Raw genomic sequence first — 60,818 nt, forward strand, 5'->3', positions numbered from 1 at the left:
TTCCTCCTTATGAGGATTGATGACGAATTGGGTGATGGCAAATTTTGGATAGAGGGATTGTGGAGACGAATTTGGTTTTGGGGAAATATGGGGAAGACGTGACAGTAGTGACGAATTTGTAAAGGTGTAGATTTTGTACATATGGGGTAAGGGCAAGGGTAGTGTAGGTGACAGTGGGGGTGTCGTACGGTAGGGACGAGCTTTCTCATTTCGCTCTCCGTACGCATTTCACCTTGCATTGCCTTATTGATGTGTACCCTTGTGACCTTACCCCTCGCTCATCTGTCTTCCCGCTTTTGTCTCCCACATGACCTGTGCGCCTTTGGGCGCCGAGGGGAGCGTGCGTGAGTCCACCATTGTGCGCCCGGAACTCCCAGAACCAGCTGTCTGCATCGATGCACCACATTATGGACCACATGTCAGTGGCGGAGCACCACTTATGGACCCCATGGGTTGGGGCATGGCCCCTCTGCTGGAACCGGCCATGAGGGCCCGAAATCTTGCTGGCGGACCTTGGCCACAGGGCACCGATGCCCCACAGGTGAACCACACGAGTCGGCCCTGTGGGCCATAAATAAAGAAAATAAAAACAGACACGTTAGGTGCATTTTATTGCAAATAGGCCGCCAGCAAAGGAAAAAAAGACAACAACTGGAAGAAATAATAATAGCCAGCAGAGGGAGCCGAAGAGCAAGAGATCACCTGCAGGGTTAGGGGTTGTTGGTTTATTTTGATTATTCATGAACACTGATGAACTGTGGTGACTGCACCGATTGGTGCTTGAGGGTGTTTTGGTGCGTTTTTGGGTGCTTTCATGGTGCATTGATGCAGAGCAGACTGTCTCCCCCCCAGAAAGAACAATCACAGGTCCTGGGTTGCGTTTTGTAAATAAAGTAGCGTCAATTGTAAATAATGCTCCCCACCGTCAGTGTGTAGTTTGAAGACCATTCCGCAATTCGGTTAACTGTGGGCGTGAGTCTGTTAGGCAGGGTGCAATGGAGCAGCGGGACACATTTATTTATGTTTTAAAACTGTCGCACTCAGGGTCAGGTTAAAAGTAGAGGGAACTACACCTACGTGTCACATTAAATTAAAGTTATAGGCCCGGGTCGTACCTAAGAGGAGGAGGGTGCAGTGTTGCGGATATGAGGATTGCATTTTTTTTGATTGTGTGTATTGTAGTGGTAAATTGTTGTGTAACATTGGTTGGATATGGCCCCTCCTGCCTCCAGAGTTGTGTAAAGGTAAAAAGGGCGTCCCGGTAGTTATTCCATGAAACACCACATTGCAGGACCCGATAAAACCCTTGTTCAGTAGCTTATATCTTATTATGTGTTTTAGAGTAAGGCCTTGTCTTCCATTAAAATAATACTCCATTGCACCGAATCAATTAAGAATAGCTCCCCTTCAATCATTCCATTTCCCAGCCAAACTCTCCATCTGTGGGTAAAGCAGTTCACATGCGTGGGATGCACGCCCTCTCATTTCGCTGCGATAGTGAATATGTGCTCCGTGCTCTGTTTGAACAGGAGGGGCGGGGTCGCCAGGGAGAGGCAAGCCCAGGGCGCGCCACGAAGGGCGGGGCTGTTCAGCCCGATGCTCAAATAAGGAAACAAGCCCGTGGCTCGCCACGAGGGGCGTGCCGTCGGCGCCATGCCCAAATAAGGAGACAAGCCCGTGGGATTACCATACAAGGTCACGAAACAGAGCACGGGGGGGAGGGCGGTACCAAAACCGAGGGGGGCGTGTCAGACCCGCGCTGAAGGTTTGGACAGAAGGGTGCGACGATCGCTGGGACAAGCGACACCAGAGATACGGCAGATGAGTCCAGGTGCGTAGGAGGGCGTGTCAGTCCCGCGCTGGAGAGAAGTGAGAGGAAGGGAATACGAGCTGAGCTGCGTGGAGAGGTACACGACAAAGAAAGGGTCCAAGAGAAAGCAGAGGAACTTTTACGAACGAGTTGCAAAGAGATACGGCAGATGAGTCCAGCCCCGTTTCAACCAGCCGCGTGAAGCCCTGACGGGGCAGCGAGTGACCCTGCCGGCGTGCGCTGTAAAGCCGAATACCAGGAGCTGCCGGCATGCGCTGTAAAGCGGATTACAAGGAGCTGCCGGCTCCCCGCTTCCCGCCCGGAGTGGACCTGCTCGCTGTGCCCTGTGATCCCACCTGCTCATCCTTTCCAGCCATTCCTGCCTGCAAGTTCCCCATTTGCGTACGTGAGTTTGTTTTGTTCGTGCTGTCCTGGGTAGTAACAAAGTCTGTATAAGCTAGTAATTTTCACTGTGTCACCTGCGTTTTCATGTCCGCTGTAAATACCCGTGACTGCTCTTTTTGCTTGTGTGAGTAAATAATAATAAACCCCGTTACTCTTCTGTACGTCTTCTTCGTCTTCCTCTTTGCATTCGTCGTCTTAGTCTTTTCCCCATTGAATATCTGTGGCGCGATACGGCCAACGTTTGGGTGAATCGGGTTTAGTCGGGGAACAACTGTTCGGTCGCGGAGCCTCCGCTCGGCAAACATACCATCCTTAACCGCGTACCGTAACAATATATATATATATATATCTATATATATATATATATCTATACAGTAGTGACCCCTAATTCCGAACGCCCCTCATCTCGAACTACTCTAATTCCGAACCGTAAATTCGAGAAAATTTTGTCCCTAATTCCGAATGTATTTCTATAACCGAACCGCCAACATAGCGTTAGCGTCGTTCATATTTCCCGCCGCGAGTGTCGAGATTTTGAAGGCTTTGAAGAACCTATTGTGCCTGCTATTGTAGCATTGGGTCAGTCCATGGGCTTGGAGGTGAGTGAAGCGGATGTGGAGGAGTTAGTGGAGGATCACAACAAGGAACTCACCACAGAAGAACTTCAGCACCTCCACAAGATGCAGCAAGAAGAAGTGGCAGTGGAAATTTATTCAGAGGAGGAAGAGGGAGCTAGTGGTAACATTTCCAGTGCTGAAATTAAAGAACTGTGCTTCCATTGGTCTAAAACACAGGCCATTGTTGAAAGGTGGCACCCTAATAAAGCAGTGGTTAACAGGAGCATTAACTTGTTCGGTGACAATGTGATTGACCACTTCAGAAAAATTAAGAAAAGTCGCCAACACCAGGCAACTTTGGAGAGGTGGTTCTCTAAAGAAAGCAAGCCTAGTGAGCCCCAACCCTTTTACAAGACAAAGAGATGTGCCACAAGGAGTTAACAAACACCAGAAGCACAGTCATCTGATGTTAGCTTGGAAGGTGCCTCACCTTCCAAGCAATAAAACCCTCTCCCTCCTTCCTCCTCTCCAGCTTCCACATGCACCATCAGAACTCTCCACTAAGGTAAATGCAGTTATTTTCATGTTAGTACATTTATTTCTTGTTATTATTATTATTATTATTTGATATTTAGGGCATTTACTCATCTTATTTTACCTTGAATCATGTGTATTTGCAGTTAACAGTGTCTTGATAATGGATTTTTGGGGTCCAGGAACGGATTAATTCACTTTCCATTATTTCTAATGAGGAAAATAGTTTCTAATTCCGAACTTTTCCCAATCCGAACTTCCGCTGGAACGAATTAAATTCGGATTTAGAGGTCCCACTGTATATATATATATATATATATATATATATATATATATATATATATATATATATATATATATATATATATATATATAATTATATATATATATATACATATATATATACATATATGTATATATATATATATATATTGTTGTGGATATGAGAATGTTTTTTTTGTTGTTGTTGTAGTGTAAATTGTTGTAAAATATCGCCCTCCTTACTCCAGTGTTGTATAAAGGTCAAAGGGCGTTCCCGTAGTTAGTTCCATAAAGCATACATGAAGGACACCATAATATCCCTGTTCAGTAGTTTATTTCCTTATTATGTGTATTAGGGTAAGGCCTTGTCTTCCATTAAGATGACACTCCATTGCACCAGGTGAAATAAGAGTAGATTCCGTTCACATTCCCTTATAGTCAATTGCCAACTTCATCCCCTCCAAGCCTCAATTGCCAACTGCACAGGGCAGTTTGTCAGGTTTGCTACAGCTGTGGGTTGTTGATTTCACCCCAAGACTCCATTAGCCACGAGGTGATCTCGGAGCCGAAGGTGGGAGGAGTCGGCCCAGCGCCAGGAACAAGGCGTGGCCTTGCCAACGCCTCCTCTAAGGGCGGGGTCGGGAGGTCGCGCGACCAACCAGGGCCGAGGTGAGCTCACCGATGGGCGTGTCCTGGACACCAGCGGCTTGATCGCCTGAGGTGCTATAAAGCGCGAGCGCGGAAGCCTTTGAAGGGAGACGTGCAAAGAGAGGTGCGTCAGTGAGTTGGCAGTACACAAGCAGCGCAGAGCAGAGAGGAGGGAGAAGGAGTTCTGAGAGCAAGCATTGAGAGAAGGAGTTCTGAGACCAAGCATTGAGAGAGAGTCCTGAGAGCAAGCAAGAGGAGTACCACGAGCAGTACCAGCAGCTTTAAACTCCACCAAGCAGCGTTGGCTCTACCAGGCAGCTTTAACTCGACCGGGGAGCTCGTCCCGCGGCAGCTCGCACGACCGCAGCTTGGGCGTTGACGGCGGTGCCGACCGTGGCCGCGGAGGAACGGAGCTGCCGCTCCTGGCCCGACCGTGACCCAGTTCCAGTGGACCTTCCTCTCCCTCCAGCCATCCACCTCCTGCCATTCCTATCATCATTCCCCGCGTGAGTCTGTCTTTGTTTGTTCTGTCCCTGGGTATTAATTAAGCCTGTATAGTTAAGCTAAGTTTCGCTGTGTCGCCTTGCATCTTCTGTATATTATTTTATTATCTTTCCTTCTCCTTGGTTATTTTGGTCTTGTAAATAGTAAATAAATTATATTTGTATTCCTTACCCGTTGTCTTTCTTCTTCTTCACATCCTTCGCTTTAGTCTTTTCCCCATTGAATATCTGTGGCGCGATTCGGCCAACGTTCAGGAATCGGGTTAGTCGGGGTAACTGTTAGGGCCGCGGTGCCATCCGCTCGGCAAACCAACATCTTATCCGCGGTCCGTAACAATATATATATATATATATATATATATATATATATATATATATATATATATATATATATATATATATATATATATATATATATATACGTATATATATATATATATACGTATATATATATATATATATACGTATATATATATACGTATATATATATATACATATATATATATATTATATATATATACGTATATATATATATATATACGTATATATATATACGTATATATATATATACATATATATATATATTATATATACTAGGACGTACCCGTACGTGGGTGCCCGTTCCTTGCCAAAAAAAAAAAAAAAAATGTCTGGGCGTGCCCATGGGCCCATGGGCGTGCCCGTAAGTGCGTGATGTGACCGTACAATGAATGTATCGTCCCGACGCCGCAGCTCGGATGGCGCTGCAGTTAATCGGGCCTGTATCGGCAGAGTTATTATAAACGTGTACTACAATCGATCGTACCTTACAACAATCGACACAGATTGCAACGTCAAATAAATGAATACGCTCTCAAATGTGCCGTCCGAGGCAGCGTCTGCTCGCCACGTTCAGCATCAGTACGTCGTCACTATGACTATCCGTAAGTCCGGAAGTGACGTCCTCATTTGACTGTCCGGAAGGTCGCATATCGCAGTTACGATGAATCGCAAATTAGTTTTAATTAGTTTTAAAACATAGTTTAACGCCAACATAGTTTGCCAACGTGAAATCAATGAATACGCTCTCAAATGTGCCGTCCGAGGCAGAGTCTGTTCGCCACGTTCGGCACACGTGATAGCTCGCTGCTCTCTGATTGGTTGAATCGTTTTTTGGACATAGCTCGGTAACTACTTCTCCGATTAATATGAAACCTTGAAAAGGCACATCCTCAGGTCCCCAGCAATATATCTGGCAAGTTTCAATTAGATCGGACCCGTGGTTGTCGAGAAACAGCGGTCACAGACACACAGACACACAGAGATTACTGGAATTATAGATAGATGTATGTATGTATGTGTATATATATATATATATATATATATATATATATATATATATATATATATATATATATATATATGTATATATATATATATATATATATGTATATATATACGTATATGTATATATATATGTATATATATATATATATATGTATATATATATGTATTTATATATATATGTATATATATATATATAAAACACAGTTTGTGTGTGTGTGTAATGTTACCGATAGACTCCTAAACGGAGAGACTTACGTGCTTGATATTTGACATAGACATGGCCATTGAGCCTGGGACGAACATGGCTGAACTCAAAATATTTGACGATCCATATTTTTTATTCATATTTACCTCAGCGCATTTCAGCGAAGTACCCGCTAATCTCAGCCGGTTCCAGAGCAGCTCGCTGATTCGCTCAGAGCGATCACGTGATGTTCCATTCCCGCCGCCAGACTGATTCGCTCAGAGTGATCACGTGATGTTCCATCCCGTCACACGTCACACGTTTTTTCACCTTTTATGCGATCGTGTTTTGTATTGATTTTGTGCGATATGAATTAAATGTCTTTGAAACAGCTGTGAAACGTCTTTCCACAACCCTTCCGTAACCGATTGGAGCAGTTTATTGCCGCACAAAACGAGATCCGCGAAGCGAGTTGGTCGAGTCGTGCTGACCAAGATGGCGACACGGCGGCTTCACTTTTCACGGAGTATGAGCGTTCTATATATTTTCAATTCAGTGCGCCCGTTATTTGTGGCATAGACATGACCATTGGGCCTTCACGGTGTAATTTGTGCGAGGCTTTTGTCCGAGTGAGCTTGAGTCGAGAGGGCGAATGTACGGGTTGGGAATGTACGGGTCTCCCTTCCCCCGCCTGGCAACGCTGGTACTGGAGGACGTCACAGGATCGGTGAGTCTCCAAAATCCGCTTCGTGCTGTTGTGAATATGCAGGACTATGTCCGATTGTTGTGCTGCTCTCCGACCATGAGAACTGCAACGTCATTGTTGACTGGCCATCCCCCTCCGTCCCCCCTTCCCTTCCCCCTCCACCCTACCCCTCCCCCTCCATTTTCCCCCTCCCCCTCCCTTTTCCCCCTCCCCCTCCCTTTTCCCCCTCCCTTTTCCCCCTCCCTTTCCCCCCTCCCCCTCCCTTTCCCCCTCCCCCTTACCCACCCTTCTCCCCTCCCCCCCTCTTCTCCCCTCCCCCCCCGTTCCCCCTCCACCCTACCCCCTCCCCTTCCTTTCCCCCACCCTTCTCCCCTCCCCCTCCCCCCACCCCCTTCCACTCCCCCTCCCCCCTCCCACCCCTCACCCTCCCCCCTCTTCCCTCCCCCCTCCCTCCCATCCCTCTTCCCTTCCCCTCCCCCCTCCCATCCCTCCCCCCTCCCCCCCTTCCCCCCTCCCCGCCCCTCCCCCCTTCCCCTCCCCTCCCCCCCATTCCCCTCCCCTCCCCTCGAGTGTGTGTGTGTGTGTGTATTTTTTTTTTAACAAAACAGGATGCAATTCCAACTATAAAGTAAAACTATATGTACTCTATAAATTTAAGCAAATAAACAACAACAGACCCGATTCACAACAGAATTTCTCAGGCCAATAGACCACAAGTTTCCAGATTAATTTATCACAATTCAAAAAAACGAAAAAAAAAGAATCTTATATCAATCATATAGCAATATATCCCAGAAAAAGGAAACAAATGACAAGAAAAGTACACTGCGAAAACTCCCACAATCAACATTGGCAGAAATAAAACTACAACAAACAGAAATTAAACCATCATTTACATCAAGTAAAGCACAAAAAAATGAGTATTCGCTTGTCTCCACAACCTGAATTTATACCGGCACTCAGTTCGGAAACAATGCCCTCCACAAGGCCTTCTCCTTGGATGAAGTTCTTGCCAGAAGTTTGAAGCACATGGCAATTTCACTCCGGAAAATAGCAATGAAGAGAGCGGGTTCCCACTTGTCCTTTCCAAAAACCACCAGACATCTGCACTTCCACAGGGCCATTTTGTCACATTCAGGAACGTTGAAAAAACCACCTTCTGGGAAAAAGGAACTGACCCACACATCCCAAATGTGACAATATCACATGTCAGGGGAATACTCAATTTCATGAGAACAAGCCACCTTGCGTGTATAATACCCCATGCCCCCTGAGCAAACATGCACGACCACATGTAGTGAGTAACAGATTCTGGAACCTTACATCCCATATATGGACAAAGTCGGTTCGCATAACGAGGAGCTTCAACAGGCCATAAGGGTAATGAGGAAATCAATTATAGGGCCATGTCTGCCTAAACTCAAACAAGTCTCAACCACGCAAAGTGGGCCTATGTTAAACTGAACCAACAAACCCAACTCCTGTGACCCATCCCCCATCAGCTTCAGATGATGTGCGAGCAAGGCTACATGAAGCAACAAGGGAAGATCAGGACAATCCTTGGCTCCCATCACTTCACATTTACACAGCTGTTACCATTTGAGTTTTAAAAAATCCACTTTGCACAAAATAATCTACAAATCAAGCCCTTCAATCTGCAAACGGCCAAAGGTGGAGGAGGTAACACCTCCGCTAGAGTCCTCAATAAAAGAAAAATCTGCCCGTTCACAATATGGGATTTCTCTCAACATGAAAGCTTCCGCTACTTCCATTCACCCAAACAACTTTTAACATGAGACAACTTTTTACGCCAATTATTTACAGTACTCGTGGCTTCACTTAAGAATACTCCTAAAACCATCACCTGGTTATCACAACCCTCAAATGTCAGATGTACCCTTGGCACATTAAAGCCCTTTCCCAAAAGCAAAATACTACTTTTGTCATAATTAATGTGAAGGCCTGACACTTTGGAGAACACCTTGCAGTACTGAACTGCACCCCACAACGATTTAGCAAAAATAGCCAGATCATCCATGTATGCCTAGGACGACATACTATGACCCACCAGTCCCGGGATCCTAAAACCTGCCACTCTATCTTCGAGTGCGTAGATCAGAGGAGTCGTTGTCCCTTGTCCCCCTTGCCCTTCTGACAACCTTGTCTCACCAATCTTTCGATGTTAACCCGAGCCCGCAACCTATTATTCAATACAACCCTGGACACAGCATTTTCGTAAAGCTTCACAAGAGCTCCAATTAAAGCCGGAACAAATGACAGTGCCCGCAACACCTCCCATAAATACTCCTGTGAAATGCTTTCAAAAGCCTTCTCCAAATCCAAACTCAGGAGTGCTAGATCTGCTTTTCTGCTTTTTGCCAAAGACAGGACATCTCCAACGCAAATCAAGCTCCCCTGCCCTTGATACTCATGCAAAACACCGTTAGCTTCCTCCTGCACAAGATTTAATAACAGTCGCCACGATCTTGTAATCCCAATTCAAAAGATATATCGGTCTCCAATTTTTTATATCCTTTAATTCCGCCTCCTTTGGAAGCATCACCAACAACGACTCAGACACGACGGTGGAACCCTGCCAGAGCTCCAAATAGCATTACAAACTTTCAAAAGGGGGCCCTTGATTTCTGGAAGAAACACCTGATCTAATTAGTTTGGAATGCCATCTTTCCCTGGTGCTTTGCCTTTTCTTAAGGCCTTAACAACCCGTTCTAACTCCTCAGGTGTAAATATACAGGTTTCCTTCCCTCCATTCACATGAGCAGTACAATGTGACAGTAGATATTCCCCTGTCCACTACAGATGTCGTCGGTTTAATAAGCACCTGTTAAACTCGGACAGTGTACAAGAGGTTTATTATCGATAATAATACATGCATGGAAGACGCTGGCGTGACATGTAGGCTAGTAACACCACATCACAGAGACATCATGTTTCTCACACAGCCGGCCCCAACATCTCAGCGAGCCACAACCCGTGTCGGCTTGATATACTTCCCTCAAAGCTCAAATAACTCAAAACAAAATCCTGTGATCAAATCCCTTCCCAAGGACACCGACTGCCGCCTCAAAGAGAAATTGTGCAAAGTTGACAGGGCAGGACAAGTCTCATTCGGCAAGAATGTCTCGCCAAGGCCAATCATGGGATATTTGTGTCAAAAGTTTTTCAAAGTCTGCCAACCAGCCACCAGGAAATGGGTCACAGTGTCTTCAGCCTGGAACATTACTGCCCCTGTCAGGATGGGGATTGAATGAAATCCCCTTCACAGACACATGCTGCTTCCTATACAAGGATGAGAAAAAACCCCAAATTATCCCATCAACCACCAAAGGGTTAGTCTGAAAGCAGCCCGGGTTGTCACGCATGCATGATGGCTGCACACGGCGTTTTATCAACTTATGGTAAAAGTGAGTGGAACACTGTTCATGGTTTCCTGCCGGAGCTAAAGGGCTTCTAAAAACAATGCGGTCCTCCTGTTTCCGAAAATAGGCGGCAATACTACTCACCTAATAAAATGTCCTGCCACACGTCAAATCCATCCAACTGGAGGGCATACAATCGTTGAAGCCTCTGGGACATTCGGACAAACCGCTCTTTCCCTTCCCATTTTGGTCCTCCCCAAGCCAAACAACAAACTTTTCAGCCTGCTCTTAAAGTCCTGCCAACAATCGGAAATGTCGTCAAATTCGAGAATTATTGAAGTCCATAAACAGTAACACTGACAGGTAACGAGAGTTCCACTATAATATTACAACGGTCAGAAAATTAATTCCAAACCCGAAGAAAAACCACTTCAAATTGTTTAGAAATGAAAAGATAGTCCAGTCGTGACCGCACAGAATTCCCATGACCTATCCATGTATGGCCATAGCTAATCAGATGCAATATGCGAAAAGTCCCTTAGTTAAAAAGAGCTCAACATCTCCACCACAAAGGAATCAGAAGGACCCCTCTCCGGAACCTCCAATGACAGATTAAAATCACCACCCAGGATGAGAGAACATACAGTACATTGCCATGGTCGAATTGTTTTTAAACATTCCACCCGCTCCCTCAACTTCTCAGGAAGAGAGACTTATAAGACGAAGCTTTAGAGCAAACAGGTCAACATTGACCCACACATGTTCTACCTGGTAACAGGTCCAGGGTTTGTTTAATAATCCATGGCAGCTTATTAGAAAAAAGAATACCAACACCGACATTCCTATTTTCATTACTCCTGGAAGAATGGGAAAGTCTCAACCATGCTTTAGTTAGAGATAGATAACTCATCCGAGCAGGTAAAAAGCACTCCTGCAGAAAGGCTACATCGAAACCAGATGCGTTGATTTCCTTGAAAATCGTATCCCTCCTGTCCAGACTAAGAATGCTCCGGACATTAACTGACAACACCTTAGTGTGCATCATCCGAAGCACCACTCAAGGGTGAGCGTCCCATGTCTCTCAACTTCTTCTTTGTCCATTGTTTTTCCCATCCCTTCCCCCGCCTCTTTATCCTCTGCTTTGCCTTTTGAATGACAACACCCTCTTTGGACCTTCTGTCCAACTCAAAGTCTGCCTCCATATTCCCCTCGCATAGAGCACCCATGTCCTCTGTACTACCCCAATCCACACTCCCCTCAACATCCTTTGAGATTACACTCTCTTTCATAAATCTATGACACTTACCACCGGCCCAAAAGCACCATCTTTACCACCTCCCTCTCTGACAGCATCACTCTTAGTAATGGACCCCCGTGCCTGACTTCACTTCTCTCCATATTGTCCTTATCACCTTTCTATCCCTCCTCTCCATCACCCTCAATCGAAACACCAGAGCCCACAGGACTTGAAACCCTTAAGAGCACCATAGACGCTGGTTGTGGTCCAGCCATGGCTGGAGTAGCATGCAAGACCTTCGGTAAAACAGGTACAGCAGCACCTGAAGTTGTAGCTTCACCAGCGCTAAGTGACCACAACCCTCCCACCACTCCCCCCCCCCCCCCCCCGCCTCCACTAGTGAGCCCTTGGTAATAGGGAAGTCTCCTCCACATGCAGAATTGGGAAAATTTCCCAGACCGTAGGAGCGTCCATAAATGAAAATTTACGTGAAAAACCGTAAATACATACATAAAAAAACACCATTCAAAACCTCAATCAATATCTAGCATTTGAAAATTGTTATTTATGTTCAGCTGTGGGAGCGTTTCTGTTCAGCTGCAGTGTCGTCCTACCCTACCTACCGTATGTTGCTCGCCAGCCACCATAACTTCGGTACACCGTATCCGTCTCATCTGCTGCGATATTTTTTCTTGCTCACAGTATGTTCTGCTCTTTGGTTATGGAGAAGTCAGGCAATTGTATCAGTAAAACATTTCTTTCCTGGGTATTGTGAGCAATTGTGTGTAGTGCCTAGGGAAAGATGGATCAATTTCTTCTGTTTTTTGCTCACCTGGAACGTAGTTCCGGGGAGCTTATGCGATGGCGTGTCGTCAGTCCGTCAACACTTGCAACTTCTTCTTTGAAACTGCTAATGGGATTGTGACCAAACTTGGCACAAATGATATTTGTTATGTTGCAACTCAAGTTTGGTCATGGCATTAGAAGCTGGGGATCTAAGGGGATCTACCGGAGGCTAAAATAGGTATGTGCTTTCTTCTCTGAAAGTATACACACGATTTCGATGGAACTTAGCCACAACTTCCACCACCCGTGATGTATCAACGTTTGCTCACGGCATTAGAAAATCAGGGTCTAAAGGGAGTTTATGAGGGAGGGGGTGGTTGCCCCCCAAAATAGGTATTTGCTTTCTTCTCGGAAACTACACATACAATTCCGATGAAACTTGACCACAACCTTCATCACACCTGTGATGTTTCAAAGTTTGTTCACAGCATTAAAAAAAAAAAATCAGGCCCTAAGGGCGAACCAGGCCTTAAGAAAATCTGGCCTTTCCAATCTTCCAGAGAAGCTTTCCATTCCCGCTGCCTTAACATTTGTCACAGACCTGAAAAAAAATCTTTCAATTGAGGGAAAGAGTGACATCAACATGGTTGCACTTCTGTGGTAAGATATTCCAAATTTTTTCACTAAATACCCTAGTGTGCTCCAATTTTAGGAGTGTTTGGAGGAGAGGAAGTATACACAACCTCTGAATCATCTTTCAGCAGTGGCATTATCTGAAAAGGTGTGGTCAGTATTACGATTCAAATGTACTGTGAGATCGTGAAAATATCAATGGTTGAGTCGCTTTTCTAAGTTTGCGAGGCCTGGTTGTGAATGCGTTAGATGCTGACGGCATCAAGACTGGAGCAAGAACTGTGAAGGTGCAATTGGAAACTGATCATACATCACCTGGTGGTTTGAAGCATCTTCAAGGCAGAATCAACATCGGGCCGTTTCATGGATTTAAGTCTTATTTCCCTGGAAGTTGGTGTCAGGACTTGTTACTGTAAGCTTATCGTCTACTCCTCTCGTATAAGGAGAAATGACTTAGTAGGTGTTAGAGTCTCGGTTAACCCACAGAGGAGCTAGAGCAGGGATTCCTGATATTGTTCTATCATGTGTAGTGAATTGCTCCAGCTCGAGGGAAGCTCTCTGAAGAGAGTAGAATGAAAAAGGATTTGGACTCAGAACCCATGTACACATTAGAGTTTAGAGGATTGTGAAACGAGCGGTTGTCATCTTGTTGGACCAAAAGACAAATCTGGTAGCTAATCAGAGAAGTCTGGGCAGGCATTCAAACAATCTGGTCTTACATGAGAGATTTATAGAAGAGCAAATGAAAGATGCTGAGCTCAGAGCTCTAGCTAATTGAGTCCTCACGAAGGAGGATGTTACCAAAGTCCAGGCTTGTTACTTTAAGAAAGATGGTGCTAAATGAAGAAATGGAGACAACTTGATGTACCAGCGGATGTTGTATGGAAGGTACTTTTTCAAATTGTGGCTCCGCTACCGCACCGTGATGAGATATTGAGTTTGTCACATGCAACACCATTAGCAGTTTACCTCATACTTCGTTCCACATACTATTCAGGGTGAACAAAAAGTGACAACATTTTGCCACGTTCCTTCTGGTCAGGTTTACAATGTGATTTGGTGGAGTTTTGTAAATCCTGTCACTCATGCCAGATGGGAGGGAGACACAATCAAAAAATTCCTTCAGTGCCATTAACACCCATTCTGGCTTTTGATTAATTCTTCAGTCAGGTGATCTATCATTGATTGTGTAGATCCCTTACCCAAGACAAAGAAAGGTAATCAATACATGCTGACTAATACATATGCTTCCGCTTGGTTCCCAGAAGCGATACCTCAAAGAAAAATGTGACCTCAAACATTGCGAATGCTTATTAATTAGTTCAACTAATTTTTCAGTTGTAGTTTTCACAGATCACAATTTTTTAACTTTCCTTCAGAAAATGTAGAATAACAAGTACAGATACATTCAAAGTACACCGTCTCCATGCCAAATAAATAAATAACATCCTCCAATGCGCGACATTGCTGAGGCGCCTTCGATATTGGGAGGGAGGTGTACAATAATTGATTGATTAATTGTGTAATTAAAATCAATAAATATTAATCGTAAAATAATTCCTTAATCAATTGGCTAATTACCTCAACCTCAACCACCAGTGTTTCATCCGAAGCTGTAACTTTTTCAAAATTCATCAAATAATTAATCAAAAATAAAATAATCAGTTTATCGCAAAAAGTTTTTATAGCAAAAATAATCCCCCCCCAAAAAATCACTTGGCCATTGTGGTGTCCAAATATCAGCTTCCTAGCTCAAAAGGTGCCTGAGATATTGCCCAGATGAGAAAGGAAATAAATAAGTATTAATTCATTGATAATAGTTAAGTAACTAATCAATTAATTGATTAATCAAAAAACCAAAAATATCGTTTTTGCCAAAGCAGGTGCTTTCAAATATTGTCAAAATTTCAGCTTCCTAGCTCAAAAGATGGTTGAGATATCGCCCGGACAAACAAACAAATTAAAAATCACTCATAGAGCGTCACTTGGCAAAACAGAACAAAGGAGAATGGCACTCAGTAGAGCATCCTTTTGACCTCAAAATAATTGGTGGTTCAATTATGTGACCTGATATGAAAATGTTCTTCAAATTAAGTTAATCGGATGAAAATTGTCAATTGTAGAAATTTGGCCTATGTTGACCTTTTGGCCTATGTTGACCTCAAAAGTAGTTGGTGGTTGGTTTCAGTAAGCTGATATGCAAATCCTATTCAGATTTCAAGTCAATCAGATGAAAATTGAGGATTTTAGAGATTTGAAAAAGGTGGTTGACCTTTGGCCTCTGTTGACCTTTTGGCCTATGTTGATCTAAAAAAATAGTTGGTGGTTGAATTCAGTTCGCTGATATGAAAATCCTATGCAAAGTTCAAGTCAATCGGATGAAAATTGAGGATTTTAGTAATCTGAGAAAAGTGGTTGACCTTTGGCCTATGTTGACCTTTTGACCTCAAAAAATTATAGGATTTTGTCGGATCATGAACTCTACCGTTTGGTAAGGTTTCGTGAAGATCGATTTAAAATTGTGCCCTGTATGCAAGTATAGGTGAGCGGACAAACACAAACAAACACCATAATTTCACACACAAACCGGAGTGATCAACATACTTGTCATAAAAAAATGTTTTATGCCAAGTAACAAGAAAAAGAAACCGGAGTGAAAACAGTACTCCCTTTCAGCATGCCCCTTCGGTGCCCGGCGATGACGTCATGCAGTGCCTGGAGATGGAATAGGAAAGCAGCGGTGAACAAAAATCAGAGACTGATGTAATGGAGCTTAATTTTTACAATATTTGTACTTGTAAATTAGACGAACTCGCAACGGTACCCGCCCTATGGGCGGGGCTTCAATTGGGAGGCCCAAATGAAAAGGCAAAATATCAGAAATTGAAGGGTTTTTTTTATTTTAAATGATTCATATAAACATCCGTTGAATCATATCACACGCAAATCATCAAAATCTAAACAGTATCTTTAGAATTTCAATAAAAGCCACATCACTGTTCATATCGGTAAATATTATTCCATCGTGTTTCAAATCGTGATCGATACACTATGATCGTGATCGTGATCGATAATCGTGCTCACAATCGCTATATCGTATGTACTCCCGATACGTGTACCAAATTCCCGATACGTATAACTGTACCAAATCAACAGTTAAAAGGATTTTGAGCCGATAGCTGTTACTGCCTTGGCAAGATCGATGGAGACAGCGATCTGTTAGCGATCGATGGAGACATGTTGCTTTCCCGGGTGCCGCACAAATGGCTGCACCGATCGCGTGGCACCCGAGAAAGCAACATCGTCACAATGAGAACAATGAACGTTATGCGAACGCGAATGTTATGCGGGAGTCCAAACCTGAGAATGCTGGAGACTAAAGCTGAAATTGGGAAAACTAAATAGCCGATTTTACTCCTGGAGATCCCAGGATTATCCACCCAAAATATCTTTGCGATCGGTTCAGCAGTTTTTACGGTACCTTCAAACAGACAGACAGACAGACAGACATTTGGTGAATTATAGTAAAATTAAAGGCAAGGACAATGTCATTTCAGAAGCTCTGTCAAGAAATTAAAGGCAAGGACAATGTCTTTTCAGAAGCTCTGTCAAGAAATTAAAGGCAAGGACAATGTCATTTCAGAAGCTCTGTCAAGATGCAACTAGAGGATCATTCCTGTAGTCTGTTGGGAAGCTTTACTGAGGGTAATCTGTTTTTTATTTGATATTTCTGAATGCCACTCCTGGCGGTGAAAATTTTTTTTGGTTGTTTGTATTTTGTGTAAAGGGTAAGAAAGTTCTCTCTGTTCAAACCCTTGAAGGGGGAGAGTGTTACGGACAAGCATATTCATTTAATTGTGTTTGGGAAAGGTACTTTTCTGTTAAGTTTACTGTTAAAACAACATGAGGATGAAAATGAAACGGCAGATTTAAAACAAGAGATATATAAGGTGTCGAGAAGTTCTCTTGAGCTGACATACTCTGATACTCTGTTTTGAGGGGTGCATATCATTTTAAAACCGACATACCAGGAGGAATAGGGATGTTGAGGTATTCGTCTTCCCACAACAAATACACTTGAACCCGCTGTGCTGGTCCGTGGAGATTCAGCTTCTCTTCTTATGCCTATGCATGGAGGTATCTCAGGTGTATGCCCTCAACTATCCGTAGGACCTCCCTTTTCCTCCTGTGATTGTTATATTTAATTAAAATTATTGTGCTTGAGGTAGACATTAGGGATTAATAAATATTCCTCATAATGTTACCCTTCTGTCTCCTGTTGTATGGTGTACCTGCTCCGTTGAGCGTCACGAACGGTGCTTCCATTGCACCACTCGAGGTCTGCCGGTAGCTCCCTTGGGTCTTCGCACCGACGTTCCCACTCATGCTCGCTTTCTTCCTACTCCAGGTGCTACTACATGGACCGTTCAGCGTCCCAACCGATATGTTAACCTCGCTGCTTCGCTCGGGGTGATATAGCCTGCTGTTACGAGCCGTGCACGTTTCTCTGACCTTTGACTCCATGCAGCGATTTCTCTCCTACTCGACAGCTTTGATGCTCCCATCCCTCACAGTCTCCGCAAACCCACTCAAGGCCTCCCAGTAGCTCCCTCAGCCGTTCGCACCATGCGGCATGTCCGCCACGATGCTTCCACTTGTGTTCACTTTCTTCCTTCCCAGGGTGCCGCTACATGAACCGTTCAGCATCCCGACCAATATGTTAGCCTCGGCGCTTTGCTCGGGGCCACATAGCCTGCTGTTGCGGGCCGTGCACGTTTCTCTGACCTTTGGCTCCATGTGGAAATTGCTCTCCAACTAGACAGCTACGACGCTCCCATTCCTCACGGTCTCCGTAGACCCACTCGTGTGTGTTTGTGTATCGTTGGTTGTTATCTCCATATGCAGGATTCAGAAGGTGGAACGGAACCCTCCCAAGTCTTGATGTGCCCACGTGTGTGTGTGTGTGTGTGTGTGTGTGTGTGTGTGTGTGTGTGTGTGTGTGTGTGTGTGTGTGTGTGTATGTGTGACGTTCAAGTACATTATTATACACAGCTCTTCACCAAGTGAAACCTGCATTTGACCTGAATGAACACGTACCTTGCCTCAACACTCAGGTGGTCGCTTGAAAAACCAAAACAAGTTGTGGTTGCCGAGCAGAATAGTGGTTGTGCTAAATGACAAGAATTGTTGTGATTTTAGTTCAAATGTATGTCTGACCCAACTAGTGTTTCCATTAAAAAGTCTCGTACTGTTTTTATTATCATTATTATTTTGGTTAGAAGGCAAATGCATTCAACATAAATAATTTTTCATATAATTTCACAGGTAAAAATAAATTTTAAACTGAGGCGAACAGTTTGTAAAACGTGGTTACTGACATGCTATATACAGGTTTATTTTACGTCTCTAACATCACTCACACTGCAGGAATGTCATGTCTATCTCTTTCTCTCTCATACTTACATATATTATTCTGCCCTTTCAAGCAATGGTGAGTTCTCTTGATCAGATGTCTATTTTCTGCCAACACCTATAACTTTAACTCCTGTATATTGGTATTCATCCCTTTCCTTTAACTTGCGAAATTGAAACTGTAAATAAAAGTTCTTAAAATTGACTTTTTCAGGACAACCCAAATTTTACTTCAAGTAACCAAAATCTTGAAATGGTTGCCCCTAAAGGGCACCCTCGAAAAAGCGTTAGTGTCGACCAGTGGGATTACGCTAAAAGAAATGGGGTTGTCGGAGCACCGGACATGTCCGATAAAGGTGCCTGTACACTAAACAAGAAGCTACAGGAATGCGTAGTATGGACATAAGGAATGGTTTGGAATTGGAAAAGGAGCCAGAGAGGGGTGCATTCTTTCTGCTTACTTGTTCAATCAGTGTGGTGATTACATAATGAGGATATCAAACTTGGATGCGACATAGTGGCATGAGTCAGGATTGGAGGAAGATATACAATATGAACAATCCAAGGTATGCTGATAATAGCACCGTGTTGGCAAAAAGTAAAGAGGACATGATAAAACCGCTGCAGATGGTGAAGAAGGAACGTGAAAAAGCTGGTCTTTATTTAAACCCCCAAAAAAGATTAAAATCTTGTCAACCGAGAAGATCGACGTGTGGAAATAATGGAAAGTTTCTATTTCCTGGGTTCTAAGATTGAGGTGAGTGGAGAATGTAGAGGAGATGGTGGTTTGTATGCAGCCTGAGGCTACTTGGCTGCATCATTCTCTGGGGGTGAGGCTGTATTGCAGATGCAGTGCCCCTGTTACCAGTCAGCTGGTACTCATTTTGCCAACCTTGGAAGGATGCCACGCTGAGTCAACTCACCTGGTGTTATTTCAATGGCATGACAGGGGCTCAAACTCAGACCCTAAGACCTCAAGCCAGCCACCTTAACCGTTAAGCCAACACCAGGCTGTAGACGAAATAATCCAAAGAGGATGCTGATGAATGCCCTGGTGTTTCCAGTTGCAATGTATGGATGTGAGTCATGGGCAGTGAAAAAGAAAGAAAGGAAGAAGATTGTGAGTTTTGAAATGTGTTGTTGGAGACGAATGTTGTACATTCCATGGACTGCAAGAACCAACAAATCAGTGCTTGAATAAATTAGACCCCCATTTACATTAGAAGTGCTGATGCTAAAACAGAAATCGTCATACTTTGGACACATAATGCGTGCAGAAAACGAAAGTCTGAAAAAAAAAAATCAACCATGCTGGGTGTGGTTGAGGGAAGAACAGCCATGTGAAGCATACCTCCACCAGGTGAAGAGGCAGACCTGGCATGTTCTAATTGGATGGGGAAAAGCTGCAACTAAGTTGTGCCTGCCAGAATTTCAGGAAGCAGTGCAAGATAGAGACGTTTGGGGAAATCTGATCACGAATGTCACCAGAAGTCGGACACGACTTTACAGAGCAAGGTAAGATATTGTCGGTATTTTGGACAATTATTTAGACTCATTCCCCATTCCAGTTAAGCTGACCTCTTTTTCAGCACTCCAATGAGCCTTTCGTGTCTACTGTCAATCTGTCAGCTTACTTTTCCTTCAGTAAGATGACATGGTGAAGCCTTTCTGAAAAAGACAAGAGGTATGCACCTTTCCATCCCGATGAACTGTACTGAAAGTCCTCAGACCCCAATAAACAGAACATGTGTGTTTTCACCCTCAGTGAATCAAACTATATATCGTCAGGTTCAGTGAATACACAAATATTTTTTGAAAAACAGAACCTTTGTTTGACTTTTCTTTTTTCTGAATGTTCTCGAGTTCTGAGACAAGGGTCCCTGCATGCTACGTCACAAAGAGTATGCTCGATTGGCTTCACACGGACGTGGATCCTCCCATGCAGCTTTTTCTTTCTACATTCTTGTGATTGATTTTTCGCAAGCGGAACATTTGTAGAACTTTTCTCGATCGCGAATCAAATAATGTCTGTTTAGATTGGATGAGGATAAAAGGATTTTTCACCAATATATTATTTGTGCTTCCTTTCTCCACTGTGACGCAGCACATGCTTTTTGAGGTAGGATGAAGTTGTAAAAGACTTTTTACAAACAGAACATTTGTGCGGCTTTTCTCCCCTGTGAACCAAATCATGTCTCTTTAGATCGGATGGGGCAATAAAGGATTTTTTGCAAACAGAACATTTGTGTGGCTTTTCTCCCCTGTGAATCTTCTCGTGCATCTTTAATCTCCACATCCTTGTGAAGGATTTTTTACATGTCGAACAATTGTGCGGCTTTTCTCCGCTGTGAATCCTCTCATGTACCTTTACGTTCCACATCCTGCTGAAGGATTTTTGACAAACGGAACATTTGTGCGGCTTTTCTCCGCTGTGAGTCAAATCGTGTCTCTTCAGTTCGGACGTGGATATGAAGGAATTTTCGCAAACAGAACATCGGTGCGGCTTTTCTCCCTTGTGGATGAAATCATGTCTGTTTAAATTGGATGAGAATAAAAAGGATTTTTGACAAACGGAACATTTGTGCGGCTTTTCTCCCCTGTGAATCATCTCGTGTTTCTTGAGGTAGGATGGGAATGCAAAGGATTTTTTGCAAACAGAACATTTGTGTGGCTTTTCTCTGCTGTGAACAACATCATGTCTCTTGAGGTCGGATAACGATAGGAAGGATTTTTTACAAATACAACATATGTGTGGTTTTTCTCCACTGTGTATCCTCTCATGGATCTTTAAGTTCCACATCCTTGTGAAGGACTTTTCACAAATGGAACATTTGTATGGCTTTTCTCCACTGTGAATCAAATAATGTCTCTTTAGTTCAGATGTGGATATGAAGGATTTTTCACAACCAGAACATTTGTGCGGCTTTTCCCCACTGTGATTCATCTCATGTTTCTTGAGGTGGGATGGGAACGCAAATGATTTTTGACAAACAGAACATTTGTGTGGCTTTTCTCTCCTGTGCACCCTCTCATGTACCTTAGCGTTCCACATACTTGTGAAAGATTTTTGACAAACAGAACATTTGTGTGGCCTTTGTATCAAGTGAATAATTATATGTGTCCTTAATGCAAATAAAGTCGTGAAGCTTTTACTACAAAGGGTACACCTGTGTATCTTTTCACCTGTGTGAACCATCTCGTGTGTGCTTTGCAGAGTTGAAGTTTGAAATGCTCTATTGCAGAAAGAGCATTTGTGTGGCTTATTTCTAGTGTGCATCATCTTATGTAGCTTTAGGTAAGAAGAAGTGGTGAAGGCCTTTTTACAAACGGAACACTTGTGTCGTTTCACACCATTGTGGTCGAGCTTGTGAGTCTTTAGACAAAGCAAATTTGAAAATAATTTTCCACAAAGAGAACACTTGTACAGCTTTTCGTCAGTTTGAATGGTCTCAGGCATCTTTAAGGTAGATGCAGAACTTGCGAAGGCTTTTTCAAAAACAGCATCTTCCTGTACATTCTCACCAATGTGATTAATTTCACATTTCTTCAAAGCAAATGAGGTTCTCCTTCTCTTGTCCATTTTTCTTTTCAATATGTGTGAAAACAACCGAGCCGGACATGACCACAAGTTTAGAGGATGCTCCACAGGTGTCTCTGAAAAGGGAAAAGAAAGACAAATATACATTAATGTTTTAAAAAACTATCTTTTTACTCTTCTTTGCAGTCCAATTTCAGTAGATTTCTCTCACAGGGAAAACTAGAACAGCACTCAGTAGAGAGAAAACCTCCGCCAGGTGAACAGTTTACGTTTTGTATCCCAGAGTAGACCAGAAAATCACAATACAGATTCACATTTAATCAAAATCATTTGTCCACAACTTTTTGAGATATCCTGCAATGTATCGTTTTTGGCCCTTTCTCCCAAAGGTGAAGAATCACTTTAAAAATTCTAGTAGCCGGATCCGAATCCAGATCTTCACCAAAATCGAATCATTTCGTTGTAGTCACATACACTACATCTCCGCCAAATTTCGTCCACATCCGTCCACAACTTTTTGAGATATCTTGTTCACAGACAGACAGACACACAGGGGTGAAGACATAACCTCCATCCACCTTCGGTGGTGGAGGTAAAATCGAATTGATCGTCTTCATAATGAATGCATATAGCCAATTAACGCTACTCCACAACAGATTACATGAAAGAAAACTAGAACGGCACTCAGTACGGCACATATCTCCACCAGGCTGAAAAGTTTTTGTTTCGTATATCATATAATAGCAGGGGTATTGTGGAAGTTAAATTTAACACTTTAGACACGTTTAGACACGCACCCACACATAAACACACAATTTGTTTTATACTCGTATATTTTATGCTTGCGTGATTACACAAACACATACAAGGTAAAATGTTCCATTGGAAAAATTTAACTACTGAACTTGAAGTGGATAATCATATGGTTAGTTATAATGCAGTGGAAACTATACTGTGCTAAACATAATTCTGCCTGGAAGCAGTGTGTTGAAACATCCCTCTCTGTGCCATGACGGTCAACATGTGCAGTTGATAACAAAGTGAAAGAGGCCAGCTCTCCCATGAGAAATGGACTGATAAAACATTTGAGTGGAGGGACTTGTAGAGCTGGTTTATGGTCACAACAACCCTTGTCCTGGATTGAGGAATGAAAACATCTTGCAGGGGCCATGTTTTATGATTAATAATGCTTTATAATTAATATGAACTGTTTGTATGTTTCCATCTTGAATGTTAACAAAATGGTATACCATTTTAAATGATGATGTGCATTTTAAGTGGAGCAGGTGCCTTTATTAATTGTACTGCTATATTAATTGCTATATTAATATGTTAACTGCTATATTAACATATTAATTGCGATATACAGCCACGTGAAAAAGTAAGTACACCCTTGTGTAAAGTTTTGACTTTTTCAACATATTTCAACATACAGCTATCTGATCTTCATTTCAACAATATTGACAGATAAAGGTGATGTAATATAACAAACATCATGAAACATTTACATTTTGTAGTCCATTGTATAATTTAAATAAACATAAATGCAAATTTTGCATGTGGAAAAAGTAAGTACACCCTGTTGTGAAAAACCAGTTGGGTCCACAACTTTAGTCCATCTGGTGGTTTAATTCCATTAAGACCATGACATCATTCTGTAATACAGGAAATGCAATAGGAATAAGGTTTGGCATCACATGCATCCATCCATAACATTCAATGCAAGCAAGCTTAATATTCTATGCAGGCGTACCGTTAGCGAGTCCACTAGATGTAACATGTCACAGGAGAAGTCCCCCCGAGCACCGACCGCAGCGGGTCTTATAGCCGCGCCCCTAGCGGTGTCAGCGAGCGACGATCATCACCTGGGTTCAGCATTAGTACGAATACGATTTCACCACATTCTCCCCACCGTTAGAATTATACTGCAGAGCGGCTAGAATCGAGCGAGCGTCAGCATTAACAGGGTGTGGAACATGGTATCAGTCGACCCAACCGTACCGGTCCGGGCGGCGAATTTCTCTGCCAGCACGCGTCCGAAATTCCCCGGGTACGGCATCACGTATCCCCGAGACCCCGGCGTCGGAGGAGCTACCGGAGTCGGAGGAGCTACCGGAGTCAGGTGACGAAGGGGGTACCGCCAAGCCTTCGGGCACGGGTATATGCGGCGAGGGGAGGGTCGGCAGACTTTCAGCGACGGGAGCGTCGGAAGAGTCCATAGTCTCATAGATTGGTTCGATCGGTTCGTCCAATTCCCTACAAGGGTCGGCGATCCCACATGGGGCAAGATGACGTACGGAGACAGTGGTCTCACGTCCATCAGCCGTCATCACACGAGCATGCTCAGGATTAGCCTGGAGTATCTGCACTTTGTCCACTAAGGGGTCGTACTTGCTCGTGCGAACCGCCCGTTTGAGGTAGGCCGGCCCGGGCTCAGCGAGCCAACTGGGTAAAGACCGTATACACCCCGTGCTCCTGGGGTGGTGGAAAAGTTGCTCGTGGGGAGTCTGGTTGGTGGCCGTGCACAGTAGAGCCCTGATCGAGTTCAACGCCGCAGGTAGCGACCAAGCCCATTTATCGAGGCCCCGGCCGAGGGTCCGGAGGTTGAGCATGACGGCCCTCCATATAATCCCGTTGAAGCGTTCGATCTGCCCATTCGCCTGGGGTCTGTACGGCGTGGTGTAACTAGAAGCGATGTTATTTTGGAGCAGATAGCCTCGCACCTCCTGAGACAAGAAGACCGCACCCCGGTCGGTATGCACATAGGCCGGGTACCCGAACATAGAGAACAAGTTCTGTAAGCATCGCATTACCGTGGCAGCAGTCATGTCCACGCACGTATAAGCGAAGGGGAATCGCGAGTACTCATCGACGATAGTGAGCAGATAGCGAGAGTTACTCAACACCGGCAATGGGCCCTTGAAATCCATCGCCAAGCGTTCCCACGGCCTCGTAGCCCTAACCAGAGTCCCCATGGGTGGGTTATAGAAACGCGGTTTGATTTCCGCGCATATAGCGCAGTCGCGACAGATACGGCGGATATCGTCAATCGAGTATGGTAGATTGCCACGCCGCACAAAATGAGCGAAACGCGTTACGCCCGGATGCCCCGCAGTGGCATGCAGCACGCGTAGGCCCTCCAAAGTGGCGATACCCGCGCACGTAGCCGGTCTCGATAAGGCGTCGGCGGCCTGGTTATCCTTCCCCGGGCGGTATTTGATAGTGTAGCAGAAGTCGGCAAGCTCTATACGCCAGCGAGTGATTTTCTCATTCTCAATGCGCTGGGCGTGTAATGTGTCGAACATGAACGCAACACTTTGCTGGTCCGTGATGATTTGGAAACATCGCCCGAGTAAGTACGGGCGCCATCGCCGAATAGACTCGACGATCGCATACGCTTCCTTTTCGACAGACGAATGTCTCCGCTCAGCGGAGGTAAGAGTCCGTGAAAAGAAAGCCACCGGATGCCCTCCTTGGGAGAGGGTCGCCGCGATGGCCTGATCCGAGGCATCACTTTCGAGGACGAAAGATCCGCTCTCGTCGATCGTCGCCACAGCGGCACTGGCGATGTCGGCCTTAAGGCCTCCAAAGGCCGCCAATGCGGCCGGACGCAGAGGGAATGTGTCGCAGGCCACAAGGGGGCGAGGTTTCGCGGAGAAATTTTGGACCCATTTGGAGTAATGGGCGAATAGCCCGAGGGCACGCTTCAGGGACGCCCGATCGCAGGGAGGGGCCATGTCGAGCAAAGGTCGCAGACGCTCCTTATCCGGAGCGACAGAGCCATGGGTCACGGTGTACCCCAGAAGATCTATCTTACGTAGAGAGTATTGACACTTATCCTCGTTCATGGTTAAGTGATACTTCTGCGCGACCTCGAGGAAGCGCGTCAGATTAGCATCATGGTGCCCTTGGTCATACCCACAAACCGTAAGATTGTCTAGGTAGACGAAAACATCGGTTAAGTTCTCCCTCGCAATGAGGTCATCCATGGCCCTCTGGAAACAGGTGACCCCGTTCGTTACCCCAAAAGGCAATCGAGTAAACTGGTACAACCGTTGCCCCGACTCAAATGCGGTATAGATACGATCTGCCCTAGAGATGGGGATCTGATGGTACGCACTACGGAGATCGAGAGTGCTGTAGACCGAGTACTGGGCCACCTGTCGCACCAGCGCGTCCATCCCCGGAAGGGGGTAGGCATCCAGCTGTGTAAAGCGGTTAATCGTTTGGGAATAGTCGATTACCATGCGTCTGCGGTGTGCATCCCTTCGCACCACCAAGACTTGGGCTCGCCACGGCGACCGGCTAGGTTCTATGATACCGTCTTTCAAGAGCTGAGCCGTTTCGTCCGCAATGAATTGCATGTCTGCTCGAGAGTAGCGCCGTGATTTTACCGCGACAGGGGTACAGTCGGAGGTTAGATTGGGGAACAGCGAAAGCGGCTGGATTTCCATTTTCACTAGGGCACACACAGCAAGCGTGTCAGCCCCCACAACAAGCGTGTCAGGCCCACCAAACTCCATTTCCAGACGTCCGTGTCGCTGAAGAAAATCGTGTCCTAACAGAATATCAGCACATAAAGCAGGTAAGACCATAAGGTGTACATCTGGGAAAACCCGTCCCTTTATCACGAGTTTCAATCGGCATTCCCCCTTCGTGCTGAGTCGAAGTCCCTGGGAAGCCATGAAGATCCTTCTCGTAGACCTCAAGACCTGCCAACCATGCCTGTGCACTAGTCGCTGGTCAATAAAACTATCCGTAGACCCTGTATCCACCAAGGCCCGCACACAATGGCCTTCGACCATGAGGGGAATAAGGGCTTGAGCCAGGCCGGACGAGCCTGCTGGGAGTGGGACCGAACCTCCCGAGTGGGTCGGCCGAGCCTCGCGGGCGGATCCTATGCCAGCGGCAGTTTTCAGGGCGTCAGAGGGTGCCCGTGGAGTCCCGTATAAGTTGTCAGGGTGTGTTCCCATGCAATCTGCAGTTTTGCGGTCATTGCCGGAGTATTCGTTGTCCATGGGGAATCCGTTAAAGCCATCAGAGAGCTTTCCCATGCATTCCGGTGTTTTGCGATTTAAAATCGCCGTTTGATGTGTATGGGCCTCCGTAGTATTCAAAATCGCCGTTTGACGGGTGAGGGCCACCGTAGTTGGTACCGAACTCGTGTCGCCGCCAGTGGACGCCGTACGCTCTTGAGAGACACGACGAGAACGTACAGCTGGGGCTTGGCGAGGCTCCAAAGCCCCTCGCGTGGCCCGGAGTCTGGTCTAGGACGCATGTGCCGTGCCCGATCGAGGATGAGACTGTTGTGGCTGTTCGGTGACTCTCGCCAAGGTCGATTGAGCGACCAGGGGCCCGCGAAGAGGGGCCCTGTCCTTCAAAGCCGGGTAAGGCGCCGTGTTCCGAGCTCAGCACGTAGGCTCCGCAATGAGCCCATTCAAGGTCGCGCGCCGCCGCGAGCCGCGTGCGGTTTTCCGGCACACTTTCGCGTAGTGCCCCTTTTGCGAGCACAAATGGCATATGGCGTCCCGAGCCGGACACAGGGCCCGGGAATGACGTTGTCCCCCACAGAAATAGCAGGTGGCTCCGCGTAAGGCCTTGGGTCTGGCCGTTGCGGCAGCCATCAGGACCGGATCCTCCTCCGGAGCATCCTGGAGTTCCACGAGCAGTTCCGCTCCCTCGGCGGTAGCACTCTCCGGCCGTGCGTGGAGCGAGGTTCCTGCCAAGAGGCGCGTGCGATCATAGACGTTCGACTGCAACCGCGCTTCAGTGTGTACCTTTCCTTGCTCGAGTGCCGCAGCGAAGGTCAGGTCGGTCTTCTCCAGGAGTTTGAGCCTTAGGTCCTGAGAGGAGACCCCAGCGACATAGGCGTCTAAGAGAAGGTCATCCTGAGCCTGCTCGTGAGTCCGTGGCTCCCGGGTGCTGTCCAGCAAGAGTTGCCGGAGCTCCTGGGCATAGTGATCCATCGGCTCGTTGGGTTGCTGGCGTCGCGTTAGTAGCAAGTGCCGAGCATACACCGGGCTCTTTTCCTTTATGTACAATCGTTTGAGCTCCGCAATCGCGAGGTCGTACGTCGCGCATTGTGCGATGCTATTATACACCTTGTAGTCGATCTTGGTGTGAAGCGTTGCTAGCTTCGCGACAGCCGTCGGCTCGGTCTCAGGCTCAGCGAAATGATTCTCCAATGTTTTGAGCCAGTGCTTCAGTTGCAATCCACCATCCGAGGCTTGCGGGTCGGCGCAGAATGGTGTGACCACCAGCGTCTTGTTGCCCGCCATGTCGGTAGATCATTAATGGAATTAAGTGTTGTGAAAAACCAGTCGGGTCCACAACTTTAGTCCATCTGGTGGTTTAATTCCATTAAGACCATGACATCATTCTGTAATACAGGAAATGCAATAGGAATAAGGTTTGGCATCACATGCATCCATCCATAACATTCAATGCAAGCAAGCTTAATATTCTATGCAGGCGTACCGTTAGCGAGTCCACTAGATGTAACATGTCACAGGAGAAGTCCCCCCGAGCACCGACCGCAGCGGGTCTTATAGCCGCGCCCCTAGCGGTGTCAGCGAGCGACGATCATCACCTGGGTTCAGCATTAGTACGAATACGATTTCACCACACACCCTTGGCTCTAATAGGTGGTATTGCCCCCTTTGGCAGAAACAACCTCAAGTAGGCGTTTCTTATAACTGTCTACCAGTCTCTGACATCGACTGGGAGAAATTTTTGCCCACTCCTCCATGCAGAATTCTTTCAGCTGTGCGATGTTTGAGGGATTTCTTGCATGCACAGCTCATTTCAAATCCCCCCACAACATCTCGATGGGATTTAGATCCGGGCTTTGACTTGGCCATTCCAGAACCCTCCATTTCTTTCTTTTCAGCCATTCCTAGGTGGATTTACTGGTATGTTTAGGGTTATTGTCATGTTGCAAGGTCCACCTTTGGTTGAGCTTCAACTTTCCGACAGATGGCCTCACATTATTCTCAAGCACCCTCTGGTACAATGAAGAATTCATAGTGGATTCTATGATGGTGAGCTGCCCAGGCCCTGATGCAGCAAAGCTGCCCCAAACCATAATATTTCCACCACCATGCTTTGCAGTTGGTATCAGGTTCTTGTGGTCAAATGCTGTCTTTGCTTTTCACCAAACATGTCTTCTGGTACTGTGGCCAAATAGCTCTACCTTTGACTCATCTGTCCAGAGCACATTGTTTCAGAAGTGCTGGTCTTTGCCTAGGTGTTCATTGGCAAACTTTAGTCTTGCCCTGATGTTCTTTCTGGACAGCAAAGGTTTCCTCCTGGCACACCTCCCATGTAGATCAAATTTGTGCAGCCTCTTTCTAATGGTAGACTCATGCACTTTGACATCAACAGTGGCAAGAGCTACCTGTAGGTCCTGTGATGACATTCTGGGGTTCTTAGAGACTTATTTCAGCATCTTGCGGGCTGCTCTTGGGCTGAATTTGCTGGGGCGGCCTGGCCTGAACAAGTTGGCAGTTGTTTGGAATCTTCTCCACTTGTAGATGATCTTCCGGACAGTCAAATGATTAATTTCAAATTGTTTGGAGATCTTTTTAAATCCCTTCCCAGACTCGTAGGCATCTATAATCTTCTTTCTGAAGGCCTCAGAGAGCTCTTTTGATCTAGGCATGATGATGCCGCACACTTCAACAACAAAGAGCAAACCAAACTAAATGTCTGAGGTTTAAATAAGACAGGTTCCTCCAATATCTTCTCTAACGATGTTCTAATCATTTGCACGTGAGCTGGTGTACCTGATTCTAATATTAGGTATTTGAAGTAGTGATAAATGTAGGGGTGTACTTACTTTTTCACGTGACTGTATATACTGCTATATTAATATATTAACTGCTATATTAATATATTAACTGCTATATACAGACTAGGCATTTAATATGGAATTTGTTTTTTTTCTTGACTTGGGTTTACTTTCTGAACTCAGTATATCAATCTGGTGAGTTTCTTTTACCCTTCGGTGATGTCTTTGTTGAAAGAACAATGTCACTGATCGTCTTTCGCAGCAAGAAGTCAATAACAGGATTATATCACAGGTGGCGTGACAAAATGTAAGGACAGGTACATTTGACGATTGGCTTCACAATCGGGTATATAAGGGTTGTTGCGTTCTGTATTAGTGGAAAACAACTGCTGCACGTCTACAAAAGTTATTGCCGCTTCCTCTGGAGATGGTTCGTCAACTTGACAATGCTGTTTGTCATGGAGTGGTGGCTTTACGAAATTCCGGCATGAAACAGCGTGCTATTGCTCGGCAGTATGGCATCAGTCAAGGTCAGGTGTCAAAGATCCTGAAATGAAATGCTCAGAGGGGTGTCCCTACTCCAATACCGAGGCCAGGACGTCCACGCAGAACCACAAGGAGAGATGATCGCCAGCTGCACCGGTTAGTCTGCAATGGCCGTACCAGGTCAGCTAATCGGCTTCGGGCTGAGTGGCAGCAACTGACAAATGTGCCTGTATCCAGAAGGCTAGTCAACCAACGACAGGTTCAAGCAGGCTATCGTGCCAGGCGTCCCCTGAGAAAGCCACGCCTGACCAGACAACACAGCCAGCGCCGATTGCAGTGGGCCAGAGAGCACCGTCAATGGCAGCCAGGACACTGGAATCACGTGACCTTCAGTGACGAGTCTAGATTTCTGGTCTATCGTCAAGATGGCCCCGTTCGAGCGCGCAGACAAGTGCACGAAGCCCACAACGAAGATTGTATAGTGCCAAGAGTCCAAGCTGGAGGTGGTGGGGTGACCGTTTGGGCTGCTTTTCATGCAGGGGGCAAAACTGACCTGGTTGTTCTGAATGGAAACCTGAACCAGTTCAAGTACAGGGTCATTCTGGAAGAAACATTGCTTCCATTTGCTCGTGCAGCCTTTCGAGGAAACTTTGTCTTCCAAGATGACAATGCACAGCCTCATCGTGCTCGCATGATCCAACACTTTCTTGCTGACCGTGGTGTAGAGCATATGGATTATGGAGTGGCCTGCCATGTCCCCGGATATGAATCCGATAGAGAACTTGTGGGCAGAATTAACGCGTCAAATCGACAACTTGGACCAGCAGCCTACCTCTGTGCATGAATTGCAGCAGAATATTGTCACTGCATGGCAAGCGATTCCTGTGCAAACCTTGGCAAATCTCGTGAACAGCATGCCTCGACGTATACGTGCTCTCCTGAATGCTCGTGGGGGTTACACGAAGTACTGAACTGTAATTTTACTGTCCGTAATCCCAGTCATAATTTAGCTTTTGTTTTTGTTGAAAATTTTTTTGGCTAATGTGCAAAATACAGAGATACTTCTGGAAAACGTACAGAAGTTTAACACAGTACTGCCCGTGAATTGAGTTCGATATCAGTTTACATCACTTTTAAGGATCAACTTATTTGCATCGAAATGTCAAATGTGGTTTTTGTTTCTTTTAAAGGTCACATTAACAAAATCTAGAATAATTTCAACATAATTCCAATGAACTTTTGGTTCTAAGTCATCTTGAAAAGTAAGTTCACCCCCACAAAAAAAATATTCCATATTAAATGCCAAGTCTGGAAATACTGCTATATTAACTTTACTGTGGTTAAAGATGGTTTCAAAATGAATGTTTGTATTGTTGCGGATATGGGATTTACATCCATCCATATCCACTTGTAAATATTCCCCTATTTCCTCAATACTCCCCAACTCTCCCCAATCCCTCAATCCCTAGTCCCACTTTCTGTAACCAACACTCTGTAGACCCGACCTCCCCCTATTTCCCCCCATTAAATGTCGCATCCAGGTCCACCGCATCTCACGTAGACAACTATAGGACATCTTGCTAGTTATTCTTAGTCTATGTCAGTTAAGGATTCGTTTCCATTTATTCTGACCCTTCGTTGCACCAGAATGTGATTGTATGGCACCGTTAGGAAGTTTAGGACCTCCCAATACCTCCCCGCAGCTCTTCCTCACAGTTCTCAGTAACAACAACAACAACAACAACCACGAGCGCAGGGAGTGTGCGTCCTCACTCCGGCTTGGTTGGCTTGGTTTGGTTGACCATGTGCTCGACGGGGTTAACAAACAGGGGCTCCCTGTCGGCCCCTCGTCAAGGGCGGAGCCCGGTAATCCCCGCACCCAATGGAAGCGGCGGACCGGCCCCCAGTTGGGGTGGAACCAACCAGCCGAGGGCGTGTCACTCCCCGTTGAGCATGCGCAAGAGAGGGAGTGGTGACGTGAGATGCGCGCAGAGCTGAAGGAGAAAGGACGCACCCTCCGAGCGCCGAGAGACCTCTGCCATTAAGAAAGACCTCCCAAAGACTGAGCTGTATCCTGTCCCCGAGCCAAGGTGCACCTTGTGCCATCGGTCTACCTGCCATCAATCCCTGTGTGAGTCAGCCTTGTCCGTTTGTCCGTGGTCTGTCTGGGACTAAGTAAGCCAGTTAGATAAGCTAATCTTTGTACTGTGTCACCTGCTGTAAATAACCTTGACTGCTCCTTTTCGTTTGTGTGGTATAAATAATAAATCCTGTTCCTCTTCTGTACGTCTTCGTCCTCTTCTTCCTCTTTCCATTCGATCGCTTTAGAGTTTTCCCCAATTGAATATCTGTGACGCGATTTGGCCACCGTTCGGGGTAATCGGGTTAACTGTACGAACACGGCGGCCATTCCGCTCGGTCAAGCAACATCTTTAGCCGTGTCCGTAACAATTTGGTGTCAGGAGTGGGATTGGACCCGAAGCGCGCTTCACGCGCTCGAAATTATTAACTGTGAAATTTGTTTTGTTTTAAAATAAAAACCCGAATTTTGAAATCGCGCCATGGACAATCAAGGCGAACGGATGTCGGTGGGGGAGATAGACGGGTTAGGGGTAACCCAGGATCAGAGGGGAGAAATGGAGGAGAGCAATGAGGAGGCGGTTGAGGGGGTATCAGACGCACAAAATGGCGTCCTCGCGCACGAGGCTTCAGGTGCACAAAATGGCGGCCTCGCGCACATGGTTATTGTGGCGCCAAATTTAGCCACGCCCGTGACCGTAACAGCGCCGCCGATGGATTGGGGCCTTTTTATGATCCAAATGAAGGCCCTTATGGATGCTCAGAGTGAGCAAATGAAGGCTCAGAGTGAGCAAATGAAGGCTCAGAGTGCGCAAATGGGGAACCGAATGGATGCTCAGAGTGAGCAAATAAGGGCTCAGAGTGAGCAATTGGGGGTAATGGGGGGTGAAATGGGGGGCAAAATGGGAGAAATGGGGGAACGGCTAGAAGCTAAAATTGAGGGGTTAGACAATGGGATAAAAGAGGTAAAGAATGGGTTAACGGGGGTGGAAAATAGAATGGCTGCCCAGGAGAATCAGTTAGAGGGGGTGAAAAATGGGTTAATGGGGTTAGAAAATAGGATGGAAGACAAATTACGGGAAATAGGGGAGCAATCCGCCCGGGAAATCGAACAGATGGGGAACCAGATGGAGGGGATGAAGGAGGAGATACGACGAGGTGTAAGTGAGGAGGTCTCGGGGCTACGCGAGGAGGTAAAGCGAGGTGAGAAGCGTATGGAGAAAGAGGTGAGAAATGGGACAGCAAAGCTACAAGGGGGAATAGAAAATCTGACGGAGGAGGTGGAACAGCTGACAGAGGGACAGATGGAGTTAGTGGAGCAGGTTCAAAGGAACACTGCAGTACTAGGAGGGTTAAAGGCGACACAAAAAGAAATTAAAAATGACTTGATAGCGACACAGAGGCAATGTCAGATGGTACGTGAGGGACTGACAATGAGGTTGGACGAGGTGACAGAGGTAATGGAGACAAAGGACCGGCAGGTGAGGATGCACATAGAGACGGTCACGGTAGCCTTAGAGGACGAACTTGAGGAGACGCACCGGGAAATAAAAGAGGTGAAGCAAAAATTAGAGGAAGTGGAAGAAGAGGTGAGTGAAATTAAGAAGGGATGGACAGAAACTAAGAGGGAGATAAAGGAGGAAGTAATGGAATATGTACAAGGTCGGTGCTCAACTCATGATGTGCTGCTCACGACCAAATAAAGAGTTTGCAGGTGGCAGAAGAGGCACGACGACGAGGTGCCAAGGTGAGTGGCGATATAATCGGAAATGTACATGATGTGAGGAAAGCTTCAGTCGGTTTGGGGGTTGATGTGGACCCGGGTGTTCATGAGAGGCCGTTGGTGAAGTGTGCGACAGGTCTGGTGTGTGAAAAAACGAGGTGTGCGAGAATGTCCGACCATGGGGTGTGTGAGGAAAAAGTGCACGCCAAGGAGTGAGTGTGCTGTCGAGAGTGAGTCGGTCGTAGCGCGTGTGCGAGGGAGCACATGGAAGCGCGTAGTGAGGAGTGTTACAGAGGATGTAACGGGAGAGTGTGCCGTCAAGAGTGAGTTGGTCGAAGCGCGTGTGCGAGGGGGTACATGGAAGCGCGGTGTGGTAAGTGTTACGGAGGAAGTAACGAAAGAGTGTGCGCAAGAGGATGCGCGAGAAAGGTGTGTAACGGACAGGTGCATGAGGAAAGAGTGCGCTGTCGAGAGTAAGGGGGAGTGCGCTGTCAAGAGTGGTGGTGAAAGTAGTGAGAATGACACGGAGCGTGAGTTGGTTGTGACAGGTGAGCGAGGATGTACACCTGGAATGGAAGGATGCACACCTGGAATGGTAGAGCGTGTGTGGGAATGCACACTTGAGTTGGTCGTGAGGCACGTGGTTGGGTGTGCGAGTGAGAGCACACCTGTGGTCGTCACAGAGGAGGTGACCGAGGAGAGGGCGCGAAGAGGTGTGTTGGTGAGGTGTGCGAGCGACGAGTGCGTGCAAAGGTGTTCGGTGGTCAGGTGTGTGACCAAGTCTGTGAGCGGAATGAGTGTACCGAGGTGTGTAAGAGAAGGTGCAATGACGAGGAGTATGGGAATAGCTGGATGTATGAGCAAGAAAGGGGTAGCGTATGCATGTAAGCATGCAGGTGAGGCATCGACGGTAACCGGGTTAGCGGTTAGAGCGACCTTTAGCCGAATCGGGCCCTCGGTGCGTGCCGGGTTTCGCGTGCCGCGAGAACCAGCGGGGATCCGAAGCACGGCGGGTTCGAAAGGACCGCCGTACATGATCCACGCTGGGCAGCGCTGGGAACGGTCGCGTCCGTGCTCCGCTAGGCGGAATGGGCAGCCCGATAGGAAGGGTCGTCATGGCGACCACTTTTTGTTGAGACGTGCCGGCAGGTCGAGATCGGGACATTGGATGGCTCCACGCCGAGGTGGTGCGTGGGATCTCGGCCCGGGTAAGCCCCCGTCCCTGCCCCGAATGCGGGACGTATCCAGCCGCTGGCACAAAATAACCCGCATTCATTGCTCGGCTGTACGAAGCCGAGCTTCCGAAGTGAATTGGCGCACCGAGAGGATCTAATAAGTAGACGAGTGATGAGGTTAGTGTTTTGGACCCAAAATTAGAAAAAGGCAAAATTTGATGATTGGTACGGTGATTGGCAGATGATTGGCAAAATTTTTGATTGGCTGAAATTTGGTGTGCCAAATTGATAGTAGGACCTCCCCGATGTGGTGGGATGGCAACTCTGTCATCCCTCACAGACGGGGGCAAATGCGCTATAGATTATGGGGTTGATGGCAGTGAAAACTAGCCCGGGTGGGTTAGGATATCGTGTGTAGGGATCTAGCGAAGATGACATTAGGTGACGTTAAGATTAGTTAGTGACAAGGATACCTGTAGTGGGGACGCAGGTAGATTAGTGTGGATTATAATGACGAGGGAGCGCAATAGTTTAAAGGGAAGACGGAGGAGCGCGAGTTTTAGAAGGAAGTAGACAGAGCAGATGATGCAGTGTGAATGGAAGTGCTGGTGAGCAGCTTCAAATGAGGCATCGGTGAGGCAATGCTCCGAGGTGTGTGTGAGTGTACAAGTGATGAATGAGAGAGCATTGCGGATGAGTGTCATGGTGAGTAGTGAGTGTTGTGGATCAGTGCGAATGCGCTTGGGGGAGAGAAGGGTGCAGGTGGCACCAGGTGTGAGTGCACAGGTGTGCACCAACAGGTGTGTGGAATACATGGAGTGTGGAATATATGGAGTATTGGAATGGATGGTCGTGGAGTGAGTAGGATGGAAACTATGGAGTGGAGTGGATGGTGCGAAGGTGTGAATGGGGGAAGAGTGGACCCCCATCACGGATACCCGGGGCAGGTAGTGTAAGTGTTAGGTAAGAGGGTATAGGTAAATTGTGGTTGGATATTGGCATCTGTGGTGCGAGTGGAAGAATGGTATTTGGATGGGTGCATTAGTGTTGTGGAAATGGCTGGGCGTGTAGCCTGTTAGTGTGTGTAGTTGGTTTGAGCACTCCACCACTGTGAGGATGTCGGCCAGGTGAGGCCGCAGGTGGGCTCTGGGAGCCGGTAGAGTTGTGTGGATGGGGCCCGAGGATCCGGAGGACGGACCCGGGTAGCCCAGTGCCAGAGGGCACCAAGGGGTGACAGAGCCAGGAGGGGCCTTCCCCAGTTAGTTAGGTTAGGGTGAGGAGCTAGGTAAGCTCGGGTGGCAACTGCAGTGGTGGAGGTGTGCAGGTGGGTAGACCTGCTGGGAGAGCTACACGTCGCAGCCCAGAAATTGTGCGAGGGCACCGGGAGATGAATCAGGGGAGTGAGACCCCAAATTGAGAAGCACCACAGTTTGGTCAATGGGAATTGGTTTTTAGAACCCATAGTGTAATTTGGCCAATGGATTGGCACGGAAAGACCCCGGGTAGTGTAAAGTGTGTTAATGTCATTTAGAGGATAGTTAGGATTGAAGTCTCCTCGCACCATCTACATGCACTCACCTGAGATGACGTACCTCCACACCATGCCATGTTTTGTTATTTTATTGTGCAGATGTTTGGAATGTGAGACGCATCATGACGTGGGTGTGACATTGTGCTTTGTTGTTCCATCTCTCCCTCCTTATGAGGATTGATGATGAATTGGTGATAGCAAATTTTGGTTAGAGGGATTGTGGTAACGAATTTGGTATAGGAGAAAAATGGGGAAGACGTGACAGTAGTGACGAATTTGTAAAGACCAAATTTTTGTAAATATGGGGTAAGGGCAAGGGTAGGGTAGGTGACAAGGGGGGTGACGTACGGTAGGGACGAGCTTTTCTCACTTCGCTCTCCGTACGCACTTCACCTTGCATTGCCTTTATGGATGTGTACCCTTGAGACCTTACCCCTCGCTCATCTGTCTTGTTCCCCCTTTTGGCTCCCACATGAGGACCTGTGCGCCATTGGGCGCCAAGGGGAGTGTGCGTGAGTCCGCCATTGGGCGCCCGAACCTCTCGCAACCACAGCTGTCTGCATCGATGCACCACATTATGGACCACATGCCTGTGGCCGAGCACCACTGATGGACCCCATGGGTTGGGGCATGGCCCCTCTGCTGGAACCGGCCATGAGGGCCCGAAATCTTGCTGGCGGACCTTGGCCACAGGGCACCGATGCCCCACAGGTGAACCACATGTAGTCGGCCCTGTGGGCCATAAATAAAATAAATAAAATGGACACGTTTGGGCAAGCTTTATTGCAAATAGGCCGCCAGTAAGAAAATGAAAGAAAGACAACAACTGGAAGACAATAATAATAGCCAGCAGAGGCAGCTGAAGAGCAAGAGACACCTGCAGGGTTTGGGTTTGTTGGTTTTATTTTATTGATGAACAGTGGTGACTGCACTGATTGGTGCTTGAGAATGTATTGGTGCGTTTTGGGTGTTTTCATGGTGCGTCGATGCAGAGCAGACTGTCTCCCCCCCAGAAAGAACAATCGCAGGTCCTGGGTTAGTTTTGTAAATAAAGTAAATAATGCTCCCCACCGTCAATGTATAGTTTGAAGACCATTCCGCGATTCGGTTATCCTGTGGGTGTGTTTCTGTTAGGAGAAGGGTGCAACGTCGCAGGGGGACATATTTACTCATTTGTGAATATCTGTAAAACTGTCGCACTCAGGGTTGAGTTAATAGTAGAGGGAACTACATCTGAGTGCCACACTAAAGTAGGTAAAAGTTTATCGGGTCGGGACGCCCCGAAGTAGAGAAGGGTGCAGTGTTGCGGATATGGGATTTACATCCATCCATATCCGCTTGTAAATATTCCCCTATTTCCTCAATACTCCCCAACTCTCCCCAATCCCTCAATCCCTAGTCCCACTTTCTGTAACCAACACTCTGTAGACCCGACCTCCCCCTATTTCCCCCCATTAAATGTCGCATCCAGGTCCACCGCATCTCACGTAGACAACTATAGGACATCTTGCTAGTTATTCTTAGTCTATGTCAGTTAAGGATTCGTTTCCATTTATTCTGACCCTTCGTTGCACCAGAATGTGATTGTATGGCACCGTTAGGAAGTTTAGGACCTCCCAACACCTCCCCGCAGCTCTTCCTCACAGTTCTCAGTAACAACAACAACAACAACAACAACAACAACCACGAGCGCAGGGAGTGCGCGTCCTCACTCCGGCTTGGTTGGCTTGGTTTGGTTGGCCATGTGCTCGACGGGGTTAACAAACAGGGGCTCCCTGTCGGCCCCTCGTCAAGGGCGGAGCCCGGTAATCCCCGCACCCAATGGAAGCGGCGGACCGGCCCCCAGTTGGGGCGGAACCAACCAGCCGAGGGCGTGTCACTCCCCGTTGGGCATGCGCAAGAGAGGGAGTGGTGACGTGAGATGCGCGCAGAGCTGAAGGAGAAAGGACGCACCCTCCGAGCGCCGAGAGACCTCTGCCATTAAGAAAGACCTCCCAAAGACTGAGCTGTATCCTGTCCCCGAGCCAAGGTGCACCTTGTGCCATTGGTCTACCTGCCATCAATCCCTGTGTGAGTCAGCCTTGTCCGTTTGTCCGTGGTCTGTCTGGGACTAAGTAAGCCAGTTAGATAAGCTAATCTTTGCACTGTGTCACCTGCTGTAAATAACCTTGACTGCTCCTTTTCGTTTGTGTGGTATAAATAATAAATCCTGTTCCTCTTCTGTACGTCTTCGTCCTCTTCTTCCTCTTTCCATTCGATCACTTTAGAGTTTTCCCCAATTGAATATCTGTGACGCGATTTGGCCAACGTTCGGGGTAATCGGGTTAACTGTACGAACACGGCGGCCATTCCGCTCGGTCAAGCAACATCTTTAGCCGTGTCCGTAACAGTATGTTTCATACAAGGTCAAGATGCCCCTCGGCGCCGGAGAGTCTGCATACCGGTGTCTCGTGGGTGGTGGAGCCTTTGGTCTAGTTCAATTTAATCCAAAACATTATACTCAATCTTGTCTGCCTTTGGCCTTGAATGATGTAACCCACTGTGTGCTTGAGTGTATAAAAACGAGCTCAACTGGAGTATCCAGCCAGAAAGAGTCCTGCAGCAAATACCTTAATTGGCATATATTAATTGGCAAAATGTAACAAGACTTGTGATTCTCTCTCCATGCATACATGAATTAAAGTTTGAACGCTGGAACATATCCATGCATGCATGAATAACAGACTGAACTCTGTAACGCTTGGAACCTGATTAGGGAAGACTGAGTTTAAATGATTCAACTCTGTTACATTATGAAACTAAGGGAAGAACTTGAGGTGAATTCTTCCACAGTTATTTGGCGACGAGGATGGGATCACAAACCTCCGGAGGAATGCGAGGAGACTGGGGAGCTGCGACCGGGTGGTAGCAAACATGGACAGCCGGCTGTAATAAAGGTAAATCTCCTATTGTTTTTCTTTGCTTGCTCTCACACAGCAGGTCATATGCCCCATCTCCGACCTACCGGGTAACATGATCCGAAGTGTTCAGAGTTGAAACATTCATAAGGCCATAGAAAACAGGTTAGGATTCCTGTTGCCTTTGTGAAGGTTTGAAAAGGGCCATAGAAACAGGTTAAGTGTCCTGTTGAATTTGAATGTTGAGATAAGAGGTAAAAGCCCCATCTGTGCGCACAGTTTAACGACCTTGCTGTGCCCTTGCATGAGGTTAGAATCCTCAAGGCCACAGAGAGACAGGTTGACGTCCGGCTATACTCTTGCATGGGAATGACATTCCCAGAAATATGGAGGATGGGTTGTATGGGGTGAGAAGTCCCATTGGGTTAAAATGCCACTAGCTGGAGGTCTGTTTGGTGAAATGTTTTGTTTGGTTTGTGATTGGTGTTCACACTGTGTTAGTCCTGGTGTTTGTGTTGCTTTGTGAACAGTCTGTGTATTGTAAGTTGTGATGTTTAATAAAATGGGTAACAAACGAGGAAAAGGAGAACAACGATAACCCACCCCCGTATCCTCTGAGGGCGGCAATGGCCCTGTCATTCGAGGAGGCATCGGGGGTGGCCGACTTGGTCCCTCCCTCTGCCCTGTTGCTACTGTATATCAGGTGTGGCCACACCGACCGAACAAGGTCGGGAGGAGACTTGAAGTTCAGGAGTAAGTGGGCCAGCAAGAAATATTAGAGGTCAGGTAGGCACCCACGTACTTCAGTGTCCACAAAGGGCATTTTCAGGACAAGTGGGTGACCCAGTGTACGTGTACCAACCCTGGTCAGCATCCGAATTAAGAGCCATTGCAAATTCTATGTCCTCCATTCGAGACGATACTCACAAATTTTGCAAAGATTTGCAGGTTAAATGTGTGCGCTAGCCATCTCAGTTCAGAGAGGAGGCTGGAGGTTTGTGAATTAACACGGGAAAAATGAAAACATTCCGATGGGACACAAAAAACGTTTCAAGGACAGTCGGTCTGAGAGGAAAAAAATGTGTCCAATCGTAGGCAGAGAAGACTGTATCAGGTAATTATAATGAAATAGGACAGAAAGCAACCAGAATGTGTGATTTCAGCTTCACCTGTTTAAATATGTAGGAGATGAATTGAAGCGGGGTGAGAATGACGGCTGGCTGTATCAGATTCCCACACATGCCACGGCATCTCAGGCATTAAAACAAATAACCGAGGATAACAAAGGAAAGTTGTTATAACAATTTAAAAGGCTTGTAACAGAGAGGCCAACTATGAGATTGATGAATCGCATTAAAGAACAAAGCCCAAGTGTTCTATACAATGCAAAGGTAGTTGACGTGTCCCTTTCCATATGCATGTTGAGCACGACATGGATGATCAGTTAAACCTACACATGGATTTAAGATGTGAACTGGAATTTAAGGTGTATGCAGTATTAAGCGGATGTAATATTGTCATTTAATTAATCATTGCAGTTATTTGAGGCCATCGGAATGTTCCCCCATCCAAAACCTTGATCTTTTATACCCCCGTTAATACACCCCAAATCCACTTTTTTCAAATCCCATTTTTCTTCCCTGAAACTCCTAGTAGTGTCCATTTGTTTTATACCATTGTCCCCCTCCTCCCAGCCCTCTCCCTTCCACAGATTTCCCAATGTCCCTGTTCTTTAGTGTTGATGTGCTTCCCTCTCTCTCCCACCCTTGTCTCCCGCTGCCTTTATTATATGTTTTATATGTTTATGTCTTTGTGTTTTATGTGTTGCTCTTACGCGAGCCTCGACTTTGTATCCAAAAACTTTGTAAGACTTTGTACTCTGGGATACAAAACTTTGTACCTTTGTTTATTTGATTTGTATGTCCTCTTAAACTGCTGCACAGAACAAGTCGAAATTTGGTGATTTACTTGGGGTGTGCATGGAGAGGTTGAAGACGTTAACTAAATTTATATTCACGGTGGTTCAGGAGCAGAGTGAGGGCACAAATTTGCTTGGGGTTTTAACGGAGTATGAGGATGCGTTTCTCTCCTGACCAGTGTGGTTCCACCTGACCTACCATCTGGTGTTCTCCAACCACCATCCCTTCGGTCCACCGTATCGTATCCCACCTGCATTCTTTCTTTGCTCCCAGCATGTTTTGCTGTTTGGTTATGGGTCAAATCGGTGCTCGTCATATCAGTAAAATATTGCCCAGGTATCATGAGCAATTGTGTGTGTGTGTGTGTGGTGCTCAAAATCCACTTGTGAAGAAAAGCTTTAGTTCAAAAGCTTCAGTGTTCCGCTTCGATCCAACGCCAGGTGGTAGTTGTTGAAAGTGTATTGCATTTCATGCAGACAACTACAATAAAACGTCAGCGTTCGATTGTTGCATTTTTGCTTAACTTCAATTTTCACGAGCAAGAATGAAAAGTGTTCCGTTTGCACTTAACTGGAACCACCTTTAGAGGCCATTTTACCCCGCAGAGCAGGGGTTGGCCTTTTTTGGGCACCGTGGTCCCGTTTTTGAAGCGATGTTTTATGGCCGGATGCCCTTCCTGCCGCCAACCCTGTTAGTCGCCTCTTGCAACACACCGGGAAATACCAGTGAACTGGTACTCAATTTGCCGACCTTGGAAGGAGGACAGGCTGAGTCAACCCCCCTGGCGTTAATTCAGCGGATCGACTGGGATTCGAAACCCAGGATCTTAGGATCCCAAGCCACACCCTAACCGCTAAACCAACACCAGGCTCCGTTTGCACTTCACTGAGCAATAAAAAGGCTGCTGCTGTCATTTGAGTGAGAGCTGGTTAATCTATTTCATTCACAGTTTTCCAATCTTCTGGAGAGGTTTTCCATTTCCATTGCTTCAACATTTGTCAGAGCTCAAAATATTCTTTCAGTTTGTGGGAAAGAGTGACATCAGCACGGGTGCACTTATTCGAGCTCTTGAAGGAGAGGTTTACCAGGCTTATGACATAATAGTCATCAGATCAGATAACGGCAACGACACTGGTCTTTATTGGAAAATAGCAATCAAAATGATTTGGTTTTGGTGAAATTGGTTTGGTGAAAGATGATCGAGAGAGATCTGTATGTTCGTCATTGTTTATAAATAGTGCTTATTGCTGCTCCTTTGAGGCAATGCTGCAGGGAACGATTTACTGAGGCCTTTTGAGAGACAGGCTAAAAAGACCTCCGTCCTAAAAAAGAAAAGAAAAAAAAAGTGAAAAAGACCTCAGAACATCATTGCATCCGCCACAAAAGGTGGACGGATGTTTTGGTTTCAGTCCTGTCTGCCTGTCTGAGCAGGCTATCTTAAAATCCTATGGATGGGTTCGGACGAAATTTGATGGACAGGTTGGGTTTGTCACAAGGATGAATCGATGAAATTTTGGTGAAGAGCCGAATCCGGATTCAGATACGAGATGTGGACGGATTTGGATGAACCTTGGTGGGCAGGTTAAGGTGTGTGACAAGGACGAATTGATTAGATTTTGGTGAAGATCCAGATTCCTGAATTTTTTTTTAAACTTACGAAGTAATTCTTCACCATTGAGAGATAGGGCCAAAAACGATGTACAAGTATGATATTTCAAGTTGTTATTGGCTGTGCTTTTGCGCTCCATTAAATACTCCGCCCCGTCTCATCTCCAGTGGTATTGTGATTTGTTTATTGTGTTCACATCAAGTTAAACACATCCTACTGGCATGGTGGTGACGTTGTGGGATTGTTTTCATGCGGAAATCGGTGAGCGTACGTGGCACATTCAACCGGATATCGACCTCGACTTAGGCCTCAATACCATGGGACGGTACAAGCGGAGACTATGGCAGCCTCACATCGAGCACCGAGGCAGTGGTGCTTAGGGAAGTTTGAGACGATCAATGCATTTGATCATTGGCGCCAGAACCTCACCTACACTTTGACACTCGACCCGAACTTTGCTCTCTTCCTCGTCGATGGTTTTACCTGGGAGAACAGAATCAAAGCTAACCCTCTTCGTGGATTCAGAGACACGGAAGGTGTTGGTGTTTCCCCGGGACTTACAGCTCAACAAAAGGTGAATTTACTGGATATGATGCTCAGACAGATAGTGACTTACTGCCCAGTTATTTCACGAAACTCTATAGTCAAAGTATCTACGTCACTTGCTTCAATATGGCAGACCATCCCCACCAGCATTATGGTTTCCAGGCCACCGGTGCCCACCTGTTAGACTTGGCTGATTTTAGAATGCAGTCAGATGAAAGGCACGAGGACTTGAATCAACACCTGATGGCTTTCTTGGAGGATAATCTCTTGCTGAAAGATGGGCTCAGCCACCACGGCATATCTCTTGACAGGATGAGGAAATGTAACCTTCACTGGAGAACATCGTGGTCCTACGATGGCTACAACTCGTTCATCCTGACCTACCGTGTCTCGGGTGTAGTAAGTTCAGGACTCTCCTTCAATCAAGTTGTTTATTAAAGACGAGACCGAGCTCTCACAGAACACATTGCCATCATGACGAGCCGCCAGCAACCACCAAAGCCACGCCCCCAGATGTCACTACGCAGTACGTACTACCAATAACAACATCTCCCTTTCATTGAAATTATTATGTTTGTATGCAACAAAACACTACTAAACTAAATCAAAATAATAAACACAATCAGACACAACTTGTACCACACATAGATGGGATTTGGGGTTACAGTTATAACTCTTAACCAAAATGTAATTACTGCTAAGTCTGATTAGCTAAAACACAGAATCATTCAAACACAGAAAACACAGAATCATTCCAATGTCCGCCATTTCAATCAACGCATTGTCTCTGCACAAACATTTAATGAGCTGATTTCTGATGGTCGTTATTCACCATCACAATATCTCAATGGTTTTCGAATCACACGGCCTGATCTGGTCGAGTACGGAGAGTTGACCGGCCTTGTTGTCTCGGCACTCTTGTCATCCTTGGAGCTGGAGCAGCCGTTAGTTTCCATTGCTGAGTCGTCATTGTTGAAATGTACGTGTCGAGCAGTTGGTAGACTTTGATGTGTTGGTTGGGTCGTTTCGTCCTTCCATTTGGCGCAACCATCGGGTGGATGAAGTTCACGCAAGTGTGTCCTGGTTCTTCGAAGACGCGTCCCGTTAGGCGTCTGTACTATATAAGAGCGGGGTTCGTTACAGAGAGCCACAACTTTCCCGGAGTACCACTGGTGCGTGTCCTTGTTCAGAATCCGAACCCGATGTCCAATAGCTAATTCAGGTAATTCCGGCCCAGCCGTTCTGTTGTAATGCTTCGCCATCCGGTCTCCACGTTCCTTCAATTGTTCCTGAATTTCCTGATGCCTTTGTTGTGCAGGAACCAACAGACGGCTTGGTAGATTGGTGCGTATAAGCCGGTTGAACAGCATTTCGCTTGGACTTGGGAGGTGGGAATCTACAGGTGTGCACCTCAGGTGTTGCAGTGCAATATCTATGTCATTCCCTGATCTAATACACTTTTTGATCATGTTCTTCATTGTTTGAACCTGTCTCAACCAATCCATTACTGCGTGGATACCTCGGCGATGTTGTCATGTGTTTTACATTCCATTTAGTACACATATCACGGTACGGCTTACCCACATATTGAGGTCCATTGTCCGATATGATCTCCAGAGGTGGGCCAAACATACTGAAACATTCAGATGTGAACTTGGCTACTGCACTGCTCGTCGTGTATTCCATTCTCTTCACAATTGGGTACTTGGTGTAATAATCCGTCACTAAGATGTATGTCTGCCCGTGTAGCTCACACATATCACTGGCTACCTTTGTCCATGGTACCGCTGGTATCTCATGAGCTATCATAGCCTCACGCCTTTGTTCTGGTTGGTTTTCTTGACATGCCTTACATGTTCTGACAACTCTATCAATGTCCAGATATATGCTTGGCCAGTAAACACATTTGCGTGCTAGACGTTTTGTCTTTTCGATCCCCATGTGCGCCTCATGGAGTTAGTCGAGGATATCCTTACGTAGCTGCTCTGGAATGAGTACCTGTCGACCTTTGAATATAACCCTGTCACAAATACCAATTTCATCATTGTATGGCCAGTACGGACGTAGGTCCACAGGCAGCTCTGTAATCCTAGTAGGCCACTCTCGATGAACAACCTGCTGCAATGCTCGAAAGGTTATATCAGCCTTTCCACACTCTCTGAGTTGGTCCTGTTTCTTTGAGCTGAAATCAATGAGGTCAAAGCGATGATGATCATCCACATCATCAAGCTCAATACCATCCACACGTGTGTCCAACTGGAGTTCCCGATTGTTATCTGGGTTCGGTAGCCTCGACAGTGTGTCTGATAGCATCATCTCACGGCCGGCCTTATACTCCAGATCAAAATCGTAGCCTTGGATTTTCACAAGAAGGCACTGGAGCCATGGAGGGGCGCTTGTAAGCGGTTTGCTGATGATCATGACCATGATGATCATGACCAGTGATTTGTGGTCTGTGTATACCTTGAAGCATTTCCCAAACAGATAAGTATGGAACGTCTGTATGCCAGCAACAAGGGCCAGAGTTTCTCGTTCAATGTTTGAATATGCAGACTGAGTGGGTGTCAGAGTTTGTGACGCAAAAGCAACAGGCTTGTCCTGCAAAAGGCATACACCCAGTCCCTTGTGTGACGCATCTACTTTCAAAACGGTCTCTTTGTCATGATGACAGTATTTTAGTCAGGCGTCTGCGTCAACACTCCATTTCAGTTGCTCAAATGCAAACTGATGGTCTTCCTGCCACAGGAATGGCACTCCATTCTTCAGTAATTCTTGGAGCGGTGTGCCACCTTATCCACAAAGTGGGGAATATGTGGTGACAGATAGTTCATCAGTCCAATGAATCGGCTCAAGACTTCCTTATCCTGCGGTGACGGCATCTTCTGGATGTCGCAGATCTTCCCAGGATCAGGTGAGATTCCTTGTTTGCTGTAGATCGAGCCGAATAAGTTGATACGGTCGGTCTTGATGATACATTTCAAAGAGTTGAAAACCAGCCCCTCTCTTCATGCTACTTTCATCAGGTTCAGAAGATTACAATCATGCTCCTCTTCGGTTCGTCCTGATACCGCCACATCATCGGAGATGCCAATACAGCCTGGTGCTTGCTTGAGTATGCGGTCCATGGCTTGCTGAAACAGATCCTGGCAGACACATAACCCAAAAGGCAATCTCTTGAAGCCCAGCACCCAAAAGGTGTGCAGAATGTGGTCAAATCCTGGCTTTCCTCATCCAGATGCACAGCCCAATAGCCAGCCCGGACATCTAATTTTGAAAATATTGTGGCGTCAGCAAATTCTGGGTTCAGCTCGTCTATTGTCGGTATCTTATGTGGACACCTCTTCAGCCAAAGGTTCAAGTGTTTCGGATCGAGACGTACTCTTAAGCTCCCATCTTTCTTCACACTATTACGGATGGAAGAGCACCAATCCGTATGATAGTCCACTTTCCTGATGATACCCTGTTTTTCCATTTTCATCAGTTCCTCCTTTAGCTTCCCTTTGATGTGAACACGACACTTCCTTGGTGCGTCAATCGATGCCTTTGCATCAGGCTTAAATGAAGCCTCACTTTTCCTTTAAAATTCCCAATGCAGTCAAACCTGTCTGGGAACAGCCTTTTCAAATCATCCACGGAATTCACCTTGTAGCTGTTCTTGTAGCCTTGGCTGTTCATTGTGGAGCATTGGTTTCGGAATCCTTGATGCTGGAGGTGCAGCCTTCAGCAATATCTTCCGTTGTCCAGCAATGCTGTTTATGGTGACGATGTTGAGCCGTTCACATGCCGGTAGTCCAAGTACTGCAGGTCCAGGTACTTCAACAATATAGAACCTGTACTTGAACCAATCTGAGTCTTTATATTGACACAAGAGCTTGATGATTCCGTGACACTTGATCTCACTGCCATTGTAAGCAGTAAGCTTGATCCCACCAAGCGGGGTCAGTTTTGACATCCATTTGTTTCCATACATGTCCTTCACAATACATGTTGGCAAAGTATTCCCTGACACACCTGTATCCACTTTCAACTGCAATTTGTATACACCTTTCATGTCAGGGCATACAATGTTCAACAATGTGTACACTTCATCCCTCGTCTCCTTCATACACAGTGCGGATACCCTGATCACGTGAAATGGCTTGGTGAAACGCTCATGTGCTTCAGTGTCACTTTCGTAACAGTCATCATCGCCTTCAGTAAAATACCCCGACACTTCATTCACCGAGGTCCCATTATAGTGGGGCGGCTTAGCCCAAATATTCAAAAGAATTGTGCATTTTGTGATACAAGCACCAAATTTGGCACAAATGTACATTAATATGTTGCGAACATTTTCAGATATTGGGCCACTTGAAATTCCGTAATTTTTTTTTTCAAATTTTTTCAAATTTCGTAATTTCAAATTTTTCGGGTGACACCGTCACAATTTCGGTCTTCGAGGCCGGCCGATAGGCAAAGTGTGACCGGAAGGGACGAGGTTCTCCTGACCACGTGGCCCTCGATCTGGGAAGCGAGAGGCGTTCCATTAGTGGACGCGCCCCTCACGCCCGGCTTTTGGGCGGCCCCGGCAGGCCGTTTGTTTTGACGTTCCGTGACAGGCCCCGCACCCCCACCTCCGGGCCGACCGGAAGCTTGTGCTGAGTACATCATACCTGAACAACTCAGTGAGGCAGAACACAGCAGTGCACACCAGGGTGACCCCTTCAGTGCATAAACCAATTAACCTGTCCACTGCAGGGCATATAGAAATGAAGTTATTTTCTGCATATAATAATAATATAAGTTCAGTTCTATATAACAATTTCTGTTATCACCACTACCACTACAACTACCACTACTACAAGCTTTGTCTGGAATTTTGTGGACTAACAGACAAACAGACATACAGACAAGCTGGGATCAAAACATTACCTCCTTCCACCATTGAGTGTAGAGGTAAACATCATGGAAATTATATCATGCCCTAGATTTAATTCATGCTTACCCGTGTATTTGCTTCACTGGTTCACAAGGTCTTTTGCATACATGTAATTCAGACTCTCGTCTTCATTGCTGACCACACAATGTTCGCAACATATTAATGTACATTTGTGCCAAATTTGGTGCTTGTATCACAAAATGCACAATTCTTTTGAATATTTGGGCTAAGCCGCCCCACTATATCGGCCGGCCTCGAAGACCGAAATTGTGACGGTGTCACCCGAAAAATTTGAAATTACGAAATTTGAAAAAATTTGAAAAAAAAAATTACGGAATTTCAAGTGGCCCAATATCTGAAAATGTTCGCAACATATTAATGTACATTTGTGCCAAATTTGGTGCTTGTATCACAAAATGCACAACAGGTTTGCTATGCTGCTACACTATTATTGTTACTTCCCCGAAGCATACCTCTCAACTCGCTTCTGCTGATGCGACGGCCTCTTCCACCTCTGGCAGGATGGCGGCTCCACTCGTGTCCATCAGCATATCTCGTGCTTAGTTTGGGATTTTCACAACAACGGGCCCAGTGTCCCAGTTCACCACAATACTTACAATAATCATTGTGTGCTGGGCAGTTCCGTGGTGGATGTGATTGTCCACACTTTTTGCACCTTTGTCGATGTGTCATGGCATTCACAGACGATGAAGGCCCTTCCATCTTCTGGATGGCCTGCTTTCCGGCTACCATTGCTTCCTACTTGCGTCCCTCACTTAAAACCAGGTCCATGTCGTACCCGACCTCCTGGTCGAGCAGATGCTTTTGAAAAGCATCATGTGGCGTGCTCGCAACAATTAACTCAATAATCCTTTCCGAGAGTTCTGCTTCGGAGAAATTGCACAACCTTCCCTTGGCATCGGTTGACGAAATCATCAATGGACTCCCCTTCTTGCTGCCGGAATCTCATCATTTCCAGCCGGTGAATCCGAAAGTTTACATGGATGTCCAACTGATCCTCGAATAATTGATATAATTTATCCGGATCATTTTTTTATCATCCTCACTCAGAGTCGATGCATTGATCCGCCGCAGTCCTTCATCTCCCACAGCAATCTGAATCTTGATGGCCTGTCTGGCTTTAGCATCGATGCCCTCTTCCGACAGCACCAAGTCCATTCGTTGCTTCAACAACTCGAAAGTCTCCGCCAGTTCTGAGCTGGACCAGTCCATTGTCGGGAACTATGCCATGTTGAAAAAACACGGAACGTGCCACCGCAGTAATCCGCCAAGATCCAAATTCCAAATTTTGGAAAGAAAACAAGACCAAAAGTCAAACTGCTTGTTGATCTTCAAGATCCCAACGCTGCCACCATATAGTAAGTTCAAGACTCTCCTTCAATCAAGTTGTTTATTAAAGATGATACCAAGCTCTCACAGAACACACCGCCAACATGACGAGCAGCAAGCAACCACCAGAGCCACGCTCCCAGACGTCACTACCAGTACATAGTACCAATCACAACATCGTGAAGCAGAGGTACGGCACCGAGCTCAGATCACGCACCCTGTCATCCATCGAGCCTTAGATCTCACAAGACTTGGATTCTCTGCTAGAGGAGATTCGCACATCTGCTGATACCAAGGCTCTCCACACTTCCACCTCCTCCTTCCAGAAGTGGAAGACAGTTTCGCCCCCACAGGACAAGAGCAGACATCATAACTCCCTCCCCTCATGCATATGGCAGGTATCGTGCCCATTATGTAAGCAAACTGGATGGCCAGATATACATTTTCTTAGTAAATGTAATTTTCTACCAGATCAAGACCGCAAATATATGGCTAAAAGCTCGTAAGATAGTTGTTATCCTCCAGGATGATGATGAAGCAATCTCAGATGTGTGTTTGCGTGAAGGAGATGATGAGCCCACTGATGATGTGCTGAACTTACCTACACTCCATGTACAGATTCGTCAGTCATCCTACTTAGACACATTATTTGAGCATCATGCTATTCGTGTAACCATTGACAGTGGAGCCACAGGTAACATGGTCCGTGCTTCCACAGCTAAGAGACTTGGTGTCACCGTCAAGAGCTCATCCCAATCTGCTCATCAGGCTGATGGTTCATCTCCTTTGTATGTTGTTGGTGAAACACAGTTCTCTGTGTCCAGAGACCATCATAATCTTGTCTTTGAGGGCCTCGTCGTGGAGAACCTTGATGTTGAGGTACTTGCAGGCGGTACCCCTTTCATGAAAACGAATGACGTGTCAATTCGACCAGCCAAACACCAAGTGCTAGTGGGAGATTCCTCCACCTATGTCTATGGATCCCGACCCCATGCTTTCTCTAACCCATGCAGAGGGAGGCGAGCCCATGTCCTTCGTGCACCCCCAAGGTCAACAACAATCTGGCCTGGGTAGTTTATCGAGATGACACTACCCCTGATGATCTTGCAGACCTCACAACATTTGCAGTTGAGCTATCCCCTCTTCATTCAGGACCAGAGTGTGTCAAACCATTTAAGACATGGCCTCCACCACATATTTTAAATAGTGTTGCTGACAAAATTCGCATCGCAAACCTCTCCAATGAACCTCAAGCCTCATCTCGCAATGTGCATTTTGCCCGTGTCATCACCCCTGAAAACCAAGATACACAACCTCCCCAGGACGACATGACACAGCCGCTTCTGAAGCAATCCAAGCGAAAGCACAATCAGCTGTTTTCAGAATCGGTTCTTGTGGACCCAGATCACACTTTGCCTCTTCAAACACGTACTCGGTTCCATACACTCCTTCAGGAGTATGATGACGTTTTTGATCCGGCATTCCCAGGATACAATGGCAAAGCTGGACCCTTCAAGGCCAATGCCAACATGGGAGTACTACCTCCACAACACAAAGGTTGCCTTCTCCAGTATGCCAGAGATAAACTTGCTGAGTTTCAACAAAAATTTGATGACTTTGAAGGCCTTGGGGTCTTCGTCCGAACTGAAGATATTGGGAGTCACCGTGGAGTACCTTAACCCATCATTTCTCGTGAAGCAGCCTTTTTTTTTTTCCTTGCATACAAGATCGAGGCTCGTGTAAGAGCTAACATCAATCACAAAAAAAAGAAGGAGAAACGGACACACAAAACATACAATAAAGGGAGTGGAAGACGAGATGGGGAGAGAAGGGGAAGCACACAAACACAACATTTGAGAGCAGGGACATCGGGAGATCTGTGGGAGGGAGAGGGCTTGGGAGGAGGAGGCGTGGGAAGGGGGGGTGGGGGGTGGGAGATGTATAAAACACATGGACACTGCAAGGACTTCCAGGAAAGAAGTTGGTATTTCAAAAAAGTGGATCTGGGGTGAATTAGAGGGGGGAGAAAAGATTTGGATGGGGGAAGGTCAGAGATGGTGGTGAACAGCTGTTTTGAAGACCTGGAGGGAGGAATGGGATTGAAGAGAGTGAGGGAGTTTGTCCCAGAGGTGGGAGAAAAGAGGAATGAAAGAGTGAAGGTGAGCAGAGAGTTTTGATTTTGGCAGTTTAACCATAAGAGGGTCGCAGGCAGATCTTGTGCGACCTGCAGGAATATTTGGGGACAGAGCACAGATAGAGCTGGGGGAGCAAGGCCGGAGAGGAGTCTGTAGAAGACAGAAAGACCAGCAACCTGCCTGCGGTGAGTGAGTGAAAGGCCCTCAGAGTTAGCTTCATCGCGGGAGATTCCAATGATTCTGAAAGCTTTTGTTTCAACAGCGTGAAGCCGAGCTAGGTGATTAGGCAGGAGCACCAGCCCAGAGGGGAGAGCAGTATTCCATTGAGCTGCGGATGAAAGCCTTGTATGTGGTGAGGAGCTCAGAAGTGCCAAGGAAGGACTTTGCACGACAGAGGATGGCCAGACGGCGACTGGCTTTGGAGGCCAGCTTGGAAATGTGGTTTTCCCCAGGAAAGATCATGGCAGATAGTGAGACCCAAAAGCTTGAGTGACAATTGGGGGATTCGCCGATGCATTCGCCGATGTTGAGCACTACAATAAGCCTCAACCCTCACTCATGCCGGATGTTAACTCAACCTTACGCAAGATATCCCAGTGAAAACACATCATTGCAACAGGCTTGACCAACGCCTTTTATCACATTCCATTAGCACGATCTTCAATGAAGTATTGTGGAGTAGTCACACCCTACAAAGGTGTTTGTGTATACACTCGTTCTGCCATGGGTATGACTGGATCCGAAACCGCCTTTGAGGAATTGACATGCCGTGTCCTACACAAACTTTGGTACATCACGGGTGATGAGGTTTGTGGTCAAGTTTCATCGAAATAGTGTGTGTAGTTTCAGAGGAAAAAGCAAATTCCTATTTTTGGGGGTCAAACCTGGATCCACTTTGACCCCCGGTAGACCCCGATTTTTGTTAATGCCATGAACAAACTTCAGTCACAACACAACAAATATCATTTGTGCCAAATTATATCACAATCCCTTCAGCGGTTTCGGAGAAGAAGTTTCAAGTGTTTACGGACGGATGGACGGACTGATGGAAGGAATCCAGGTACGAGCTAAAAATCCAGGTACAATATATGAAACTTATTTTGTTATTCAAATATCTGTAACTAGTATCTACATGTAGAAAAAGCACGAGCATCAAATGGGGCTTTAACGGTTAAGGTGGCTGGCTTGAGATCTTAGGGTCGTGCATTTGAGACCCTGTCACGCCGCTGAATTAACACCAGGTGAATTAACACCTGTCATCTTTCCAAGGTCGATAAAATGAGTACCAGCTGACTGCTAACAGGGGGCACGTCAGCGGCACAGCCGCACCCCCAGAAAATGATGCAGGCTAGCGGCCACAGACCATGCAAAACCACCATGAAGTGGGCTTCACAAAAACGAGGTTTTTACACTTATACAACAAATTTTAGGCAAAACTAAATGAAATAAAGGGAGTGCGTCATAAAAGATTCGGTTAGAAACACTTATTCAGAGTTTCATTCATTGCTCACCTTCTGCTGAGAGGGACTCTTCACACGGCTCTTCCTTCACAGGTGTGACGTTCAACATCTGAGGAACGTTACCATGGAAACCTCCGGGTGTCACCCGACCCGTTTCATCTGAGGGGAAATGGAATGACGTCACGGCCGTGGAGGATTTTAAATACCGAGTACATCTTGTGGGAATTGAAATCGTTTTCTCTTTTTATAAAATAATAAATAATACATTGAAAACGAAATTTAATTTCGACGAATAAATGTTTAAATGTCGTTCTGGACTTGCCTTGTGAAGAACAATTCTCCCCAAGTTCAAGTTTCACCTTCACCTCCTCATTTAAATCTACAACAAGATAAATCGAGTCTGAAACCAAACTCAACACAACCGATCCCGCCATTCCCATCATCCAGTATCGTCATCTTCAACTTGTACAATGTTATTATGGATTCTTACCTGGTGAGGGGAAACCACCTGTAGGTTCAGGTTCCACCTTCATCACCACTATAGGATCTGCAAAGAAACAAAACCTGTTTTAAACAACCGGTGGGCCCATTGGACCAAATTTTCATTTGTCTTCATGTCCTTGTATCATACCTACCTGTTGTACTGCTTGAGCATTAGCTTACCTTTCACCAAGCCCGGATGTGCTTGGGGATTGGGCCAGGGCAGGGTGGACGATCGTATAGTCATATGATGATGATGAATATTACCAAACTATACTACTATTGTACACCGCTCCTTTCCTATGCCATCTCCAGGCGCTGCATGACGTCATCGCCGGGCACCAAAGGGGGCCGGGTGACGACGCACGCTGAAAGGTAGTAGTCAGTTTTCACTCCGGTTTCTTTATTTCTTGTTTGCTGTACGCCGCTTCTTTCCTATGCCATCTCCAGGCGCTACATGACGTCATTGCCGGGCACCGAAGGGGGCCCGGCGATGACGCACGCTGTAAAGGAGTACTCCGTTTTCACTCCCGTTTCTTGTTCATTTGTTGTCCGGGTGATATCTCAGTCATCCTTTGAGCTAGGAAGCTGATATTTGGACACGACAATGACCACGTGATTTGGCTGCAAAGGCTATTTTTGATTTATTGCTTAATCAATTAATCGATTAATTATTTAATTATTCGATTAATCACTTAATTCTTTTTTTTTTTTTAGTTATAGCTTCGAATGAAGTGGTAGTTTATTTGGCATGGGGGCAGTGTACTTTGAATGTATCTGTACTTGCTAATATCATTGGTATTAATTAATAAATGCTTTGTCACAATGTTATCATTCTTTTTGTGATTTCTCTTGTAATTCGAATTCCATGCCGTTGAAGGAGGTATTTAGCTGCAACACACAACTCAACATGGCGTGTGCTGAAAACAAGGAAAATCTTCTGGATTATTTGTAGTTAATTATCCTATTCAACTCAGGAGGTCATGACAATCATTTTGGTGTAACACACTCCACATCAGAACGCTCCAGTACAACTCCACAAAAATCATGATGCACACACACAAATACAGACACACAGACACACAGACACACGCGCACACACACACACACACACACACACACACACACACACACACACACACACACACACACACACACACACACACACACACACACACACACACACACACACACACACATGGGTTAACAGAGGTAAATACTTTGAGACCTGGAAGATATCCGTTCTATCTCCGGAGGCCCACCCAGCCACCCATATATGGGGATAGCAGGCAAAAACAACCTGCAGGCATGCATACACATATACACTGCATGGCCAAAAGTATGTGGACACCCAAATATCACATTCCAAAATCACACACACACACAGAATCACACACACAATCACAGACACACAAAATCACAGACACACAAAATCACAGACACACAAAATCACAGACACACAAAATCACAGACACACAAAATCAGAGATACATACACAGAATCACACATATACACACAGAATCACACATATACACACACACACACACACACAATCACAGACACACACACACAGAATCAGACACACACACACAGAATCACACACACATACACACACACACACACACAGAATCACACACACACACACACAGAATCACAGACACACACACACACACAGAATCACAGACAAACACACACAGAATCATAGACACACAAAATCACAGACACACAAAATCACAGACACAAAATCAGAGATACATACACACAGAATCACACATATACACACACAGAATCACACACACACACACACACACACACACACACACACACACACACACACACACACACACACACATAATCACAGACACACACACACACAGAATCACAGACACACACAGAATCACACACACATACGTCATACACACACACACACAGACAGAATCACACACACACACAGACAGAATCACACACACACACACACACAGAATCACACACACACACACACACACACACACACACACAGAATCACAGACACACACACACACACACACACACACAATCACAGACACACACGCACACACAGAATCACAGACACAGACACACACACAGAATCACAGACACAGACACACAGAATCACAGACACACACACAGAATCACAGACACACACACAGAATCACAGACACACACACAGAATCACAGACACACACACAGAATCACAGACACACAGACACACACAGACACACACACACACACACACACACAGACACGCACACACAGAATCACACACACACACAGACACGCACACACAGAATCACACACACAATCAGAGAATCACACACACAATCACAGAATCACACACACAATCACAGAATCACACACACAATCACAGAATCACACACACAATCACAGAATCACACACACAATCACAGAATCACACACACAATCAGAATCACACACACAATCAGAATCACACACACAATCACAGAATCACACACACAATCACACACACAATCACAGAATCACACACACAATCACAGAATCACACACACAATCACAGAATCACACACACAATCACAGAATCACACACACAATCACAGAATCACACACACAATCACAGAATCACACACACAATCACAGAATCACACACACAATCACAGAATCACACACACAATCACAGAATCACACACACAATCACAGAATCACACACACACAATCACAGAATCACACACACAATCACAGAATCACACACACAATCACATAATCACACACACGCACATAATCACACACACACACACACACAGAATCACACATACACACACAGAATCACACATATACACACACAGAATCACACACACACACACACACACAGAATCACACATATACACACACACAGAATCACACACACCGAATCACACAGAATCACAGATACACACACAGAATCACACATATACACACACACAGAATCACACATATATACACACACAGAATCACACATATACACACACACAGATTCACGCATATACCAACACACAGAATCACGCATAAACACACGTACAGAATCACACATATACACACACAGAATCACACATATACACACACAGAATCACACATATATACACACAGAATCACAGATACACACACAGAATCACAGATACACACACACTGAATCACAGATACACACACACAGAATCACACACATACACACACAGAATCACAGACACACACACACACACACACACACACACACACACACACACACACACACACACACACACACACACAGAATCACATATACACACAGAATCACACATATACACACAGAATCACACATATACACACAGACACACACACACACCGAGACACACACACACACCGAGACACACACACACACCGAGACACACACACACACCGAGACACACACACACACCGAGACACACACACACACACCGAGACACACACACACACCGAGACACACACACACACCGAGACACACACACACACCGAGACACACACACACACCGAGACACACACACACACCGAGACACACACACACACACCGAGACACACACACACCGAGACACACACACACCGAGACACACACACCGAGACACACACACCGAGACACACACACCGAGACACACACACCGAGACACACACACCGAGACACACACACCGAGACACACACACACACACACAGACACACACACCGAGACAGACAGACACACACACACACACACACACACACACACACACACACACACACACACACACACACACACACACACACACCCAGACACACACACACACACACACCGAGACACACACACCGAGACACACACACCGAGACACACACACACACCGAGACACACACACACCGAGACACACACACACCGAGACACACACACACCGAGACACACACACACACCGAGACACACACACACCGAGACACACACACACACCGAGACACACACACACACCGAGACACACACACACACACCGAGACACACACACACACACCGAGACACACACACACACCGAGACACACACACACACCGAGACACACACACACACACCGAGACACACACACACACCGAGACACACACACACACACACACACACACACACACACACACACACACACACACCCCTCATCCATTTATAATAAAAGCAATCTCGGAGTTATTACTTTAAAATAAACTACTGTAGTTTTAAACTCTTCCTTTATTTTCTCTCCTCCATATTCATTCGCGTGGTTTCTCCATCATAAGAGAACCCCGTACCTGGTTCCTGGTCCGTCCCGTCCCCTCCATGTCCATCACGAAGCTTCTGAACGTCCAGGATCCTGAACCCGCAGATCCCATGGACCCCTCCCGGACTCCCTGTGTTCCCTCCATCAGAGACCGACTTGGAGTCCGAGGAGTTGGGATCGTGGGTGCAGATCGGGGGATCTCGATCCATGACCATCAATCACCACAGGGTTACACAACTGATCCCCTCGGTTAACGTTCGTCTCTTCACAACCACAAAAATAAATAAAACTGCTGTCATTCTCATTCCCGTCGATATGAAAGCAATTCCAATAATTATTGATTATTGTAATTTGTAAAACTAATTATTATAGTGTAGTTTTACACATTTACAAACTCGATAGATTTACTAAAGCTTCCCTCCTTGTTCTGGAATCCTATCTTAAATGCTGTTTCATTTTTACGGAGGAAGCGGTGAAAAGGAAGGATGGAGGAGGTACAAGCCTAGCTGTGCTATACACCGAGAATGAGATCCTGCAACGTAACCTCATTTACTCCTTGGCGAACAAAAGGATTTACAAAGTAGACTCATATGTGTAATCGAAGATATTAATAATGAAACGACTCCCATATAGGAATCTAAGTACCATCACCCAATCATAGGGCCATTTATTTATGATGTACGCAAATGTGGGAGATATTCTAACCCCTCATCCCATTCTGCTCCACAAATGATTTTCTGTTCTCTCTTTTTAGCTCACTTGGAACGTCGTAACGAGAAGCTTTTGGGATGGCGCTTCGTCCATCCATCAGTCTATCTGTCTGTCAGTCCATCAGTCTGTGAGTCCATCCGTCCATTAGTCCATCAGTCCTTTAATCCATCAGTCCGTCACTCCATCAGTCGGTCACTCCATCTGTCCGTCCATTAGTCTGTTAGTCCATCCGTCCTTCACTCCATCAGTCCATTAGTCTGTTCAGGCCATCAGTCCATTAGTCTGTTGGTCCATCAGTCCATTAATCTGTTAGTCCATCAGTCCTTTAGTCGATCCGTCCATCAGTCTATTAGTCCAACCGTCCGTCACTCCATCAGTCCGTGAGTCCATCCGTCCGTCACTCCATTAGTCCATCACTCCATCAGTCCGTGAGTCCATCCGTCCGTCAGTCCATTAGTCCATCCGTCCTTCACTCCATCAGTCTGTTCGTCCATCCGTCCGTCACTCCATTAGTCCATCCGTCCGTCACTCCATCAGTCCGTGAGTCCATCCGTCCGTCAGTCCATTAGTCCATCCGTCCGTCACGCCATTAGTCCATGCATCTGTCAGTCCATCCGTCCGTGAGTCTAACGTCCGTTAGTCCATAAGTCCGTGACTCCATCCGTCCGTGAGTCCATCCGTCAGTCCATCCGTCCATTAGTTAGTCAGTCCGTTATTCCATCAGTCTGTTATTCCGTCAGTCTATCCCTCCGCCATTCCATCAGTCCATCCGTCAGTTCATCAGTCCATCCGTCCGTCACTCCATCTGTACGACAATGCATCAGTCCGTTAGTCAATCCGTCTGTCACTCCATCAGTCCGTTATTCCATCCGTCTGTCAGTCCATCAGTCTGTTATTCCATCAGTCCATCCCTCCGCCACTCCATCAGTCCATCCGTCAGTTCGTCAGTCCATCCGTCCGTCACTCCATCTGTACGACAATGCATCAGTCCGTTAGTCAATCCGTCTGTCACTCCATCAGTCCGTTATTCCATCCGTCTGTTATTCCGTCAGTCCATCCATCCGCCACTCCATCAGTCCATCCCTCAGTTCGTCAGTCCATCCGTCCGTCACTCCATCTCGCGAGATCTCGCGAGATCACGGTGAGGTCACGTCTTTTCGAAGCTGTTCCATGCGCTCACGCTTTCGAAGCAAAGTAATCTTTCACAATTGTGTTTTTGTCGAGACTGTATCTATCTTTCGGTGTGTGTACCTATAGCGTGTCTTTCGGAAAATTTTCGGTGTTAATTTTTCGTACATGTATACACAATCGTCGGTTAATGCGTGTCGAGTATTCTGAGGCCTAGTACTCGTAGGCTTAGGCTACCGTACCGTCTCCGACCTTGTGGTTTTGTTTTTCTCTCAGCGGTTCGTCGAATGCGCTGCAATTATTTTCGTTCTCTGTTTCGTCCCAGTCGTTCACCCCATACCTCCTTGTTTAATATCTCTACTCAAAAAAAAAAACCCAAAAAATATTTCCTTCTCAGGTCTTATTCGTTTATTTGTTGTTCTTATTTGTTCGTTCGTTCTTCGTTCACGTTGTTCGCGATCACGCGGTTAGAAATGTTTAATCTCTCCCCTGAACAACTATTTTCTCTCATATATTATAACACCTTTTTCTTCTTCTCCTACAAAAGGATGTTTTCGTCTTGCTCACCAAATCTATTCATTCCAAAAAATAATAATAATAATACCATCTCTTACAGTTCCTCTTTTCTACATTCCCTAAACTCTCCAGAACTCCACCTCTCCTTCAGCGTCCTCAAACGTATTTTTGACTCGAAGGTCTCAAACTCATTTTGCAAA

The 60,818-nt window shown here is 46.1% G+C and overlaps 1 protein-coding gene across 3 annotated transcripts; it reads right to left on the reverse strand.

Annotated features, from left to right (window-relative positions):
• Window positions 1–7,549: 7,549 nt before the first annotated feature.
• On the reverse strand, window positions 7,550–58,624 carry LOC137427752 (uncharacterized). 3 transcript variants are annotated; one of them, XM_068117463.2, is made up of 6 exons: window positions 58,295–58,624; window positions 54,028–54,084; window positions 53,860–53,916; window positions 53,589–53,696; window positions 21,905–22,036; window positions 15,849–18,140 (listed from the first exon to the last, which is right to left on the reverse strand). In XM_068117463.2, exons 1-6 carry the CDS (start codon window positions 58,476–58,478, stop codon window positions 18,013–18,015), a joined length of 666 nt encoding a protein of 221 aa, XP_067973564.2. In that variant the 5' UTR covers window positions 58,479–58,624; the 3' UTR covers window positions 15,849–18,012. The 3 variants fall into 3 exon arrangements, with proteins under 3 accessions (XP_067973563.2, XP_067973564.2, XP_067973562.2); XM_068117462.2 differs by lacking the exons at window positions 15,849–18,140; window positions 21,905–22,036 and adding an exon at window positions 7,550–8,107 and having other exon boundaries at window positions 58,295–58,567; XM_068117461.2 differs by lacking the exon at window positions 15,849–18,140 and having other exon boundaries at window positions 18,198–22,036; window positions 58,295–58,616.
• Window positions 58,625–60,818: the final 2,194 nt, after the last annotated feature.

The sequence above is a fragment of the Myxine glutinosa genome, chromosome 5 (genome assembly GCF_964187855.1).
Source record: "Myxine glutinosa chromosome 5, kmMyxGlut1.1, whole genome shotgun sequence".
In the NCBI taxonomy this organism is placed as follows: domain Eukaryota; kingdom Metazoa; phylum Chordata; class Myxini; order Myxiniformes; family Myxinidae; genus Myxine; species Myxine glutinosa.

What these genes read in the sequence shown, in the direction of transcription:
- LOC137427752 (XM_068117461.2), bottom strand. Translation starts at nt 58,478, where the DNA reads ATGGTCATGGATCGAGATCCCCCGATCTGCACCCACGATCCCAACTCC. An exon ending in CGGGACGGACCAGGAACCAG is followed by an intron (nt 54,085 to 58,294) that starts GTACGGGGTTCT and finishes GTTTCTTTGCAG; the next exon opens with ATCCTATAGTGGTGATGAAG. An exon ending in AGGTGGTTTCCCCTCACCAG is followed by an intron (nt 53,917 to 54,027) that starts GTAAGAATCCAT and finishes ATCTTGTTGTAG; the next exon opens with ATTTAAATGAGGAGGTGAAG.